At 40.7% G+C, this 72,089-nt stretch overlaps 3 protein-coding genes and 1 pseudogene across 3 annotated transcripts; 3 read left to right on the plus strand and 1 right to left on the minus strand.

The window, feature by feature from the left end:
- Positions 1–13,762: 13,762 nt before the first annotated feature.
- Positions 13,763–16,554, minus strand: LOC121043927 (olfactory receptor 5G3-like; annotated as a pseudogene).
- Positions 16,555–27,343: 10,789 nt separating this feature from the next.
- Positions 27,344–28,288, plus strand: LOC121043786 (olfactory receptor 1009). The gene has a single exon (XM_040495783.1). The coding sequence runs from the start codon at positions 27,344–27,346 to the stop codon at positions 28,286–28,288; it is 945 nt and encodes a 314-aa protein (XP_040351717.1).
- Positions 28,289–42,859: 14,571 nt separating this feature from the next.
- On the plus strand, positions 42,860–43,799 carry LOC121043787 (olfactory receptor 1009-like). Its single transcript, XM_040495785.1, is given in 2 exon segments — positions 42,860–43,620; positions 43,622–43,799. Coding segments are annotated over 2 exon segments (939 nt in total).
- A 24,274-nt stretch (positions 43,800–68,073) lies between these two features.
- On the plus strand, positions 68,074–69,009 carry LOC121043788 (olfactory receptor 1013-like). The gene has a single exon (XM_040495786.1). It carries the CDS (start codon positions 68,074–68,076, stop codon positions 69,007–69,009), a length of 936 nt encoding a protein of 311 aa, XP_040351720.1.
- Positions 69,010–72,089: the final 3,080 nt, after the last annotated feature.

Here is a 72,089-nt window from a genome sequence, read left to right on the forward strand (position 1 = left end):
CAACAGAAATTCGTTTTCTGGCAGATTGGAGGCTGGAAGTTCCAGATCAGGGTCCAGCAGGGTCAGTTTCTGGTGCGAGTTCTCTTCCTGGCTTGCAGGGGACCAACTTCTCACGTGGCAGAGAGAGAGCTAGAGACTCTCTTGTGTCTCTTCTTATAAGGACAGTAATACTATCAAACCAATGGCCAACTCTATGATCTTATTTACCCATAACTACTTCCCTATATGCCCTTTCTCCTGAGGGTTAAAGATTCACATATAAATTGGGGGTGGGGGCCTAATTCAGCCTGTAGTCAAGAGCATGGCCCTGCCAACACCTTGAATCTGACTCTTCAGTCTCCAGAATTATGAGACAACACATTCGTGTTGTTTTCAACCGCCCAGTTCATAGCGCTGGGTTATGGCAGCCTGTGAAAATGTTGACAACTTGTGAAATGCTGACGCCAGTGCCTGGTACCTAGTATCTAAGACATGTCAGCTGTTATTATTACAGCTCAGATGCTATTCCATCCAGGTCCTTAACCAATGTCATCAGGAACTTCTTCCTCTTCATCTCTCAGCTTTGCGTTCACCTGGACTCAGCCTCAAGAGCCCTCGTGGCGACTCACCCTCCTGGCGCTCCCTGAGAACTCCAGTCTTCTAAGCCACGAGCCTAGGGGCTCGGCAAAGAGACACGCCTCTTCTGAGTCATTCTGGCAGAAGTCCTGGGACGGAATCTATTGGCCTGGAGGAGGTCACATGCCCATCTCTGAGCCAATCACGGCAGCCAGAGGGTGCGGTGCTTTGGCCAGACTTACCCACCCTGCAGCCATGGCTGGAGTCAGCTCCCCTTGGACCGCGTGGACCCAGAATGGAGACAGTGGTTTGGAGATGGAAACTCAGGCTGCTAGTGTCAGAAGGGGTGCCGGGATGTGGAGGAGGCAGAAACGACGGATGATCATCGCGTGGGATTGATTTCAGCCACCTGAAGTTTATCAACATCCCTGAAGTTTTCATTCTGTTCGCGGCACTATACTAGTAAGAATTACTGGCGATGAACCACGGAAACAAGGTTCATTAACTTAAACAGAAATGAATTTTCTGGGGTCTCTGCTAGCTCAGAAAGCTGGAGAATCAGCCTTGCACCCGAGTGAGCAATGCTAACCCCGGCCAAGGGCTTCCCTGTGTTCCGCCAGACAGAGGCCAAGGAGCACGGATGTCTTGTCCCTCTTCTGGCTTCTGTGCAAGAGGTGGGAACCTTCCACCGACCCCCTCAGGATTCCCTCCACCAACCGAACGAGTAGACCGTCTGGATGTTGAGCCGACAAAGAGAAAGGTTGACTAGTTTCCTGCTCAATGGCAGCACGGAGGGGTCATGACTCAAACAAGGCCCTGGAGTCTTCCAGAACCCGCGATCCAGGTGGGGACTGCTTCAGAACCAACCAACACCCAGGTCAGAGGGCAGGGCCAAGCCCACCCAGCGAGATACTTTGCGGGAACCAGAGAAAGTTCCACTGGAGAAGTGGCAGCGAGGCAAAGAGGGGGATTTCGACGGGAGCCCAAGTGCAGGAGTCGGGGTAGAAAAAGAGGGTTCGGGAAGAAGCAACGGCAGGAGTGAAGACCTGGACAAAAGTAAAATCAGGCAAATGGAACAGGGGAGCCTTTCTTGGTTCAGGAAATTTGTTTTGTAGCAGCATCTCAGTGCCTCAAAGATGGTCTTTCAAAACAGCTGTTCCCCAACAACTACTTAGGGCTTGAAATCAAGGAAAACATTCCCACACCAATTCCACACTCAAAATAGAAGCTGAAGAGACACAGAAATCTGAGGCCACTATGACAGCCCGAGTCGAAGCTTTTTATGGAACAAAGCGCTCCGTGGGCCCCGAAGGCCTTCCTCCTCCTCCTCACAACTCTGCCACTTGTTCCCCTGAGCGCCCAGTCACTTGTTTCCCTGAGCGCCCACTGCCACTTGTTCCCCTGAGCGCCTTCCGTCAGGCGGCCTGGAGGGAGCAAGGGCGAGCAGCCCTCTGGGGCCAGCGCCAGCCTCCACTTCCTCTGCACCCCTGCCAGCGTGCTCTTCCCAGGAAGGATGCGGTCCCCAAATAATGAAAGTCGTCTCCGGCTTTTACTGAGCGCTTGCCAGGGCTAGAGCTGTGCCGAGAGCCTCGCTCAGGTGACAGCCTCTTTGGTAGGTGCTGCTCTCATCCCCATTTTACGGAGAAGGAAACTGAGGCGGAGAGCTATGGAGTCATGTGCCCACGATCACTTGGAGAGACCTGTCATCCTGCCTCACACCACACCGGAGAATGCGAACTGAAATCTCTTGGGCATGGGACACTTGTCAAAGGCTGAGGGAGGGGAGGGGCCCGGGAGGGGGAGGGGCGAGCTGAAGGTTGAATACTTGCAAGGGGCCAGATTCTGGGCTGAGTACTCTACACAGTGAAGAAAATACAAGCAAAACCTATGTAGCAGATATACTACAATGTGAATGATTTAATGCCACGGAACCGTGCATTTATATAGGGTTAAAATGGCACATTCTATGTTATACATATTTTACCACAACAAAAACATCTATCCGGTAATACTATGTGGCAGGTTGTGCTCTGCCCGGGAGCCAGCGGCCCTGGGAGGCAGGCGGCATTTCCCATCCCCAGGGGACAATGAAGAAGTGGAAATTCCCAGAGGTTCCCAGAAGAATGGAGGAGTCCCCTTGGTCAGGGTCCCCCAGCTGGGGCCCGCTTGCAGTTCCATTCTAGTCTGCTGTGGATGGTGGTATTAGCAGTGATAGTGCGAGTTCTGTTAGTGTTAATTAGTATCATTCATTACTGATAGCATTATTAGAAGAGATATTAGTCCTAATGCTCTCAGTACTCACTACAGTGCCCCCCCTTAACCGCTGCCTGGCTTCCCACGGTTTCAGTTATCCGTGGTCAGCCGCGATCGTGCAGTAGATGATCCCTCTGACACATCATCCAAAGGTCAGTAGTACCTAACGCTGGGTCAGAACATCTACACCAGTCACCTCCCTTCATCTCATCACGTAGGCATTTTATCATCCAATATCATCGCAAGAAGAAGGATGAGTACTGTAAAAGGAAGATATTTTTAGAGACCCTATTCTCATAGCAATATGCAGATGTTATTTTAATTGTGTTATTTTATTATTTGATTACTGTTCATCTCTTACTGTGCCTTGTTTACAAATCAAACCTTATCATACATGAGTAAGTGCAGGAAAAACAGAGTATATATAGGATGAAGTATTATCTGAGGTCTCAGGCATCCAGTGGAGATCCTAGAATGTATCCCCTGCCGATAAGGGGGGACTGCTATGCTTAGCATAGATTTAGAAGCAGCCAGTGTGGTTTTGAGTCACAACTGTACCATCTATTAGCTGTGTGATCATGGGCAAGTTAGTTGACTTCTCTGTGCCTGCCTGCTCATTCTTAAAAGAGGGGTAATAAGAGTGCCTCTTTCACAGGATCGTCATGTGGACTGAAATGAGATAGTTGGTCAAAAGTGCTTACAGCAGTGCCTGTAAAATAGCAGGTATGAAATAAAATATGCTACTACTAAGTTCTGCCGGAAGGAAATTATCTCAAGGGGCTGTGTAACTGGCCTGAGGCCACATAACTAATGAAAGAGGAGAGTCTCATGCCTTTTCTGGCCACAGTGGAAGAAGGAGGATGTTCACGGGGACAACATGGTACTTCTCGCAGCCATCAGAGGACCATGACAGAGGGATTTCTGGAAGAGGTCTTAGATCAATGAAGGAAGGCTCAGATATCTTGCTGAGTAAGGAGCTCTCTGATAAATCTATAAAATTTAAAGCTATATAGACAGTCTGTCCACAAAATGCATACACGGGAAAGACGAAAACCTACAGCCAAGTTCCCAGGATTCTCAGAAACCTGAAGTTCACCCTCCATCCAGGGGAGCCCTGTGATAAGAACTCCTACCCTGGATGACCCAGCCCAAACCCCACACCCGTTTTCACTTAGAAAGAAATCTACCAGACAGGGTAGGGCAGCAGTTCTCACTTCTGTTTGTGATTCATTAAGTCCCTTGTGCCATACAAGAACATAACTTCGTAACAGCCTTCTGGAGAGATTAAGATTCAGGGAGACACCCTATTTTGAGAATCAGGGGTTTATAGGACTCGCCCAAGGTCACTCAGGTAAAATGAGATCAGTGAGGGACTGGCCCTGAGAAATGACCCCACCTAAGGGGTCCTGACCCCATCCCATGGTCTCTCCACCTTCACACAGCCTAAAGATACTTTCAAATGAATTAAACTTTGAAAACCTTTCAAAACAGCTCTGCAAAGAAAAAAATTCTGCAGAGAAAAAGAGAACTAGAAGGGAATCCACCAAGATATTAGTAATGGGGGCTCTGAGAAAACGGGATGTAACCTTTTTGTTCCCTTTTACTTACTTTTAAATATTCTTCCAACTTTTGTGCAATAAATATGTATTCCATATGAGATCTTTGAAAGTGAATCTTCATTCAATATGTATATGTTCATATTTTGGTTTCCTGGGCAAATATTTCATTTAGAATATTAACGCACTTAATTTATACTTATCCTTGCTTTTTACTTTTAAAAAATGAGGGATGGGTTGGGGAACTGAAATGAATTTACTTGAAAGTGAAGCATAACAAAGGTGGGATGGAAAACTCTAGGATTTGATTAGCAACTCCGTGAAGAAGTGCAGACGCAGACCTACAATTTTTAGACTTCTGTATTGAACTTGAAGAGACAAAGAAATTAATAGTGCAGCCTTGGATGATTCAATAAAGCATGTGTTCTCAGATCTTTGGTGCTTTTATAAGAATGCCATTAGGAAGAAGAAGGTCAGGAAGACCGAAAAATGCCTGCATCCTGGGAGTGTGATAACAAAAGAATAATGAGCGAGCCCTACGTCTGTCTAGCACTTACCAGTCCTCAAAGCCCATTTGTAATAATTAGCAATTGGAAAGAACCCAAATGGCCAACAATAGGGGAATGGCTAAATAAACAGTGGTCGATTAACTCAGATGGAATACTTCATAAAGAGAGACAATGGTGAACTCCCAGACTCTGCTGATTCTGGAAATGTCTGTGTGACCTCATGTTACCTAAGAAAAAAATGAAACACAAAGTGGTGCCTTGGGACTCCAACAAGGCATTTCCAAAACCAATCACATTAGCTTCTCAGGCAAGATGGAGAAATGAGGGCTTCATTGTTGGAGAAAAGAACGAATGTCCGATTCCAGCTCCCTCAGAAACTGGCTGAGTAGCCAGAGAGAGCTTAAAGGCGATCCCCTATTTGTGTAGATAATGCATTTCTGTCTCTAAAATGTTTTAACAGCCTGCGTTGGGAAATTAACTTGCATGTCATGAAGAGGATTGTCTTCTCCAAAATGAAAAAAATATGTAAAATCTCAAATACATCTTGCCTTCTTGAGACAATCTTTCTGGCTTTTTTTTCCAGCAATGCATATCATCTTTAATCCTACTCTTCTTTCCAGCTGAACCTGATAGCTGAAGGCTGAAGGTGAAAGACAGTTCACTATTTTTGGCATCCCCAACCGATTTCATTTTAGTGTCAGCATGCATTGAGTACTAAATACTAAATTTATTGGGACGCCTGAGTGGCTCAGTCAGTTAAGCGTCCGAATTCAGCTCAGGTCATGATCTCACCATCCGTGAGTTCGAGCCCCACGTGGGGCTCGGTGCTGACAGCTCAGAGCCTGGAGCCTGTTTGGGATTCTGTGTCTTCCTCTCTTTCTGCCCCTCCCCACTCACACTCTGTCTCTATCAAAATATGACTAAAGGTTAAAAAAAGTTAAATACGAAGTTTATTATCAACAGCGTTAGAACTTAATTTTTTCAGGTTCCACACAAACCAGCAAACCATGAGTCAGGCATGAGAGTCTTCGCCTTGTTCTATCTGACATTTTTGTCTCTGAGATTCAGCAAAGAACAAATTCAAATAATGTAAGAACTTTTAGGGGCGCCTGGGTGGCGCAGTCGGTTAAGCGTCCGACTTCAGCCAGGTCACGATCTCGCGGTCCGTGAGTTCGAGCCCTGCGTCAGGCTCTGGGCTGATGGCTCAGAGCCTGGAGCCTGTTTCCGATTCTGTGTCTCCCTCTCTCTCTGCCCCTTCCCCATTCATGCTCTGTCTCTCTCTGTCCCAAAAATAAATAAATGTTGAAAAAAAATTAAAAAAAAAAAAAAAAAAGAACTCTTAGTACAATGCCTGACACATAATTTGTCCTCGGTAGATGGTTACTAAATTTTATTTTGGATGATAGTTTGAAGATTAATGGCAAATAATGGTGGAGACAGAATACTATTTTAAAAATAGAACAGGGGCGCCTGGGTGGCACAGTCGGTTAAGCGTCCGACTTCAGCCAGGTCACGATCTCGCGGTCCTGAGTTCGAGCCCCGCGTCAGGCTCTGGGCTGATGGCTCAGAGCCTGGAGCCTGTTTCCGATTCTGTGTCTCCCTCTCTCTCTGCCCCTCCCCCGTTCATGCTCTGTCTCTCTCTGTCCCCAAAAAATAAATAAAAAACGTTGAAAAAAAAAATAGAACAGTGTTAGCTTAGAAGAAGGTCCCTGCTAACACACACCAGGGGCTCCTGGCTTTGCTCACGGTAAGATTTTTATCCCTGCATCAAGCGGTAATATAAAGGTCAGACCATCAAATCTGTGAATGGTGAAAAGCCAAGAAGGGGAGCAAATGTCTTGGCTGATGGGAGAAAAATCTAGAATAATTTTGCCAAGTTCTAAGGTATGGTTTATACATACGAAGATGAAAGTTGATGATGGCAATGGAAGACCTTTCACTTACATTCAAAAAGACTAATTGTGGGGCGCCTGGGTGGCGCAGTCGGTTAGGCATCCGACTTCAGCCAGGTCACGATCTCGCGGTCCGGGAGTTCGAGCCCCGCATCGGGCTCTGGGCTGGTGGCTCGGAGCCTGGAGCCTCTTTCCGATTCTGTGTCTCCCTCTCTCTCTCTGCCCCTCCCCCGTTCATGCTCTGTCTCTCTCTGTCCCAAAAATAAATAAACGTTGAAAAAAAAACAACCCCCCCCCCAAAAAAAAAACAAAAAGACTAATTGCCCAAAAACAGGTTGGAGAAAAGAGAACTTACTCTGGCATGTGCAGAAAGGGTTTAGGGACTCTGACTAGCAGGAAGTCCATTGTGAGTCAGTTACAATCTGACTCCACAGAAAGCTAATATGTACTTAGAATGAGGGGCAAGGATGCTTTGAGAGTTTTGAGTTTAATTCTCTTAAACTTACTTTCAAAAGGAAATCAACAGAATAGGATTGTGTTTGGAAGAAAGTGACCAAGATAACCAATGAGAGAACTCGTGGCTATATCATTTGCAGAATACTTGAAGCTTGTGGTAAAAAGAAAAAAAATCTCGTGGGGGATATAATAGCCTACTTCAAATACTACCAACTATGGAAGAAGAATTTACATTTACTCTATGGTCCATCGGGGTAGGATCAAAGATGAAGTGAAATGGCGCAAGAGATCAGAACTTTCCAGAAATGAATCACATAGGCAGATAGTAACTTCGCCTGCAATAGTGGTCTTTGAATGTAGACAGGAGAATGGCCAGCTGGAAAAGAAGTAAGAATTCCAGAAGGACACGGTGAAGGGAGGCAGGTGCCTTTAAAAAAATAACTTCTGGGGCAACTGAGTGGCTCAGTCAGTTAAGCATCCAACTTCAGCCCAGGTCACGATCTCATGGTTCATGAGTTCGAGCCCTGCATGGGGCTCTCTGCTGACAGCTCAGAGCCTGGAGCCTGCTTTGGATTCTGTGTCTCCTCTCTCTCTGCCACACTCCCCACTTGCACTCTATCTCTCTCTCAAAAATAAATAAACATTAAAAAAATAAATCTTGTTCTAATCTTGTGTCTAATGATGATTTGAATTTAAGTATGTGGAAATAAGTGTGTGAGTGTGTGTGTGTGTGTGTGTGTGTGTGTGTGTGTAAGGCTAAAACTGGAAGCAAATATAGAAAGATAAGAACAATTGACAGTTTAATGTGCATTAGGTTCCTGTTTCATTTATCCGTGCTCCATTCTTATGCCTTAAAAGAACTGTGTGTGTCTGCGTGTGTGTAATGTGTGTGTGTCTGTGTGTGTGCAAATAATAACCTAGACCAAAGAAAATATAAATTAGAGAAGGTCAGTTCGAGAGCAAAAAGCAAAGAACTACATTAGGATGCAGGTCACTTAGGTTCTTTGCAGTCAATAAGTAAATAATGAATTTGGCACTGAGCTTCCTGGTTGCCAAAGCAAAAAGGGGAAATGGAACCAGTCACGTGATTCTGAATGTTCAGGAGAAGAAAACGTATCAGATCTTCAGGGCAAGCAGAACTTCTCCTGGCAGTAAGCCCTGAAGGGAAATAGCTCCTGAGGGGGCACTGATTAATGTCAAATGCAGTATCCTTAACAAAATCCCTGCAGCCAACAGAATAATGTGAGCTTTAGTGCTGTTTTTGTCTGTTCCTAGAAGACCAAGAGTGTGACTGAAGGGTACAATGCAGTAGAAACAATTCTCTGTGCACTTGGAAAACATGGTTTGAAGTTTTTTTACGATCGAGATAACCTAAAAATTAGCAGTATCTAAAATGTATTTAATATACAGGATGGATGGGGCGTGTGGGTAGCTCAGGTGGTTAAGCATCAGACTCATGATCTCAGCTCAGGTCTTGATCTCAGGGTCATGAGTTCAAGCCCTGTGCTGGACATGAAGCCTACTAAAAAATGATAGATGACTAGCTTTCAGGCAGTCCTTTTTATGCATTACTTCTCTAAACCATTTAGAAGTTTGAACTTAGTCTTTGTGATAAGGGGCTAATCCTCTTTAAGTTTATAAGCAACCCCCCCTTTTAAAAAATTATTTTCCTTTAATGCACAGCATATTACACAGGGCCCCTGTCTTCTGCTGGGGATGTTCACTGTCTCCATACTCTCACCTACAGCAGGAGACATCATGGAACAGGGATCAGAAAAAACAAATGGGGGAAATGGAACCAAATGAAAGGAGTAGGAAAGGGAGGGGAGTTTCTACCACAAATGTATTTATCTTTTAATTTTTTTTAAGGTCTATTTTTGAGAGAGAAACAGAGAGTGAGCAGGGGAGGGGCAGAGAGAGAGAGAGGAAGACACAGAATCCGAAGCAGGCTCCAGGCTCTGAGCTGTCAGCACAGAGCCCGACGCGAGGCTCGAACCCACAGACCGCAAGATCATGACCTGAGCTGAAGTCGGCAGCTTAACCAACTGAGCGACCCAGACGCCCCTACAACAAACAAATTTATTGAGATTTGCGCTTAGGATGAGAGGGTTTCCTCTGGGAAGTACCTCTAATCTATGAATCCAGTCCTTTGAATCTTGAGACAGAACCCTGACAAGCAGAAATCTTAGGAAAGTCCTCAGTCCTTGTTCATTTCCTGGGACTGGCGCTTAACCCCACGGCCACCTGGTCTGTGCCTCCTGTCCCAGTTTCTTATCCACACAGGATGCTCAAGCCAGCTTCTCTTCCCCACCCAGGCCCTTGTCTGTGTCTGTCCACCTGTTCTCTCCACCTGGAACAGCCTTTTCCAAAAGACCTCTCCTCTGTTCCATTCCTGATCTAACTCATATGTCACCAACACCATGAGGACTTTCCTGACCCGTCTCAAGCCAGAAATCACGTCGTTTCCCTCTCTTTCTCTCTCTTTCCCTCCCTCTCTCTCTCTCTCCAGTGCTTCCCAGAACACTCTCTGCCCCCCTCTGCCACTTGCCACCATCCGCCTTGCGTGGCAGTCGTTTGTATGTCTGCACAGAAAGCTGTCTTCATGTGTCCATAGCAGGCACTGACTGCATGTGGGCCTTGCTCACGATAGCTACTCAGTGCACGTTCGAAAAAGGAGGTTAAGTTCTGTCTGAGGAATGGCCGGGGACGTTCCTGTTTGCCGTCCAAGAGGTAAACTTAAAAACAAAACAAAACACAAAAGGCAAAGTACAGAATACTGTAATGGTGCCACATCATTCACGGAGGAGGGAAAAAATGAAAATTTGTACACATACATACAATCGCACATAAATAGAAAAGTTCCAGAAGAATAGAGGTTCTATACAGCCTATACGTCCATGGGGTCAGGTAGCGAAGCAACGCAACAGGGCAGTTCCTGTTAGGAATTCCAGGAGGAAAGGAGAGAGAAAAAGCGTCCGAAAAAATATTTGTGGAAATGTGTGCAAACCCCCCAGGGCATGTCAAAAGGAGAAGCACAGAGGTACTCACACCTAAACACATCGTACTCAAATGACCAAACGCCAGAGACAGAGAAAGTCTTGAAAACAACAGAAGTGATTTACCTCATCACTTACAAAGGAAAAACAATTTGACAAATGACGGGTTTCCCATCAGGAACAATGGAGGCCAAAAGGTAAGGGAAAGACATATTCAAGATACTAAAAGAAAAGAACAACAAACTGTGACCAATAATTATGTAATCCTGTAAACAGCTTCCATTATTGAAGGAGAAATAAAGACATTTCCAGAAAAATAAAGACTGAGAGAACTCATTGCTAGCATATCCTTCTTACAAGAAATATTAAAGGTTGTCCTTTGGGTGAAAAGAAAGGACACCATACTGTGAATTAGCATCTGCAAATAATAATAATAATAATAATAATAATAATAATAATAAAACAAAGAGCATGAAAAACTGTAACTACGTGGACAAATATAAAAAAATAGTATACATATATTCTTCTCTTTTCTTTTAATTTATTTAAAAGACATAAGATTATGTAAATAAATAATTACGTTAATAACTAATAATGAATCCAACACTGAGATGTTGGATTGTAACACATCTAAATGTCATATATATATGACGATTATAGCACAAAGGAGGAGAAGTATAGGGAGTTACATGGAAGAAAACGTATTACATTTTACCCAAATTAAGCTAGTATTAATCTTGAATTAGCCACTAAGAAAATAACTTTATTTTTTTATTTTTATTTTTTTAATTTTTTTTCAACGTTTATTTATTTTTGGGACAGAGAGAGACAGAGCATGAATGGGGGAGGCGCAGAGAGAGAGGGAGACACAGAATCGGAAGCAGACTCCAGGCTCTGAGCCATCAGCCCAGAGCCTGACGCGGGGCTCGAACTCACGGACCGCGAGATCGTGACCTGGCTGAAGTCGGACGCTTAACCGACTGCGCCACCCAGGCGCCCCTAAGAAAATAACTTTAAAAACATAGCTAAAAAAAAATCAACCAACAACTTCCAGTTAGGAAACAGATTATTGACAGGCCAGTAAAATAGCAAAATACAACTATCTGCTAGCTATAAGATGCCTTTGAAATACAGGCACATATTGTTTTAGAAGAAAAGGATGAAAAAGAGACACAATGAGGACACTAATACAACAAAATCTTCTGAGATGATATTAATATCATAAGACATAAATCAGAGTATTACCAGTTTTCCCATGGGGTGGTAAGAGCCCAGCATTAAAGGCAGTGATATCTGCGTCCAGCCCTGCCAAGCTTCAGACATTGGGCAAACAGGTGATAGTAAGACCTTCAGCAAAGCAAACACTCTATGTGAATCATCTCTTATCTGTGCCAAGCCCTATAAGAACAATATTATTATTATTATTATTATTATTATTATCCCCCCCTTTTCCACCGTATAACAGCCTGGTACACAATAGATACAAAATTCACTATAGTAACAGTAATATTACTATTCGTATTTGCTTAAGAAATTCTTACCATGTGCAAAGCACTATCCTAGGCTCTAAGGATATAGTGATAACTAAGACTAACGTCCCTAGTCTCATAGAGTTTATGTCTAGCGGAATGGAAACAGCCAGAGTAAAACGTGACTACAATAATTAATCAGATAGCAATAAGTAGAATGCAAAGTAGAACAACATAGGGGCGCGTGGGTGGCTCAGTCGGGTGAGCTTCCGACTTCGGCTCAGGTCATGATCTCCTGGTTTGTGAGTTGGAGCCCCGTGTCGGGTTCTGTGCTGGCAGCTCGGATCCTGGTGCCTGCTTCGGATTCTATGTCTTTCCATCTCTCAGCCCCTCCCCTGCTCATGCTCTGTCTCTCTGTCTCTCAATAATAAATAAACGTTAAAAAAATAAAAAAAATAACTTTAAAGTAGAACAATATAATAGAATGGTTCGGTGAGTATAATTCAGATTGAGGAAATCATATTTAAGCTAAACTTGAAATTATAATTAAAGATATGAAGATCAGAAAAATACTATTGTGGGTAGAGGTTGCAGTGAAAAGACCCTGGGGCAGGAACAAGTTTAGTATATTGGAGAGAAGGTCACTGTGGCTGAAGATGTGGTATGAGCACCAGGGGAAGTAGTATGATATGTGATTGGAGAGGTTAAGTGTGCAAAGCTCTGTAAACCAGAATAAGAGGTTATGTATTATTGTACGTGATAGGAGATGTTTGAAGGGTTTCATGTCAGTTAGTGATATAAAGTGATTTAAAAAATTTTTTTTAATGTTTATTTATTTTTGAGTGAGATAGAGAGAGTGCAGGCAGGGGAGGGGAAGAGAGAGAGAGAAGGAGACACAGAATCTGAAGCAGGCTGCAGGCTCTGAGCTGTCAGCACAGAGCCCGACACAGGGCTCAAACTCTCGAACCATGAGATCATGACCTGAGCTGAAGTCTGGCGCTTACCTGACTGAGCCACCCAGGCACCCCATGATGCACATTTTTAAATAACATTGTCTGTCATCTCAGAGAGGAGAACAGAGTGCAGGGAAGCATGAACAGATGCAAGGAGATCATTTGGGACTTGTTGCAGCAGTCCAGGAAAGAGGAGGGCAGGGTTGGTGAAGGGAAGTGGACAAATTTGAATGGATTTGGAGGTAGAGCTCATTTGGCGATGGGCTGGATTAGGATGGGGGAAGGGAGGGAGAGGAATCAAGGATGAGACTCAAGTTTGGAGCTTGAACAACTGGGTGGATGGCAGTGTTGTCTACCAAGAAGAGGAAGACGGGAATAACAGAACCACTCAGGGTAATGACAGAGAGGCGGGATGGAGGGGTGGAATCGGGGGTCCTACTTTAGCTGTGGTGCATTTGAGAGACCTAGCAGGCTTCTTTAACTATTTACATCCAGGCAACAATATAAGCATGAGCAAGACAGCGTTCCCACCTTCCAGGAATTCACAAGCCTACTGGGGAGAAGAATGGATACATTAGAATTAAGAGAACTGCAGGTGCTTTTTGGAAAAAGATAACAGGAAAGCCTGGGGGAAAGAGGGATAGGACCTACCAGGGCCACAGGGCACAGACATGTGGGGAGGTCCTACAGAGTAACAAGTTCTGAGTTCAAATTGTAAGCATGGATGAACTTGAACAAGCAGACTGGAGTGTGGATAGACTGCAGGCAGAGGGAGGGAACTTAAACTTGAGTTTTTCTAGAAGTGAACCACGCCCAAGGAAGGTTGAGCAAACAGGTGCTATTAGGGTTTAGTGTGTGTTAGGGGAGGATGATGGAAGACCCTGCAAGAGTAGGTTGGAACTGAATCAGGAAAGATTTGGAAGGCAGACTGGAGCCATGGCTTTCTCCTGGGGCCTTGAGTGGATGGGGAGATAGAGAGACTTTTAAGCAGAAAAGTGACCTGCTTAGAGATATGCATTAAGGCCACACTGGTGACGGTGTTTGAAAAGTGAGGGTGATGATGGATGGCAGAGATGGGGACGGGCAGGAAGAAACAGAGCAGGAGCCCAGTTCCAAGACTATCTTATAGTTCAGGCGATGGTACTACATAGGAGACCATCATAGTCAGGCCACTGAGGATTCCTACAGAGCCAGCCACAAAGAAAAACGTAAACTGTATTAAGAAGGTGTCTGCGCATGCAAGAGAAAGCCGAGGGGGAATATCACAGAGGAAATGATTGATGATATTTGGGCCACAGAAGGGCAAGCAAAAAGTCAATGTCATATGGGTCATGCTGCTTTGAAGAGCCATGACATAAGGCCCTATAACCAGCGGCACACAGACCTGTTGGGACATAATGAGTGCCTACAACACGGGCTTAACGATGGCCAAATACCGGTCATATGCCATGGGAGCCAGGAGGAAACATTCAGCTACTACAAAAAGACCAAAGAGCCACAGCTGTGCAGCAGAAGCTGTGAAAAAGACGCCTTTTTTTCTCTGCGAAGGTATCACAGAGCATCTTGGGGGCAATGGGGAAAGAGGAACAAATATCCACAAAGGACAAGCAGCTGAGAAGAGTACATAGGGGTATAGTCTAGGATCAATGAGTATGAGAGTGAGTATCCCAAAGTTACCCCTCAGTGTGATGAAATAGGCAGAAGCATGACAAAGAAGACAAATCGGCTGATGAAGAGGGTTTGTGAGACCCAATAGAAGAAATTCAGCCTCTTCACAAGAAAAAAAAAAAAATATATATATATATATATATTCATAAAATTATGTTGTATGCCTTGGACATACAATGTGATATGTTAGTTGTATACCAACAAAATGATAAAAAAGTGAATTATTCAGGAAGTATGTAGCCGTAGCACTCTTTAAATATTACCTTCGTATTTGGATTGGATGATTTACAAAGGCCTTTCACATCCACGATCCTCTCTGCTCATATAGTAGCTTACTGAGATTTTGTCACTGTAATTCTATGATTGCGCATGTGAAATGCAGAGTGCATTGCAATTCTTTATTAAAGAGCATCAGTTATGCTATTGTGATTTATTGGTTTTTGTGTCCTAGGCAGGGTGTGAATTCTATTCGTATGGTTGTTCATCCTGGCACACATGAGGCATCAGTGTCCATGAGCTCGTAACTTGGGTCACACTTTTATTTTCTTCGGGTACAATATTCTTTCAACTATACTGCGTTTCATTTTCTGAACTGTAGCAACAAATCTAAGAAATGATGGGATAAACCATGTTTCGGTGCAATTCTGAGACTCACTGAGAGCCACACTCTGTCTTTCTTTGAAGGGTTTCCTTGAAATGCATTTATTTCAGTCCCCTGACTTTGAAAGATGTCAGTCATTTCTAAGGCCCTAAAATATTTTGGCTTGTCTTGCTTGCTTTTCACTATGCTTTAGCCCAGTTTTGTGTCTGTGTTGGGTAATGACGTGGTCAAAATGCTATTTAATAAAGAGGAACTGGGAATCAAAGAACACTACAGTCAATAATTAAGCAATTTTTTACATATGTCTCTTATGCACCTGCATTTTACTGGGTACTATTCACGTTGAGAGAGGCAAAGTCCACCTGGAGATTACAGGCTAGTATAGTGTAAAGAAAAGCAAAAAGATTAAAAAACATTTCCAGGGCGCCTGGGTGGCTCAGTCGGTTGAGCGTCCGACTTCGGCTCAGGTTATGATCTCGCGGTTCGTGGGTTCGAGCCCCACATTGGGCTCTGTGCTGACAGCTCAGAACCTGGAGCCTGCTTCGGATTCTGTGTACCCACCTCTCTCTGCCCCTCCCCCACTCATGCTCTGTCTCGCTCTGTCTCTCAAAAATAAATAAATGTTTAAAAAAATTAAAAACAAAAATAAATAAAAACGTTTCCATAAGGGTGTAAAGGAGCATATTTTAGCAAGGGTAGTAAAAGAAAGCCTCTTTAAATAGGATAGAGGTTGGGAAAGATGAAAAAATTTGTTTTTATACACGGCTTTCCATGGAGTCTAGAGGTCACTCTTTGGATCATAAAAGGAGAAAGGGCCCCACGCAGTAGTAACAGAGGCTTCTGGGTATTCTAGCACGCAAGGAGAGTTTGCAAGCTCATTGATCCTGACCCTCAGGATACCTTTCTCATTCCTTTATATGATGTAGGATTTGGGAATGTAATGCTTTTTCGGGGAGAAGTGATCTATTTATTTATTTTTTAAAGTTTATTTTGAGAGATAGACAATGTTTGAGTGCGAGCAGGGGCGGCACAGAGAGAGAGGGAGAGAGAGAATCCCAAGCAGACTTCCTGCTGTCACTGTGGAGACCATCGCAGGGCTCAGTCTCAGAAATGCTGAGGTCATGATCTGAGTGGAAATCAAGAGTCAGATGCTTAACCGACTGAGTCACGCAGGCGCCTTGGGAAAAGTGATTTATTATAGGCTTTGAGTGCTGACAAACGTGATCACTTTGGAGAATAGATTAAAATAGGTATCTTTCACCAGGGGACTCTTTGCTGCATAGATTTGTAAGATCTTCCGGGCACTTTATGCTGGATTGATGATGGTCTATTTCCTAGTCACCCCAGACCTTCCTGTGCCATGAAAACAGGGCCATACAAAAATCTGAGCAGATTGTCATGGTACCTCATGGTAGTACAATCTGATTGCTTTTTTGGGGGGGAGGGGAGAGCACACTGCTCAGGCCACAGTCCCCTTCAGTGGTGTGTGCACCATCCAGAAACTTCCTCCGTGGAACTTCTTCAGTCATTCTTGGGGTCTTATGTGGCTGTTCCATTTTCCGTTTCCTCCTCCTAGGGCAGTGTTGCAGGCCAGTCTTTAGCTCCTTTGAGTCTCTGCTCCAATGTCGTATCATCAAACAGGCCATCGGGACCTCTTTACCTAAAATAATTCTCTGCTCCTCCCATATCTCAACCGCTTACCTTTTCTGCATTATTATTTTTCAAGGTACTTAAAAACACCAGAATATCATTTACCTACTTGTTTGCTTATTGTGTGTCTCTCCCTGTAGATGATGATATTCATGAGAGAAGGATGCTCATGGCCATCACTTTATGCCTGACACCCCAGCCTGGCACATAGTAGGTGCTCAGTGTATGGTTGTTGATCGAATGACAAATATATGGTCAATACTATATTCTTTTATTCAGTGAATATTATATGTTGACAGACATAGGTTCGGCGATCAACTCTGGTTGTGTTTCTTTCCATGGATTATGGCTTATATGCAAATGACAAAATGCATCAGAATTGAATAACACACACATGCACATAAATAAATGTATGACTTTACATGAAGCATGCATGCAATAGTAATAAGAATAAGAATAAGAACTTATTCTATTTATATTTACAGTAGTACCTGAAATCATTTTAGAGGTATAATATCTCAACTACAGATAGAAGTCTTGGAAGCATTATAACTGACTTCCCACAGCAAGTTTTAGGCATACAACCTTAACTTCAACTATTTCTCTTGGATATTGGGTTGTAAGGAGAATGACACAATGCCAGATAAATGGCTGGAGGACATTCATGTCAACCATGGTCCCCTGAGTAGACCTACGGTCTCTGCTACCAGGACACCCAGAGCTGTCCAGGTTTTTGTCCAGGTGATGTTTGGATCTACCTGACATACTTCTGGTGAATTTCCTAAGTCTCTTGCTTGCGGCTGAAACTCTGATATATTATTTAATTTTTCTTCGACAACAAAGTATTCAATAGTTATTATTCTTTTGTGTAATAATGTCTTCAATCAAATCTAAGCTTAGCATGAGTGATTTAGCATACCTCAGGAGAAGGGGAATAGATTAAGTTGGTGTTTCATTTCTATTTAAATACTAGTTGAGGCACTCAGTCATGCTTAAATGATTCTGTTTTGAGAACCAGCATAATTCCACTTGTGGAATAGTCCTGATAACAAATCAATGATAACAAATATCATTGATTGAACTTCCACAGTGTAGGAGGAAGCATATTATGTGCTTTCCAGAATTGTCACCTCTGATGTCTCTGTTATTATAGATATGCACTCAAGTAAAATACGGCTGTTTCCATTATTTTAAAGATGAACATGCTCTGGTAGTCAGTGTCTACTGCTGCATAACAAATGGCCACAAAGCTGGTAAGTCCTAACCACACAAATGTACCGCCTCTCATTTTCCCTGGGCCTCGTGTCCGGGTCCATCGTGGTCTGATTCTCTGATCAGGGTCTCACAAAGCTGAAATCGACATGTTGGCAGGGCCTGGCTCCTTTCGGGAGGTTGTGGGGAGGACTTGTTTCCAAGATCACTGATGTGTTTGAGAAAATTCAGTCCTTGTGGTTGTAGGACTGTGGTGCCTATTTCCCCAGGGGTTGTCGGCCAGGAGCCTCTCAGCTCCTTAGGACTGCCTGCCTTCCTTTTGTGGTCCCTCCAGCTTCAGACCAGCAGTGACTCATCTAGCCCTTCCCACGTTTCCAGCCTGACTCTTCTGCTCTCAGCTGGAGAAAGCTTGGGACCCACCAGCTCATCTAGGGTCATGTCTCTTTGAAGGCTAACTGTGTCTCATAGTGTAACATAATCATATGAGTGGTATTTCTTCACATGCAGAGACTCCAGGGATCAGGGCAAAGATTATGGATCTTTAGAGGATCATTTTGGAAATTCTGCCACCCACAATGATATTCTCACAATAAAAGCCTATCCTGAAGAACGGTATTCTGCAAGGGGAAGAATTGACATTGAAGCTTGTCCTTGTTGATTTGTGGTGTGTGTGTGTGTGTGTGTGTGTGTGTGTGTGTGTGTGTGTGTGTATTTTTTCTCCTGGGCCCTCTGTTGTATTTTTTTTTTGTTTTTATGCTAATATAATTTGAAAGCACACATTAGTACAGAATATTCTTTAATAATAAAACTATTTTATACATTTGCTGAGGATCTATGCTATGTGTTTTGCAAATATTTCATTGAATACAGTTTCCATTTGTGGTATGAGTTGATTCATTTTATAGCTGGAGAATTGGAGGCTTCAGGGAGCCTGAACCACATGCTTCAGATCAAGGCATCTTCTAAATGATGCAGGTACTGCTGTACCACATTCTGAGTCCCCCAAGCTCCAGTCTTGTCACACAGTCAGGGGAAGGCCATTATTGGTACAAGGCTTACCATTCTTTATCCCCCTCAGTATTTCTCTGGGTTCACGTTTGCTTATTCCAGACAAACATAACAACAGCATGATGTAGATAGTTATTATTTAAGATGACAATCCTGGTAAGTTCTGTAAAATGATATAACTAAAAATAATTTGATCTAAAACTGCCAAAGGCAATCGCTTGTGCTTTTCCATGCAGTGCACTTCGGGAAAACAGTGTTTGCATTGATTCCAAGGAACACTTGGCATTAATTTTAGTGTGTTTTCATTTTGAAATCAGTATTTCAAATTACTCTTTGAGTAAATTAGCTTGACTACAAAGTTATTCCAGTGGAAAAAGCATCCTCATTTTCTCAACAACTCAGAAAATAGAGGTATATGCTTAGTAGGACTTTTGATGATGTCAGTTCAAGCCATTAAGATATGACCCTTGACCCATTAGAGTGTTTATTAGTGATGGGAATCATGCATAAACAAAGAACGATATTTGGTGGCCTTTCTTTCTTCTTTCTTTCTTTCTTTCTTTCTTTCTTTCCTTCTTTCTTTCTTCTTTAAACTCAAGTTAGATAGCATACAGTTTTGTCTTGGCTTCAGGAGTAGAACCCAGTGATTCATCTCTTACATATGACACTAAGTGACAGAAGAGAGGCAAAAGATTCTGTTAACATTCAAAAAGAGTGATTATTTTTGTCTGAAACAGATCAAGGAAGGCTTCCTGGATGAGGTTATAATTAAGCAATACCTTGCAGAACAGATGGGATTTCGACTTCCAGTATTTCAGTATGTGAGAAGGGAAAGTCAGGAGGGTTGTAACGAAGTGGGTGCCTGTGGGTCTGTGTGGGAACCGTAAATCAGTGAGTCTGTTTGAATCTTATAATGCTCCTATAATGAGAAAGGAAGCTGTCAATGTAGGTCCTGCAACACTGAAGAAGCTATGTTAAAGTGAATCCAGACTTAAATCATGCTGAGATATCGCTGTGACTCTGAAGTTTATATGGAAATGCAAAGGGCCCAGAATATCTCATTTAATCTTGAAAAAAAACAAGCCATGGGCGCCTGGGTGGCTCAGTTGGTTAAGCATCTGACTTCAACTCAGGTCACGATCTCGCTGTCCGTGAGTTCAAGCCCCGCGTCGGGCTCTGGGCTGATGGCTCAGAGACTGAAGCCTGCTTCTGATTCTGTGTCTTCTTCTCTCTCTGCCCTTCCCCCGTTCATGCTCTCTCTCTGTCTCAAAAATAAATAAACGTTAAAAAAAATTGAAAAAAACAAGCCAGGTAGAAGGTCTCCCTCCACTTAACAAAACTATAGTAATTAAGGCAGGATCAAGAATAGACTAATGGCCCAGTGGAACAGAGTGGAGTGTCCAAGTATATCAATGAATGCATGCTAATACCTTTATTGTTAAAGAATATACAGACCCAATATATGGATGCTTCATTTATGACAAGGGGGACACAGTAAAGTATTGGGGAAAGAAAAGATTGAGAAAAAATGGCGTTTAATCCATTGGATGTCCAAATGGGAAGAAGAGTGGAATTTTATCCCCCTCTCACAACACACATTAAGATTAATTACAGATTATTTGGAGATTGAAATGTGAAAGGCAAAGAATTAGGGGATCTAGAAGATATTGGAGAATATCTTCATGATGTATAGTAGAAAATTAAAAAAAATATGCTGCAAAAATGCTAAACATGAAGAAAAATATTGATTCCCGGAACTATATTAAAATGAAGACTTAGGTTTTACTCTTAAGAGCATAAACCTGGAAGCCACAGCAAGGGAAATTGTTATTTATAAGGCGTATAGGTGACATATCTGAAGAACATGAATAACTATATAACTTTTTTTTTAAGTTTATTTAATTTTGAGAGATAGAGACAGAGCATGAGGAGGGGAGGGGCAGAGAGAGAGGGAGACACAGAATCCGAAGCAGGCTCCAGGCTCCGAGCTGTCAGCACAGAGCCCAAAGCGGGGCTCGAACCCGCAGACCATGAGATCATGACCTGAGCTGAAGTCGGATGCTTAACCGACTGAACCACCCAGGCGCCCCTCTTTATTTATTTTCACCTTTATTTATTTTGAGAGAGAGAGAGAGAGAGAGAGCAAGTGAGGGAGGGGCAGAGAGAGAAAGGGAGAAAGAGAGAGAGAGAGAGAGAGAGAGAGAGCATGAGCAGGGGAGGGGCAGAGAAGGAGCCACAGGATCCGAAGCAGGCTCCAGGCTCTGAGCTGTCAGCACAGAGCCCCACGCGGGGCTCAGACTCATGAACTGTGAGATCGTGACCTGAGCTGAAGTTGGATGCTTAACCGACTGAGCCACCCAGTAACTATTGTTAACTTTTAAAGAAAGACAATCCAGTGATGAAGTGCAGGCAAGACATTTCAAAAGCCAATTCAAAAAAGTGGTTATGAAAATGGCTTGTAAAGCTTGCAGAATTGTTCCATCTCTCTAGAAATGGCAGCTCAAGGCACAATGAGATACCATTATACACACACCATTATAAAATGGCTAATAGCGACTTTCATACACTGCTAATGGAAGTGTAAGCAGTGGGTTTTGGAAGACTTCTTCGATTATCGGTCCTCAGGAACATATATGCGCCCAATAACAAAGAAATTTCCCTCCCAGGTATATCCCCAAGAGAAATGCATGCTCATGAACACCAAAACACATGGCATTCGTTGGATGCCCATTGGAGAAAAAAAAAATCACAAAGCTAAAAACTGGGAAAAATTCAGATGTCCAACAACAAAGCAATTGGTAAATCATTTGTGGAATACTAACAGAATGGAATACTGGCATCCATAAATACATGAACTAGAGATGTATTCAATAAAAGATGAATTTCACAAATATAAAATGGATGGAGAGGTTCTATTTCCTGACTTGGGTGGAGGCTTGCATGCCTGGGCTCACATTGCAATAATTCAGTGAGCAGTACGTGTACGGTTTTTGCACTTTTCTGTGTGTTATTCATCAATATAAGTTGAAAAAATGTAGTATCAGGCTTGTATTTTTCGGTGAAATCTCTCTCAATTTCTCATTGAATATGGTGGAGATACTTCACACATTATGATTCTCAGTGAGTTCCCTATGAGTATCAGGAAAGGAAGATGGAATATCACAATGCCAAGTAAGCTATCCTGGGGGCTGATCTTCAATGGTAAAAATCTCTACCTGAACAGTTGCAGAAATTCCGTGGTGCTTCTTATGGGGGAAAACTCAGCAGTTGTTGCAACACCGTACTGAAGTTTACTCATTAGATGTTTGTTGTTGTTGTTGTTGTTGAAGAAGGAGGTAAGAAATTAAGACTTGACTCAAGTCAAGCACAGAGAGCAAATAAGTGGATCCCAGTGGATTTTTTAGAGTTTAAGGATAGTAATAACATTTTAATTTAATTCCCTCTTAACAAAATTCCCAAGGTATGGTATGTATTGGGACATAAGTTTTTCTAGAACAACAACAACAACAAAATGAGGTAACTAATTCTGGAAACTTCCAACCAAGTGAAAAGACAATGTGCTTTGGAGTGGAATCTTACCAGTTCCTTGGGAAGGAAACTTAGGAATAAAGCCAAGTGATTCCAAGAAAGTCTGCCCTCTTCTCTGTGTGGAGGCGCAGATGAAGGTGGGAAGAAGGAAAACAGGCTGAAAAAGAGTACAATTTATGCTCCGTTTTAATTTCAATCCTCGGAAGAAGAAAGGAGCTCCTTGGAATGTAAGTTTAAAGCATTCTTAAAAACCCATCTCTGTCCCTCCGTTTACTCTTCAAGAAGCTCAAAATAAAAAGATTGATGGGAAAACAAAAAGGACTGACATCTAAGATGTGTTTCTTCGGTACATAGAAAAATACCCACTTTCAGACCATAATTGGTTAGAATGTTGCAGCAAACCTAACATGCAATAATGTGAAATTTGCTAAGATGCACGAAGAGATTATAGTCAGGTGAAATCCCTCTTCAGATTCACTGGCTGCCCAGAACAGGGAGAGAGAGGCAGGGCCACCCTCTCTAGGTGTGGTGCCATCTGTATGGCATGCTGCCGTGCGTTATAAGCATCACGCTCCAAGCAGGGCGTACAAATGGGAGCACAGGTGCAGATGTTTGAGAGCGCTTGTACCTGAGCAAACCTGGACTGTTTACAGGATTTCCTGGGACCTCCTTACTCTCCTTGTAATCAACAGCTCTTTCACTGATAAATTTGCATACGCGTTTTGTCTGATTCTGCAGCCCTCAAACAACATGTAGGACTGGGTTGAGACTTTGAGACATCCGAGTTTCCCTCTTGGAGGAGTGACATCTTTGAAAGGGTGGATACCCTGTATTCAGATAGGGCAGTGTCTTAATCGCAGATAACTCTTTGGAGATACCAGGTTCTGCCCTTCAGGTATCACCTTCTACATTTGGCAGCCTTGATTGTTTGCTCTTTACATTTTTTTTTTTTTTTTAATTTTAATTTATTTTTGAGAGGGAGAGACACAGAGTTTGAGGAGGGGAGGGAATTCCAAGCAGGCTTCAGGCTCTGAGCTGTCAGCACAGAGCCCGAGGAGGGGCTTGAACTCACGAACTGTGAGATCATAACCTGAGCTGGAGTTGGATGCCTAACTGCCTAACTGAATGAGCAACTGAGCCACCCAGGCACCCCTGATTGTTTGCTCTTTAAAATGGAGATAGCAAAATGTTTCTTACCCAAGCTTGGGTGGAAGTCAAATTGGCTGTCATTTGCAGAGCACCTGGGGCCGAATCTGATAAGTCTTGCATACTCTGAAAATGCTTGTCCCTTGTCCCCTCTCCACTGTCACCTTAAAGGTGTCGTCCCATGCAGCCAATCACGGATTTAGAACCGCAGGGTGGAAATTGATTGTATCTTTGCCACCATCTTTGTGGTCCTGGGTCAGACATCTTGGAGCCTCAGTTTTCTTATTTATAAAGGGTGAGGTTGGGGCTAGAGTTCTGTCCGCTTCTCAGAATTTCAGAAATCTCGAACTTCCAATGCATGGCCTGTATTTGTTACTCACTTTCTCCCACCTAGGCTTTGTATATTTCTCGCCTGTTTTTCTCCCAATCGATTGTAGCTATTTTTTTTTTCTTCTCTCTTTTTCTTTTTAAATGTTGAAATACTTTAAGGAATTACTTAGATTACTTTTGGGGGGGGTTGCTTTAGATTATTATTTATTTATTTATTTCGAGGGGGGAGAGGCAGAGAGAGAAGAAGAAAGAGAATCCAAAGAAAGGTCCGCTCTGAGCCCCAAAGCAGGGTTCAATCCCATGAACCATGAGATCATGACCTGAGCCAAAATCAAGAGTTGGACCGTCCACCAACTAACCCACCCAGGCACCCCTTATATATTTGTTTAATTTTAATTTTGATTTTTTTTTTTTTTTTTTAGAGAGGGAGAGAGCATATGCCCTTGAGAAAGGGAGGGGCAGAGGAAGAGAGAGAGAGAGAGAGAGAGAGAGAGAGAGAGAGAAAATCCCAAGCAGGCTCTATGCCCACCTCCCCTCTGGTAATCTGTTATTTTATTTTGAAATATCTGTACAATATTCCCCAGAATGACATACCAAAGTTTATTTACTGTCATGCTTTTTGGAGAATATTTATGTGGATTCCGTTTTTTTTTTATCATTTGAAGCAACAGTAAAGTGGACATCATTGTTTTTCCATTCTGTGTTTCTTCAGGGTAGATAAAAGTAATGGAATTTCTGAGTCATCAGGTAATCACTTTTCAAAAAAAAAAAATTCAAGAGATAGTAAAAAATTGCCTTCTGGAGGCCCCACCCCTGCAACAGCCAGTGATCTCCAGTTTCTCTCCCTGCTTTCTCAGTATATTTTCTCACTTCTTATTATCTTGTCAACTTGAAGGGTGAAATAGTGTATGATTATTGTTTCAATTTGGTTTCTGTGATTATTGGGGATATTAAAGGGATAATAAACATCTTGTCATATTTATTGGGACTGGGAGTGTCCTCTGTATCTTTTGCCAATGACTACAATGAATACTTGCTATCTTAGTGGATAATTTGTGGTAGCTCTTTGTGTGATCTGACTTTAGTCTTCTGTAACATATGTTTCAGTAGTTCTCCAATCCGTATGTCTTAATTTTACCCAGAGTATATGTTGGCATCTGTTTACTTAAAATTATCATGCCGTAAAGCTTTCAACCTTTCCTTCAGGTGATTTTCATGTTCTGTTTAAGAAGTCCATCCCTGTATACAACAAATCGTAATGCTATTCTTTAGGGTGTTACTGTTGTATGTTTATAATAGAATTTTTCTTTTTAGTTTCATGATGTGGGTGGAATTTTAACACGATCTATTTTTTGAAATGGCCATCCCAATATTGTAATTAATCTCTACTTTCCTGACTGAAAGAAAATGTTTATTCATGCTAAATTGGCATATACGTCTTGGTCTGCCTATGATTTTTCTGTGTCCTGCCTATTTCAGTAATCCTATCTTCCTGGTTAAGCATGATGGCTTTATTTATGTGTTGATATCTGGAACAGCACATCCCGTTTCTTTGATTTTCCTTTTTGAAATGTCCTTTGCTCCTTTGAACATTTTTCTCTTCCATGAATTTAAACATCTGATTTTTTCTTCATTAAAAATTATATTTTATTTTAACTTTTCCAGTTTGTTGGAACTGCATTAAATGTACCAAATAACCTGGCAGGTGTCCTGGCCTCATCAGCCTTAAACAGCAAGGATCAGGTTAGTAGTCTAATCCAACCAGCTTTTGACCCACTGCAATGAGGGAGACCGTGCACACTTAGAACCATGGATGTCTCATTAAACACACAAACAAACAAACAAACAAAAAACTAGAGCTATTATAGGATTTTGAGAAGTGGGGAGTTTTTGGTGAAATTTCAATCAAGGAAAATTGAGATGAGCTCAAAGCAAAGCAAGGCTGTGTGGAAAGGGGCCAACATCACAACAGCAGAACAGTCTGACCCACAAAGGTAGCACAGGGTCCTGTTTCCATGGGAACTACAAAGGTAAACTAGGTGTAGAGTGTTGTACCCAGACATCCCTCATGTGGAGTTTTGTACTCATGTTGGGGACTGGGACTGCTTTGCTCTGTCAGACTGACTTAGATATTCCAGACCAGAGTGGGGTGTTTCGTCTTGGTGATGTGATTTCAGACAAACATTGTAGACAGTCTGTTTTTTCAGAAAGTAAAGCTTATCATTGAGCAATAAAGTATTTGTCACTACCTCGCCACCCCCCCCCCCCCCCCCCACCCAAATGTTGTTAGGACACTTTCCAGCTGCAGCATATCTGTGGGAGAAATATCATTATCTGTTCCCTTCATAATTGATGTATCTGTGTGTGCTATTCCAACCTGAAGAATGGCCACGCAGAGTCTTACCGCCCCTGTTAGAGCTAATTTTTACTATCTCAGGAGGAAATGAATCTTAATAAACACATAAAAATACAGTAAATGTGTTTTTTTGACTGATCTAGGCAGTTCTTTCCTTGTACAGTAAAGTTAAATAATTTATATTTTTCTTCATATGAATCTTGAATGGTTTTTGTTAGGCTTATTTACAGCTATTTTATCAATTTGTATTGATGAATATAAGTTTTTCCGTTATAATTCATAGGTAATTATTATTGACTTTTTTTACACCAATCTTCTGCTACTTTGAATTCTTTCATTTTTTTCTAAAAAAATTATCTTTATTGGTTGACTATTTTACACTTTCTATGTGGATGACTATTTTGCTTGCAAATAGTGACAGTATTTTCTTATCTCTGTTTTGTAGAATTCTTACACCTTCTTTCTTTTTTTATAGTTTAGTATTTTGGATGTACCCTTCACTATACTGTTAAATAGCACACATTGTGAAAATATATAGTTTCTGGTTATAGTATTAATATTCCCAGGGCTTACCTTACACACATATATTCTCTGGAAGCTAGAGGAAGATCCTTTTTACCAAGTCAAGTAATTCTTTTTTTTTTCCAGTTTGGAAAGTTTTTCTTTGTTTTCTTTTTTTTTTTTCTTTTCTTTCCTTTTCTTTCCTTTTCTTTCCTTTTCTTTCTTTTCCTTTCCTTTCTCTTCTTTTCTTTCTCCTTACTTCCTCCTCCCTTCCTCCTTCCTCCCTCTTTCTTTCTTTCTCTCTTTCTTTCTTTCTTTCTTTCTTTCTTCTCTTTTCTTTCTTTCTTCTTTCTCTTTCTTTCTTGCCACATTTTATCAGCTTCTTTAAGGAATTCTTTTGAAATAATTATAATGCATTGTCTTTTAATATGTAAGTGTGGTGAGTAATTTTACAGATTTTCTAATGGTGACCCAATTCTTAGTTCTAATTTTTTTCTTTAAAACATTTAAACCATATTGCTGTTAAGAGTAAGAACCTTACTATATTTGCTTGGTAGCTTTTAGTTTAGTCTCTTTTTATACCAATGCTCCCAAATTGGACCTGTAGTTTCTCTTCTTGTGTATAATGTTATGCTTTTAAATAATTTAAAATTGTATGCATTATTAACGTTCTGTTTTTCTCACTCTAGAGAACAACACAACCAATGGCTGATGGGAACAATACAAGAATCACAGAATTTATTTTCATAGGTTTGAAGTATCATCCTCGGATGCAAGTCTTCCTTTTCTTGCTATTTCTACTTTTTTACCTTGTTACCATCACAGGAAACTTGGGTATGATTATTCTTATCCAGATAGATCCCCGCCTTCACACGCCCATGTACTTTTTTCTCAGTCACCTGTCTTTTGTGGACATCTGCTTTTCATCAGTAGTGGGTCCCAAGATGCTCACTGACTTCTTCACTGAGAGGAAGGCCATCTCCTTCCTGGGCTGTGCCTTGCAGCAATGGTTCTTTGGGTTCTTTGTGGCCATTGAGTGCCTTCTCCTGGCGTCCATGGCTTATGACCGCTATGTGGCCATCTGTAACCCATTATTGTATTCTGTCTCCATGTCACAGAGACTCTGCGTACAGTTGGTGGTTGGACCCTATACTATTGGCTTCTTGAGCACCATGACTCACACAACGGCTGCTTTCCGACTTCCCTTTTGTCGCTCCAACATTATCAATCATTTCTTTTGTGACATGTCCCCCCTTCTTTCTCTGGTATGTGCTGACACCCGGATCAATAAACTGTTGGTTTTCATTGTGGCTGGAGCTGTACTGGTTGTCAGTAGCCTGACCATTATAATCTCCTATTTTTACATCCTTACTGCCATCCTGAGGATCCGCTCTGGCGATGGGAGGCGCAAAGCCTTTTCCACCTGCTCCTCCCATCTCACCGCAGTGTCCATCTTATATGGGACCCTCTTCTTTATCTATGTGCGGCCAGGTGCAATCTTTTCTCTGGACATCAATAAAGTGGTGTCGGTGTTCTACACAGCAGTGATCCCCATGTTGAATCCTCTCATCTACAGCTTGAGAAATAAAGAAGTGAAAGCTGCCATGTGCAGAACGATCGTCAGGGGGAAGTTTTGCGTAAGAAGTTAAATTCCTGTCTGGAATACAAAATAGATAAAGAGCAAAGCTTCTAGACATGGTTAGTCTACCTGGTCATCATCCAAAGATGCTAAACAAACGTGCAGACTTTGGAGTATGGCATCCTTGAAACGTTCAATATGACTTTTATTTTAAAAACTGTTTTTAAAGCTCCATTTCAATCATGTGCCTGTGAATGATAAGAATCCCCAGTCACTCAGAGTCAGAGTAATTCTGCTTCCTCAAACATTTTCATCATTAGGAATAGGATAAAAATCTAGTAAGTGTTGGAATCATCTAGCTATTAATAGTGTGGCACTAGTTAAACCAATATACATGTCCGGGCCAGGTGAGATTCATTGGAATGATATGCATGCTCCCTATCTCTAAATATAGAATTGAAAATAGCAAACAGGGCAGGTTACCTAGGTACAAATGATTTCTTTAACTAAAGGGACTCCTCCTATCTCATTCCTTTAAATATCTTTTATGCCTATTTTTGTATTCTTGTCTTCTAAGAATACAACATCATGATCACTGCAGAAAAGAAACCCAAATATGGACAAGTGAAAGGTGAACAACATTGACAGCACAATTCTTGCACTCTTATTCATCCACCAAGTGACAAATGACAAGAAAGATGCCTCTTTACATATTTGATTTTGATGTTGTTCCAACTACTACTTTAATACTTGGTATTTAGTTATTTCTATTTCTTTCAGACAAAAATAAATAGACGCTGTTTATTATAGAAATTATAAATAAAATGCAAACATGTGAATGAGCAAACAAGAAAATTCTAAAAAAGTCAGAGGCAATAGGTGTTGAGAAGTCAGAGCTAAACTGAAATTCAGAAAATATATATCCTATTTTCATGTTAGTCTTTTTTGGTTGTTCCAATAAAAAAAAAATACGACAGAATGAAGTTTCAAAAGATTTTAACACCTTTCTGTGCCTCAGAAAACATTTGAGCTATTCAAGAAGTATTATAATTATTTCAGGGAAGAGGTATTATTAATTATTATGATTTTTAAAAAGTGCCCTTTTGGTGCAAGCTAGAGTTTGCAGGTATTTGAGCCCTGATGGCTGAGCATGAACTAAAACTATAAAATTTATCTCTAGACCGTAGAAGACAGAGGGGGAAAAAGCAAAATGAAACATGACTCAGTAAGGATACAGAGAGAACTAGAGTGTAAATTTAATCCCAAGTCTGTGCCCTAATAAATTTCATGATGGAGTATGCTAGATACACTAATCGTTTCTTTGGCAGTATTGATGGAATGTTAGTGTCACAACCATCCCTTCCCGGGATTAGGAACCCGCTTTGAATATTGCAATTATTCTTGTTTTAAATTTATTTTTATGTTTATATATCTTTTTAATTCTCCAGTTAGCACACAGTGTAGCCTTGGCTTCAGGAGTAGAACCCAGTGATGACACCCACTGTTCATCCCAAAGAGTGCCCTTCTTAATGCCCATCGCCCCTTTAACCCATCCTCCACCCTCCTACCCTCATCAACCCGCAGTTTATTCTCTGTATTTAAGAGTCTCTTATGGTTTGCCTCCCTCTAGGTTTTTATCTTATTTTTCCTTGCCTTCCTCTATGTTCATCTATTTTGTTTCTTAAATCCCATATATGACTGAAGTCATACCTTTACCTTTCTCTGACTGACTGACTTCACTTAGCATAGTGCACTCTAGTTCCATCCATGTAGTTGCAAATGACGAGATTTCATTATTTTTGATCACCGAGTAGTATTCCATTGTGTGTGTGTGTGTGTGTGTGTGTGTGTGTATGGTATATATATATATATATATATATATATATAGTATATATGTGGTATATATATATGTGGTATATATATATATATACACACACACATACCACATGTGTGTGTGTGTATATATATATATATATATACACCACATGTATATATGTATATATATATACACACACATATATATATGTGTATATATATATATATATATATACTACCTCTTTTTTATCTATTCATCTGTTGATGGACATTTGGGCTCTTTCCATACTTTGGCTATTGTTGATAGCCCTGTTATAAACATTGGGGTGCATGTACCCCTTCAAGTCAGCATTTTTGTATCATTTAGATAGATTCCTAGCAGTGCAATTGAATTGCTGGGTCATAGGATAGTTCCATTTTAAATTTTTTGAGGAACCACCACACTATAGTTCTATGCACTAAGTGCATAGCCCTTAGCAATGAGGTCATAGAGTGGTTTGTGTTCAGAGGGAGTGAGCAGGTTATGGAGGGAACTGAATGCCAAGACAATGAAATGATATATAGGCTAGGGACAATCATGGTTTTGGTGAGGCAACTGTCTCAGACAGCAGGAATGAGTCACGGGCAAGCAACCTAGAGAAGCAGAATTAGTGCCAATGTGATGCTCTGAAAAGGATTCAGATTTTAGCACAGAAATTTCTTCCATGTAACTCACATTATTTATTGATTTTTGAAACAGTTAATTAGACGAAGGCTGGGATCAACAGTCTCAGATGTGTATGTTTGTGCCGCTGCTGATATAAGTGGGTTCCCTTTCTCTTGCTGAAAGGAAAATTATCAGTGTTTTAGTCTGTGCCTTTACAGCAAAGATCTTGTAACAAAGGAAGGTTCTTGAGCATTCCCTTGTTTTTTTTCCCACTCCCATTGAGGTGTTTTTGTTTTTGTTTTTCAGTAGGCTCTCCAATTTCTAAGTTTAATGCTACGGGGTACAAATACAAATCTGATCTGTTTTCTCTATGATATTGGACTAGGAAAAGTAAGCAACATTAAAAACAAAACAAAACAAAACAAAACTACAACAAAATCCCCTCAAACCTTTTTCACCCGAGTTATTGGGATCAAGGTAGCTTTGCTTCAGCCTGGGGTCCATGGGGACACTTTTGTGAGTCCTGTGTTCCCTCTGGCATGAATGATGGGGCAATGAACACCTCTGAAGCAATCTTGGAGAAGGATAGTGGACATAAGGGTAAGGCCAGGGAATTCATTCATGGTCCTTCAGTGGCCACTCTGCATCTCAACACTAATCGATTCAAATCACAACCCAGCACCCCCCTCCCATAACACAGCTCTTGCAGCCTTGGGGAGCCGTAGTGATAAGAAATAGTGTGGGTATGGGGTGCCTGGGTGGCTCAGTTGGTTAAGCCTCCAACTTTGGCTCAGGTCATGATCTCCTGGTACATGAGTTTGAGCTGCACATCAGGCTCTGTGTTGACAGCTCAGGGCCTGAAGCCTGCTTTGGATTTTGTGTCTCCCTCGCTCTCTGACCCTCCCCCACCCACCCCCACTCTCTCTCTCTTCCTCAAAACAAAAAATAAATAAACATAAAAAAATTAAAAAAGAAAAAAGAAAAAGTGTGGGTCACAGAGTCTTAGATTTTGTTCACGTCGTAATGTCGGGAGACACCATCAGACAAGTTCCACCACGTTTTGTGTATAACTCAAACAACGAAAGTTTTAGAAATAATTTAAGCAAACGTTTTCGGTCAGGAAAGGGGATGCAGAATTGCTTATAAGTCCCTGTACAATTGAAAATATCTCTTGGTGAAGAACCTAACCTTCTGAATGGAATGGGTGCGATCAGGTCTTCTTTAGGTGCTTACAAATTCCCTGAAATCCATTGGGACCATCTGTGTAGACATTTTACTTTTGCCAAGGCTCTTGATATCTAAGAAACGGACCAATAGAACACACTTAGATGGAAGTGAGCCATCATCTGAACTCAGGATAGTGGGTCAGTAACCGCAATCTCCTTAAATCTCACTTGAGCAATTTCAGTGCCAAATATAACGGGGCTGAAGGCAAATCTCGGGATTTCTGTGGGAAGAGCACACCCATTGGTAACCTAGCAAAGAGCTCCCACTGAATGTGTTGAGAGGTTATGCGCCCTCCCAGAGATTCCAGAAATCCCTTTCTCCATAGTTGTACCACTGTTTTTCAATGATGAAGCAAAAATAATTTTTCTAATTGAGATGTTTCAATTTACTTAAGTTAATATGTAATTTAATGTATAAATTCTATCAAAGAGTCTTAGAACTAATAAGAATATAAAAATGTGCCTAAATTATAAAAACATTGTTTATTGTTGCTGCTAGAGCCTATATTTGGAGGGAGAGAGGCTTGTAAGTAAAGGAAAATTAGCTAGGGGTCAGTAATAATACTAAAAGTACTATATAAAAAGCAAAAAGCATAACAGAATGGAGGGACCTCCAGATGGACACATTTGAAATGGAACTTTGAAGAAAGAGACAGAAAGGTTTAAAATAGATGTCTGGAGAGAGAAAGAGATAACCTCTTCCACAAGTTCCTGCCCCTTACCAATGTGAGAGACAATGTAGGTAAAGAAAACCCCATTTTTTAACATGCTTAGGATTGTGTATGGGTATGAGAGGGAAGAGGGAGGAGAAGAGGAAGGAAAAGAGGGAGGAGAGAGAGAGAATTGAGATGGGAATGGCCCAGTTATAGTCACACTTCACAAGTAAGATTGCATAGTGCAAAATGCAAAATAAGAAGTAATGTCTAATAATGCAGACAATGTAAACAAATCTTTCTTAATATACTCATTTAGGAAATGGAGGTAACATTATGTAGGGTACTTTGTTATTATAAAATTAAGAAATATGACACAGATAAGGGCTCTGAAGTTTGTGACTGATATTTCTAATATTTTTGCTTAGTCTAGTAAAATTTTTATATGATCATCTGTATAGATGTTAGAAAGGCATAGAGAACCATTGCTCCTGATCAAATTTTATGAAAATAGTAGCCTAAAAAAAGATAAACGCTTCCTTCTTGCATGTCCTGAGGAAAGACTAGTTTTTCACCAGAGTTTAGCCAATATCTGACACGAGTGATTCAGTAGAAGTTTCTTAAATCCATCTGAGGTCATTTTGAAAGGAATGTGCTGAAATTTCATTACTTTAGCGTTTATCCAATTTCCTGTTAATAAAGATTCCCTCAAACTGACCTTCTATCCTGATTTCTTAAAAACCTAGTTTTCAATATTTAGGATTATTTTAGGACAAGAGGGTGAAGAATTTGTTTTGCATCATGTGCTTTAGGAACGCGACATGAACAATTTCACGTTAGTTACGGAATATATTTCATTTTCTTTCTCAGTTTTCAGTCGCCTATTGGCATGGTCTCCGTGGCTATAGGATGTGTTCAAATACAAGGCAGACAGCTTTCCTTAATGAGATAGTATTTTAAGAATTCCTCCCCGGGGCGCCTGGGTGGCGCAGTCGGTTAAGCGTCCGACTTCAGCCAGGTCACGATCTCGCGGTCCGTGAGTTCGAGCCCCGCGTCGGGCTCTGGGCTGATGGCTCGGAGCCTGGAGCCTGTTTCCGATTCTGTGCCTCCCTCTCTCTCTGCCCCTCCCCCGTTCATGCTCTGTCTCTCTCTGTCCCCAAAATAAATAAACGTTGAAAGAAAAAAAAAAAAAAAAAAAAAAAAAAGAATTCCTCCTCAAGGTGGAGCTAACCTTGGCCACTAGGTGGCAGCATGAGCTCATCAACCACAATTACTTTGTCCACTAAAGTTTCCTTTAGTAATTGAAAGCGTTTACTAAGAGGCTTGGAAAAGCTTTCAAAGGCCTGAAAAATCATTTTGAAGGGCTGTGAAATTATATACACATTTTGTGTGTTTGGGCCATAACACACAGCTCAGAGAGCTTACTCTGTCACCAAACGTTCTTACAACTCCTACATCTTCATAGCAATAATAAATAAAAAGTCTTTGTAACATTAGCTGCAAATACTTTCCCTAGTCCTTTGCAACTTTGAAAATAAATAAAATTGCATGTTTTCATTTTTATTACGACTTCCATCTTTGAATATTGAGCACAGATTAGAATATTTGGCAAACATTTATTTTTGAGGTTTTGTGGGTTTTCATATTTGTATTATAATCTAATTATTCAGGAATTTAAAAATATCTGAACAAGAATCCCTTCTCCTTCATGAGATAATACTTATATGTTAGTAATAGTGGCGATTATAAAATGCTCTTGTTAGTTGAGCTACTGAAACCCTCTTTAAGAACAGGTGATGTTGTAGGCTTTGTAAAGATAATTTTATTTTAAGACAACTCTGTAAGGTAGAAATTGTTCTCATTCGGGGCGCCTGGGTGGCGCAGTCGGTTAAGCGTCCGACTTCGGCTCAGGTCACGATCTCGCGGTCCGTGAGTTCGAGCCCCGTGTCGGGCTCTGGGCTGATGGCTCAGAGCCTGGAGCCTGTTTCCGATTCTGTGTCTTCCTCTCTCTCTGCCCCTCCCCCGTTCATGCTCTGTCTCTCTCTGTCCCCAAAAAAATAAACGTTGAAAAAAAAATTAAAAAAAAAAAAAGAAATTGTTCTCATTCAAGAGATACCGAAAAGTGAGGGTCTAGAGGTGGAGTGGCTTGCCTGAGGCCACACGGAGGAAATAGAGTCAAATTAGGTCCGCTTGGTTCTCAAGCTCTCCTTTTACTGAACTGCCTCTTTTACTTTATTAGAAAATCTAGAGCTTAGGGGCGCCCGGGTGGCTCAGTCGCTTGAGCGTCCGACTTCAACTCAGGTCATGATCTGGTGGCTCCTGAGTTCTGAGCCCCGCGTAGGGCTCTGTGCTGATGGCTGGGAGCCTGGAGGCTGCTTCGGATTCCGGGATTACGCGTCTCCCTCCCTCTCTGCCCCTCCCCCGCTCATGCTTTGTCTCTGTCTCTCTCTCTCCAAAATACATAAAGATTAAAAAAAATTTAAAAAGTGGGGCGCCTGGGTGGCGCAGTCGGTTAAGCGTCCGACTTCAGCCAGGTCACGATCTCGCGGTCCGGGAGTTCGAGCCCCGCGTCGGGCTCTGGGCTGATGGCTCAGAGCCTGGAGCCTGTTTCCGATTCTGTGTCTCCCTCTCTCTCTGCCCCTCCCCTGTTCATGCTCTGTCTCTCTCTGTCCCAAAAATAAATAAACGTTGGGAAAAAAAAAAAAAATTAAAAAAAAAAATTTAAAAAGAAAAAAGAAAATCTAGAGCTTAACGATGGCACTTGTGTTCAGTTGTCGGTTCTGGTGCCAGTGTCACCTGGTCCAACACTTAATTCTGTAGAAAGTCTGTTATTTAGTACGTCTGGTATTTTATGCCCTACTTATCATTTTCGGAATTTTTCTTGATACGTTTACTAGTGAAATGTTTTAGATGAATGCAAAATATTTTTTGGAAATAAAAATGTAAATAAAAATCCTTTTGCAAATCCAATAAGTTCTCAACGGGAAATGTCTGTATGAATTGCCAACTGGAGTAGCAGTTGATGTCTGTTCCCTGACATACCTTAGCCAATAAACAAGAAAAAATCAAGATTGTGCTTTCATTTATAAGGACATAAGAGAGTAAGTTGAATTACTTGACAACCAAGTTTTGGTCCCCTCTGCACTCCTCACCCCATGTTATAGAATCTTGCAAACAGTAGACATGGATCAGGAAGGGTATCCAAAATATAACTGGTGGGACAAGGGTACTGATGTGTGGAAGAGAATACTGGTTGAAACAAGGTTCTGCCATGGGCTGTCCTCGCATTATCCTTCTAGTGGCTGGATGGCAGCAAAGTCTGGATTTGGAGTATAGGGGTTTCGTGCTCTGGGTGGTGGGCACTTGAAAGGCTGAGAGAAGCTGCTGGAAGCCGAGCTATCCCAGCCTGAGTGGCGGGGCCCGGGCTGTGGACGGACTGGTGACTGCAGGGCGGCCCGACGACAGTGAAGCTTCTTGTCCTCCCGCTTTTAGGTAATTTGGCCTTAAAAGTACCTGGGGTGTTGTCTGTTGGGGAATTGCCCTCGACAGGCCCTCTGGGAAAAGAACCATTAGGGAAGAAAATAAGGTTCTGCAAGAAGTTGAGCGGCTCTACGTTTAGCCCTTGCCGTCCCCTGTGGAGACTCCTCCACTTGCAGGAAGGATGGCCTCTGCATTTGCCAGCAAAGAGGGCCTGTAAAGGAGAGACATATGGATTTGAGACATATGGATATGGATTTGCCCCACTCGGGCAACTAAGGAGTGTATCTCTGGGCACAGGTGACTTCAACCCCTAGGCCCACCTGGCCCCCCGGAGGCATTCCAGATGGTGACTGAACCTAGTCGGTTCACGTACAGAATGGTTCCTTAGTTCCTAGGTGCATTGTCTCTCTGAGAATGTGTGAGGCATGGGTTTCTAAGGTCCTATCGGCCCCTTCCCGGCACCTCGGGACCGAGGCAAACACATTGTTCTTCGGGCCTCTTGTGGTTAGGAGGTCATGTCCCCGTAACTGTTCCACTTGAGGCGTTGAGAAAGGGAGGGCCTTTCATGAGAACAGCAAAGCAAATGCTTTATAGACTATAGATAATTATAGATAAACGCAGATGCATAATGGAATAAGGTAAGAAATTAATCTATAATCAAAGGGTATGCGGGAACATTATGAGAAAATCGCCATGTTATTTCTTTTTTTTTTTTTAATTTTTTTTCAACGTTTATTTATTTTGGGGACAGAGAGAGACAGAGCATGAACGGGGGAGGGGCAGAGAGAGAGGGAGACACAGAATCGGAAGCAGGCTCCAGGCTCTGAGCCATCAGCCCAGAGCCCGACGCGGGGCTCGAACTCAGGACCGCGAGATCGTGACCTGGCTGAAGTCGGACGCTTAACCGACTGCGCCACCCAGGCGCCCCCACCATGTTATTTCTTAAAGGTTGACTACACTAGGAACATTTTAGAATTAGGTAATGTTAGAAACACATAGATGACGAATGCTGCAAGGAAATCACTAGCAAATATCGTGCCACGTTTGCTACAGTAAATCGGCCAGATCAACACACTGCTGTTGTCTATGTCCATTTTTATTTCAGTTTTTTATTTTTAGCTTTTTATTTTAGTTTTGTTTTATTCTCACCGACGCCGTTCATCCGTCGGGGATCCCTGGACCTGTTGGAGCTGGACCCCGGCAAGAAGCAGGTATTTTCCAAAGACGATGGATGTATATTGATATTTAACAGCTGGCACAGCCAAGCAATTCTACCCTGGACACTGCAAATGTCTGTTGCATTGACTGGGTTATCGTCCCTGTCTTCCACGTTCATGGTCTTGTAAAAGATAGTGTCACACAAAACCACCATAATAAAAGTAGCACCAATAAATCCCGTAGATGGGGTCATTGCGGGTTTTGAAATTTAGTGGCCGAGATCGCTTTAGACTGCAGATGTCAGAAGGAAGGCTCGCTATGGTGGAGGTGATGTTTCAGCTAAAAATGCATGAATTTGAAATAGTGTTCAATACCAATCTGATATTAAAACAAAAAAGCACAAAATATTTTTATTAATTTATCCTTATCATCAGATAAAAATAGGCAAATCTTTTGCAGCATAGGGTGAATGCTCTGTGGTAAAGCTTAACATAGTGTATTTGTACCTTTCCTTTCTTTGTTCATTTTTCCTTGCCTAATATTAATCATTTAGGTTAAGAAGGAAACAGCTTTTTAGAGCACACAAATATGCATTAGAAATCAACCTAATTTTTCGCCTTTTCTTTGGTAAATGGGTTGGCCTTATGAATTTGAAATTCCAACTTTAGTCAATAGTGGTTATATCCATATAGCTAAAAATGAATTATCTTAGGTCTTTTTGAATTCAGAAACTAATTTTAATAGGAATTTAATTGACATACAATATTATACTAGTTTTAGGTGTCCAGCATAATAATTTGTTCTCTGTGTGCATTGCAGGATGGCTACCACAAGCTTTTTACATCCATCAGCACAGAGTTACAGAGTTACAATTTAACTATTGTACAATTGTACAATTGTACAATTATTTTTTTACAAGGAGAACATTTAAGGGCTACACTCTTAGCGACTTTCAAATATACATACGGTATTTTTGATGGTGGTCTTCCTGCTGTCACTACATCCCCAGGATTTATTTATCTTATAACTCATTTTGTTCACCTTTCCAACCCCTGCCTCTGGCAATCATCAAACCACTGATCGATCACTTCTCTGTGTCTTTGAGTTTTTGTTTTTGTTTCATTTTGCTTTGTTTTAGATTCCACATGTAAGTGAAATCATACAGTATGTGTCTTTCTTTGTCAGACTTATTTCAGGAAGTAAGTTTTATTTTATTCTAATTTATTTTAATTTCATTATTTTATTTTATTTTAGAGAGAGAGAGAACACAAGTAGGGAGGTAAAGCGAGAGTGAGAGAAAAATCTAAAGCAGGCCCCACACCCAGCATAGAGTCCGACTCAGGGCTTAATCTCGTGGCTGTGAAATCACAACATGAGCTGAAATCAAGAGCTGGGTGCTCAACTGACTGAGCCACCCAGGCACCCCAGGAAGTAAAGCTTAAAAGGAATCTTAGGAATATACACCCTCAGGATTCAAAACAGTCTTATATAAAGGACTTAAAAGTAATTATGTGATAAACAACATGGGAAGAATTAAAATACTAATTTCCATTTAGCTTAATAAGTACAATTTCTGAAAAAAATTAGAAAATAGAAACATGATTACAAAACCCGCATTAACCAGTTCTTCAAAGAAAAAGATTCAACCAACCATCAGGAAGACAGTAAGCAGGGCCAAAGTCACTCCCCAAATTCTAACTAATGACCAATGCTTGTTGTAGACACTCTACCTAAGAAAACACGCATATAAAAAGCCTTAGCAATATTCAACCTATGAACTCACACTGCCATACAATAAAAATGGATTATTATCCAGACAACTCAAAGGAACCACATAATTTTGAAGTGAAGTAGCAAAGGAATCAGAAAAATATTCGAAAAATATTTGGAATTTCTGAAGGATCTCAGATGCGTTTGTTTCTGTGAAGAACACACAGAAAACCATGAAAGAGGTCCACTACTAAGTATTTACACAAAGGGTACAAAAATACTGATTCATAAGGGATACATGTTTATAGCGGCATTTTATATATAACGGAATATTACTCAGCCATCAAAAAGAATGAAATCTCACCATTTGCATGATGTGGATGGATCTAGAGTGTATCATGCTAAGTGAAATAAGTCAGTCAGAGAAAGACAAATACCACATGATTTCACTCATGTGGAATTAAAAAAAAAACAAAAACAGATGAACACAGAGGGAAAAAAAGAGGCAAACCAAGAAACAGACTCTTAATTACAGAAAACAAATAGAGTTGTTGGAGGGGAGGTTGGGGGAATGGATTAAATGAGAGATGGGTATTAAGGAGGGCACTTGTGGTGAGCACTGTTTGTTATATGCAAGTGATGAATCTCTAAATTCTACTCCTGAAACTAATGTTACACTCTATGTTAACTAACTGGAATTTAAATAAAGTCTTGAAACTAAAAAAAAAAGAAATTGAAGGACAAATCTAAATGGTTTTCAGGGGAGAAATGGAATGGAGAAATGGAATGGAATGGAATTTCAGGGGAGAAATATGAAATTTCATATGTAGAGTCGACCAGAAGTTATTATCAAAGATTCAGGTCTCATGGAAAAATTTACATTAAAGGATTCAGGAGCACGCTAAGACATTCAAAACAAATCAAACAAAACCTCTTAGAGTAAGGAGGCTGTGTCACACACTGAAGTGCTTACGCTTTCCCTCACTCGGGCTGCAACCTGTATTGACTCTGTTTGGTCAAGCTTTTGCTACTTGTATTGCAAATACAATGCTGAATAATTTTGTTTTATTGCTTTTTATTCATTTCTGGCAGTAAGAAATGTATCTCCCTTGCCATATGCTAACAGTTCAGATATAACATCTTTCCATAAAGTTTACTGATCCATTGATACATTCTCAGAAATTCTCTTCCAGCTCTTCCTTCCGATGGTTCCACTCTTTGTTTTGAGCGAAGTCCCAGGAAAATGAATTTACTTAGCAACCTATGGTCAATGCTGTGTCTGAGAAAAGTTCATTTTCTACATGCTTTGCCCTTGACCCCAAGATACGAATGCAAAAGAGAGACGGGAAGGGAGAGCTAGGGTCCTCCTGTGTCCCACCCTCTCTGTGCTACTCCATTTTCCCAAGAGTTCCATAGACCTTCCTTGCTTAGCCTGGATATAGAGAGAGTGAAGAGACTATATCCAGTTAAAAACAAACATAATGACATGATCAGAAAACAGATCTCATCGGATTTACTTAGGATATGAAGCGAAACTTTGATTGTACCTTCCCTTAGTGGTCCATTCCCAAGATATGGCAGACTTTGGGGACACAGCAGCTCCCATAGCAGAGATGATGCAACTGGTTCAGGGAACTTTTATTGACTTGAAGACCCTGAACACATTTTACAGTGAGTGAGGATTCCACAGTTTCTTCTTGGAAGAAAAGAAACAGTAAACCCAAATGACTGTTGAAAATTCTGACCTGTTGTGCATGTGAAGGTGGCCAGATTAAGGGGAGGGGTGGAACCCGACCAACTTGGCTTAGTTTTGCTGTAGCTCTTTGTGCCATCTTTAAAGAAGAAAGAGCCCGTTAGAATGTAAATTGACAGCCCCCAATCGTTTTCTGTTCTTTCGACCTGACTTTTAACAAGGTAAAGAGAACACAAATTATTTTAAATGGAATTACAATAAATTCTATATTGGACTCATGGCCAGGATGAACACGATCCTCATCTTTGTTGGATGATGGAGAAGACCTAAGAAGAGATCATTCATGTAGAGAGAAACTTAGGTTTTGCAACTGGATCAAAACATACTCACGTAAGTAGAACATGGGACAGAGATGCTTTAGCAGCGGAAGAAAGGGGAAAAAAAGTAGCACAGAATTCAACTCACATCCCTGTCCACACCTTTGCTAAGGGAAGGTTATCATAGGTTGTGTTGACATTATGATATTATCCTGGTGCTCTGAACATGAGGGCTGGTTGTGTTCCCCGCTCTGTGTGGTTTGATCTTTAAGGAGCACTGCATTCTATTCTAAACACCACATACAGCAGGGAAACAGAAATTAAAATGTGCATGGAAGGCTTGGGTCAGTTTAGAAACTATAGCTTACAAGGGATTGTCCTAGAGTTTTGGGCAACTGTCAAATGGAAGAGTGAGATGTAGTGTATGAAGGACCCTGAAGAAGTTCCTAGACTCTTGAAGAGTCCTCAGCAAGGGGTGAGTGTGGGGTGAGTGTGGGGTGGACAGTCTGCCTGGAAATCCTCCCTTTCTCTTTAATTCCCTGAAGCAAAGGATATAATGTAGGCTGCATTATTAGCCTCAGGGAGGCCTCACCAAAGTCGAATGATACATTTCAGATTGGAAAACCGGGGGAAAAGCATCTAACGTAAGTTTGGTGTTGGGCTCCTATCATTCTGGGCTAAGAAAACTTTTCAAAGAAAGTATAAGTAGTTTTCTGATCCCTGACGTACACCTTCCCCTTGTTCTAAGTGGATGCGAATTCTGAGAGAGAAAGACACAGCTTTAGTCGCATTGAACACACAAAGCAACTCAGGTTCGAAGAGATCAGCTGACTTAACCCAGTGCACCCTTATGGGGGGTGACAAAGGAAATGTGGAGGGTATATGGGTGGGATGATTTAGGCTCTTTTCCAGATTTCTTCCCTGTGCATTTCCATGCAGGTGATACTCAAGCTCAATAGTCTATTATCCTACAGGCTTCCCATTAGTGGCCTTTGGCTGTAACCTCAACATCAGGAGTAGGCCGCCAAACAGGCATCATCCTGTACTCATAGTGGAATGAGTTTTGCATCTCTTTGAAAAGAGTAGAGTTGTGGACACGCAGTTTCTGCAGTGTGACGAAGGAAAGAGCACAGTCTGTTTGGGCACGCACATGTGCAAAGCCCACCCCTGCCGGTCGCTAGCATCGTGAACGTGGGTTGAGCTTCAGTTTTCCTCCTATGTGAATTGACATAATCATAGTCAGCTTGCAGGCTTATTAAATGAAGTATGTAAGGCAAAAATACGAACACTTCTTATACCCTTGTCAAGGTGCCCAATGAGACTCTCATAAGTAGTTTGCAAGCTCAATACTTTGCAAGCTTTCTCTCATGTTATCCTCACAGCAATTTACAAGGTAGATGTTACTATTATTATTCCTGTTTCACAGATGAGGAAAAGTAACTTTCCCAGGGTCAGAGGGACCCTGCCTTTAGGCTTGGGTTCTAATTCCAAAGTGTGTATATCCCAAAAATGAGTGGCTGCTCACTTTCTCCACCTTGCCTCACTTCCACTCTCCTGCATCATTACACCAGGTATGCGCTCACCTGGGGAACTCAAGCAAAGTTCACTGAAGTGAGAGTTCTTGGACATATCTTCTGGAAGCTCTCTGCCATCAGTCATGCGACCTTGAGAAAGCTGCTTCTATATTCCAGGTTTCTGGTTTCTCATCTCTGTATTGATGGATTTCTGCAGACTCTTAGAAGATGAAGGCTTCAGATCCAATCTTTTGCACTGGTCTATACTTCGCTTTTGTTTCCTTGGCCACAACATGCAACTAAGTCATATCACCCGTGATGCTCTCCCAGCCACTGGTATATTTTTTCTGTGTCCCGTTTTTGAAGATATGTTCAGTAAATCTGTTGTGACTCCTCTGCTCTTCTTCTAGGGGAAACGGGAACCAGTCAATGGCTGGTGACAACTACACAAGGGTTACAGAGTTCATTTTGGCAGGTTTGAGTGACAACCCCCAATTGCAGGCCTCCCTCTTCCTGCTCTTCCTGAGTTTCTACATCATCAATCTAACCGGAAACTTGGGTATGATTATTCTGATTCGGATTGATTCCCGCCTTCACACACCCATGTACTTTCTCCTCAGCCACTTGTCCTTTGTGGACATGTGCTTCTCCTCTGTTGTGAGCCCCAAGATGCTCACGGACGTCTTTGTGAAGAGGAAGGCCATCTCCTTCTTGGGCTGTGCTTTGCAGCAGTGGTTTTTTGGGTTCTTTGTGGCAGCAGAGTGTTTTCTCTTGGCGTCCATGGCCTATGACCGCTATGTGGCCATCTGCAACCCGTTATTGTATTCTGTTGCCATGTCCCAGAGACTCTGTATCCAGCTGGTGGTTGGTCCCTATGTCATCGGGTTCATGAACACCATGACCCATACAACAAATGCATTCCGTCTTCCTTTTTGTGGCCCCAATGTCATTAATCATTTCTTCTGTGATATGTCCCCCCTCCTTTCCCTTGTATGTGCTGACACAAGGCTTACTAAGTTGGTAGTTTTTGTCGTAGCTGGAGCTGTTGGAGTCTTCAGCGGTCTGACTATCCTGATCTCCTACATTTACATCCTTGTCGCCATCATGAAGATCCACTCTGTGGATGGGAAGCGCAAAGCCTTTTCTACCTGCTCTTCTCACCTGATGGCCGTCTCCATCCTGTATGGTACTCTTCTTTATTTATGTACAACCTAGAGCAAGTCTGTCTCTGGATCTCAATAAAGTGGTGTCAGTGTTTTACACTGCAGTGATCCCCATGTTGAACCCACTTATCTACAGCTTGAGGAACAAGGAAGTCAAAGATGCCATCCACAGGACTGCTGCTAAGAGGAAGTTTTGTATGGCCTAAATTCTCATGTCGTCAGGAAATTGGGAGACAATTCTAAAAAGACAGACTAATTGTGTGGATTCCTAAGATTCCAGGCCATTTGTAAGTGTTGGGGGCTGGTTGGCATTCATTTACCCACTCATCTATCCACTTATTCATTTACTCAGTCAATATGGATTGATTAAGCCCTGTACGTGATTTTTTTCCTCTGTAATATACCAATATTATAGTTCACATCTACCGTGTATTTAATTTTGCTTCTCTCAGACACCTCACAATCCAATTATTTCCAAAAAAACCTTTATTATTTAATTTCAATTATTGTGTTTTGTTTTGTTTTTTATTCTGCTGATATATTTTCTCTCCCTACTGACTCCTTGATATGTGCAGTCCTTTGAGTTTTGCACTCCTACGTAGCTCCCATCAAAGGAATCTATTTAAAAAGGATGTAGAATTTTATGCTTAACCTTGTAATACACTAGTTTTTTTTTTTTTTTTTTTTTTTTTTTTTTTTTTGGAGTGACCTTGACACAAAGAACTACATATATCTCAGGGCCTAGAGATGGAATTGTGTTCAACTCTGACAGGTGGGTGGTTCACAGGGGCCATTTATAGTAACAGAGACTTCTGCTTCACTCTAATGCACTGAACACCAAAATAAGCTTCTGACAGAAGGTGCTAAGACTACATTTTTTTAGAACTCAATTTTCTGGAAGGTGTTGAGAGTATTATTACCTAAACTTCTGCAGGTTGGGATTTGATCATGCATATGATGCTGCCAAGAATGTACAGAGAAATGCCATAGGTGAAGTTGGGCTCTCAGTCTAGATCTATCTGTTTCTCTTAAGGTCAGTAGGTTTGTAGCATCACAAGGGGGTTCATAGAGGCAGCTCAATTTGATAGTTATGAATTAAGGGCAAGATAAGTGCTGGGAAGACGTCAGGTCTGAGCACTGTGATGTACCATTGCTGCATATGAAGAATGGGCTCCCATGCCAGGGCCTTTATGTCCTCTCACAGACCCAACAAAGTGACTCAATTCTATCTTATCTTTTCTTGACATAGCTATATCTCTGGACTTTGAAATGAAGACACAAAAAGCAGAGAGCTTCATGGAGGAAATGGATCAGCATTCCTAGATGGCCTTGTAGCCTCAGGGCTAAATCCTTGTAGAAATGTCCTCAGAATTTTAAGGAACTCCTACATCCAACTACTTGCCTAAAATGAATTTAGCAAAGTCGATTAAGAAGCTTTTAATGAGAGCCATGGGGGGCGCCTGGGTGGCGCAGTCGGTTAAGCGTCCGACTTCAGCCAGGTCACGATCTCGCGGTCCGGGAGTTCGAGCCCTGCGTCGGGCTCTGGGCTGATGGCTCAGAGCCTGGAGCCTGTTTCCGATTCTGTGTCTCCCTCTTTCTCTGCCCCTCCCCCGTTCATGCTCTGTCTCTCTCTGTCCCAAAAATAAATAAACGTTGAAAAAAAAAATGAGAGCCATGGTCTGTCTCCTGGTTATATAGATAGACAACTGTTCTAAACTTTTGTGTACTTTTCCACATACAAAGTGTGATGGGTTATTTTCTAGCGATTATTGTTTAATGTGAAATCTCTGAAAATAGACAATTGATCAGTGAGCTCCCACACAATCATATCATGCTTTGTAGCCATGGGGCTTTAGAGATCATTTATCCTAGCCAGATTACTGGCTCAGAGAAAAATATCTTTTATTATCTTATGTGATACAAAAGCCCAAAATATGACTTGCTATCAAATTTATTTATGGTAGATTTATTTAAAATTCAAGAACTTTGTTTTACAGCGAGTTTCCCAGATGGGATCAAATTTCTCCAAGAGTCTTCACTGGAGATAGTAGAGAAGCAACATGATATAATAACAACAACAACGACAAAAAAAAAAGAGAATTGGAAAATGTCATGCATTCACTTATTCAACAAATAATTATTGAACTTCTTCTGTGTGCTAGGCACTGAGCCTGGTGTTGCATACAATGGTGAAAAAAACAAACATCATTCCTGCATCTACACAGTGGATAGGATAGCAGATCTAAGATGGTCTTCTGTTTATGACCTTTTGTGACATCTCAGTTAAGTCCATAATGAGGTACACAGAGGTAATGATAATATCCACCTTATTGTAAATTATCAGGAGGATTAAATAATGCAGGTGGAATCACTTCATAAACTATGAGCATATTTTGTTCCCCCCCCCCCCCAATAAAGCTATTCGGTGAAAACAGCAGAACTCTGGAACCAGCGTGTTACTGGAAGTGTGCCAGACCCCCCAGTATTGGTTCCTTTGCAGGATCTTAGGATGTAGTACTGTGAGGGGACACAGAGACAGATGGGACAGTTACCTCAATTCTAATCCTAGAGCTATCACTTGAGTTTTGTGATTTTTCTGGGATGTCTTTTAATTTCACCAAATATCTAGGGATAATACTGCCTAACTTACTGAGGATTTGTAACCAGTTTCTTGAAGGAAGCTAAAGCTTACGGGGTGTACGTAGGAGGCAACTTTCCTATTTTTCGTCATTGCCCCTTCACACTCTTGCTGTGTCATCTCAGACCTTCCTCCCGCTCATTAACATTGCAGGCAGCTCTGGTAGGTTTTCCTTGGAAGTAAGAAACACAAGATTTCCTTTATTCCCCAAGTATTAGAAAATCAAGTGCACTGTCATGTCAGACGACATGCCCTTTCCCAGATTACAACATCCTCTCTCCCACGTCTCAGGTGTTAAAGTCTTGCTGTGGTCAAAGGGGACCAACCCAAGTCACTACTGGTGGCCTTTTCTCCCCACACTGCAGCTGCTGTGAGGCCAGTCCAGGACCAAAGCCAGGATGTAAAGAGGAAGAGAAAGAGGGCAGAAGGAGTTGGCTGGAACAGCTGGAATATGGTGACAGATGCATGATTGCTGGCTCTGTCTTTCGGGGGATTCCTTTGTGAGTTCTTCAGAGTGAGAGCACCCCTCGACCCCACCAACCCGGACCCCTGAATTCCATCTGTTAGTCCTTTGGGAAGCCAACCCCCCTCTGGCTGGACATTTATGGCTCCTCCAGCAGCTCCCTGGTTTCTGGTCTTGAGTCCAGGGTGATCTCACCCTGCCAGGAGGATGACTTTCCTTTTTAAGAGTCTTCCCTCTTCCTTGTGGCCCACGTCTGGCTCCAGGAAACACAGGCACTCCCGGGCCCTCCAAACTGTGGAAGAGAAGGCTTTGTCACTTGGCCTGGTAAAGGCATAAGGGTGCACATTGATGATTCTCTTTGAAGGAATCCTCTCCAAACTGTCCTTACCTCTTCCCCCGACTGCCTGCCTCTCCTCCAAGCTTAAGGACAGTAGAGGAAAGTGACCCAATCTGGTAATGCTGGAGGATCCAGGATCCAGGGTGAATGTTCCCACCCCTTGAGCAAGAAGATGTCCACACACTCTGCTTTAAATTTTTTTTTTTAATTTGTTAAATGTTTGTTTATTGTTTTGAGAGAGACAGAGTATGAGTGGGGGAGGGACAGAGAGAGAGAGAGGGAAACACAGAATCTAAAGCAGGTTCCAGGCTCTGAGCTGTCAGCACAGAGCCTGATGTGGAGCTGAAACTCTTGAACCACGAGATCATGACCTGAGCCAAAGTCAGCCACGTAGCCAACTGAGGCACCCAGGCGCCCCAACTCTGGTTTAAAACTCAGCAAGTTCAGGAGTGCCTGGGTGGCTCAGCCTGTTAAGCATCCAAATCTTGATTTCGGTCCAAGTCATGATCTCATGGTTCCTGAGTTCAGGCCCTGCATCAGGCTCTGCACTGACGGCTTGGAACCTGCTTGGAATTCTCTCTCTTCCCCTCTCTCTGCCCCTCGCTGCTCATGTGCTCTATCTCTCTCTTTCTCAAAATAAATAAATAAGTAAATAAGCATAAAAAAACCCAAAAAACTCAGAAAGTTCAGCCACCTTAGCTTGTCCTTCATTCCATGGCCTCTGCTAAAACTCTGAGACAACATTTAGCATCCTGGCATAATTTAAATCAGATAATAAAAATTAGGTGCATAGTTTTGTGTCTTGCTATAACAAATGCTCAATAAACACAAGGTATATTACTATTGTGACATTGACTGAAGTAGTTTTTCACCTGTGACAATCCCTAAGTATTACTGCACGTAAAAAAACTTCTCTTTTATTACTAGGCATCCCATCAACAGTACTTAAAAAAAAGTATCTTACATTTTTTTTTTTTAGTTTACTGTGTGATTTCCCATTAACTGGGAAAATGTGCGCAATCACAGTTATGGCTTATATTTGCACAGTACTGAGTTAAAAAATAAAGCCTTTATTTTTGCTTTGTTTAATTAATGAAACTCTTAGAAGCCTCATGCTGTACTAATACATGGCCATCCTAGAAACTTACATCCCTATGTATAATTTTCCTTCCCCCCCCCCCCCATGGGGGGGGGGTGGGGGGACACATTCACATACTCCCACTAGGCCTTAAACAGGATGCAGTCAGCCAAGTGAGATAGTCACTGCTTAACCATCATAGGGATTATGTCTACTGATATCAGAAAGCCAGTGAATTGTGGGGAGTGCAGTGACTTATAGACAGGACTCCACCATAGCTGGTGCCTTAGTTTACAATTATATCCTCCTTATGATAGCTCACCCTTCTTTGTGCTTTGGCCCCATGTGTGCTTGGGATAGAGAGAGCAGAAGACACCATTGGCACCTATGGGCTTTCCCAAGGTAGCATGCCCCAGACATCCCAAATTGTGGGAGGAATTAATCGATATAGAAAAAGTCATAGTAAAATAAATTGGGGAAGACTGTAACCTTATATGCTTCACATCCCCTCCCTGTGGTGATTTTAAAGATGTTCGTCGAAATCTGACATTAACTGAGCCTGTTTATATTCGATTAAGTCAGCGTTTCCCAAAGGCATTTCACAATGTGGCCCTTTGTGAAGAATTCTTGGTTAACATTCAGTAGAAATACTGTCCCAGGGTGTACTGTCTTGTAGGGAAAGAAAGGACAGGATCGGGATGCTGATATTTCCTTTCACCTGAGATAGAATTAATTGAGCTTGGAGAAGAGACAGAGCTTTGCCAATACCCTCTAGCTATGTCTTCCAAATATTTCTTAGTTTTTTGGGGAAAGGAATGAGAAGTACATGAAGAAGGGATATTTTGGGGGTTCAATCTTTGCTTTGAAAAATGACTCAGAGAATGACTGGCAAACATAAGCATAACACCAGTAAAACATGTTAAAACATAGGGGGATAATGGTGCATTTTATAATCTTAAAGTGGGTGTAAAAAATGATGGATTTGCCTACCTATCATGAAACTTCCATAGGTCAAAGAGTTAAAAGTCCTTTTTAAAAGGAGGGAAATATTTGTAGGAAATAAATACCTGGTACTTTTCTTATTAAGTATTTTTGTAAAGACCTCATAGATGTATGGGAAAGGGTTCTGAACAGAATATCAGAAGAAGGGGAAATCTTAATGACAGTTTGGAAAGCATCTCAGCATGAAGACTATAAAATGGACATTACAAGAGCACCTGGGGGGCTCAGTTGGTTAAGTGTCTGACTTCGGCTCAGATCATGCTCTCACGGTTTGTGGGTTCGAGCCCTGCATTGGGCTCTGTACTGACAGCTCAGAGCCTGGAGCTTGCTTTGGATTCTGTGTCTCCCTCTCTCTCTCTGCCCCTCCCCCACTCGTTCTCGGTCTCTTGCTCTCAAATATAAATAAAATTTTAAAAAATTTAAGAAAATAAAAAAACGGATGTCAGAAAAGATTTTAACTATTGAATTAAAGGTTTTGTTTTTAGAAATGGCAAGAGGAATTTCAAAATATTGATCAAGTTAACTCTAAAATGTGCCTATAATATAATTTGAAATGACAGATACAGAATTGCTGGCTCTTTCTCTTGAGGGATTCTTTTGTGGGTTCCTCGGAGTAACCCAGTAATTCCAGTTCAGATAATTCATCCTAAGGAAATAATCCCCAATTCAGGGTTGTGGTGGTACCTTTTACTCAGAGATGTGTTTGTTATGTATGTATACAACCTAAGCATCCCCTGGTTTCTTTGGCTAGTAGCTGAAAAGGGCATATGCCCTTTCAGGCCAGATTGTGATGGCCTGAAACTCCCATCCTTATCGGTCACAAGAAATGTAGAGTGATTCCAGTGTGTCTTCTCCACGTGGCTCAGAGAGTCCCCAGGGGGAAGGAACTTGGCCACTACTGCTTTCCTGCTTTCACAGCTGTCTCAGGCTGCTTTGGCTCCTCCCACACCTCCTGATTCCCATTGCTCCAAGGCTCTTCTGCTTCCTGCTAGTGGCCACCCTTCCAAGACAGCACTGTTTCCTCCCAAACTTGCACACAGACCCACTTTATTCTAGGTTACCCTCAGCACAGTTGAGGCCAGGCTGCAACTACGAATGAGACTTTATTAAAAAGTGGAAGTAGCCGGTGTGATTCTAAGAATGACTTGGGCTACAACATGGCTGCCCTGAGTCTTCACGTGGCTTGCTTTGTGGACTCCGGGCAAGGCAATCCCATGAGACAAAGGAGTCCTTCCACAGACCGTTTGTCTAAGATTTGGCCACTAGTCTGGAACAACGTCACATGTAAGCCCTCAGAGTTGGGTCTTGGCTGAGTGTATCCAAACTGAGTTCAGTTCTTCATCTACAGGTGTTTCCTGTAGAGTCTCAACCCAGAATTTCTTATGAGAATCTAATTTAAGGAGAGCACGCTGAATCAACCATAATTCAGAGAGGTACTATAACTTAAATTCACACTCAGAAAAGAATAATTTATCCCCAAAGAATCATGTCTTTCAAACATGACCCATAGTTAAAATATCCATATACATACACACACACACACACACACACACATATATATATATATATAGTTTAACTACACGTCCCATAGTTAATATATATATATATGTGTGTGTGTGTGTGTGTGTGTGTGTGTGTGTGTGTAGTTTAACTACCTGCAATACATTTTGATTACTCAATTTCCAGGGACTGGCGTGTGGGTCATTTCCAGCCTGGCACCTGTTTGTAACTTGCAAGCTAAGAATGGGTTTTATGTTTTGAAATGATCAGTTAGATCAAAAGCAGAGTAATATTTCATGGCCCTGGAAATTATTTGGAATTCCAATTTCAACATCCATAAGTGAAGTTCTGTTGGAATGCGGCCATCTTTTGACGTCAGTGTTTCAATGGCAACACCACTGGCATTTTAAGGACTGGATTATTCTTTGTGGTGGGCATTGTTCTTTGCACTGCAAGATGGTTGGTCTCATCCTAGCCTTTACCCATTAGATGCCTGTACCATCCCCACCCCAGTCATTGCATCAGAAATGTATCCAGATATTCTCTGTGGGGCAAAAATGTGTAAGACAGAACCACTGGTTTGTGGCTTGCCCACGGCTGCTTCGGGGCTACAGGAACAGAGCTAAGTAGTTGAACAGAGCTAAGACAGTCTGCCCTCAAAGCCTAAAATATTTACATATTATATAGCTGTTTTTAAATGTTTATTTATTTTTGAGAGAGAGAGACAGAGTGTGAGTGGGGGAGGTGCAGAGAAAGGGAGACAGAATCCATAGCAGGCTCTAGGCTCTGAGCTGTCAGCACAGAGCCTGATGCAGAGCTTGAACTCACGCACTGTGAGATCGTGACCTGAGCTGAAGTCAGAGGCTTAACCTACTGAGCCACCAGGTGCCCTTACATATTATATAGCTTTTTATAGAAAAGTTTGGTGACTTCTGCTTTACTTCTATTCTATTCTATTCTATTCTAAATTTCTTTAAATAATGCTGGCCATGACTTACTAAACTGATTTCACTGCCCACTAATAAGACTCAACTTGTGGTTTGAGAAACTCTATTCCCTTTTTTTAAAGTTTATTTATTTATTTATTTTGAGAGAGAAAGAGAGAGAAAGAGAGAGAGAGAGAGAGTCAGTGCTAGTGTGTGCAAGCAGGGAAGGGCAGAGAGAGAGGGAGAGAACATCCCAAGCAGGTTCTGCATTGCCAGTGCAAAGCCCAACATGGGGCTCAACCCTACTAACTGTGAGATCATGACCTGAGCCAAAATGAAGCGTCAGATGCTCAACCAACTGAGCCACCCAGGTGTCCCTGAGAAACCCTATTCCTAAGCAGCTCTGAAAGGAACTATATTGATTATTAGATAAGAGCATATGCCTACACCCAAGCTTGGGTTCATATTTTGACCACGTTGCTTAATACTTGTGTGAACTTGGCCAAGTTACTTAATCCTTCTGAGCTTCTAGAACCACATACATAAAGTGGGGATGATGATAATAATAATAGTTACACAGTTAATTTTTGTAAAATGATTAGAATGGTGCCTTGGTAAACAATGAGCATTAGTTGTTTGCTACTCTCATTGGTGTTTGCATTGTTCAGGGTCTTCCAGAGAAACAGAACCAACAGGATGGGTAGATAGATGGAATGAGATTTATTTAAAGTAATTGATGCATGGGATTGTGGAGGCAGGCAAGTCCAAACTCTGAAGGGTGGGTTCACAAGCTGAAGACCCAGGAAAGATCTGATGTTACAGTTCAAATCTGAAGACCATCAGGTTGAAGACTCAGGAAGAACTGGGGCTGTGGTTCAAGTCTGGGAGCAGTCTGCTGTAAAGTTCCCTGTTACTCAGAAGAGGTTAGTCTTTTATTCTCTTTAAGCCTTCAAGGTATTGGATGATGCCCAACCACAATATGGAGGGCAATCTCTTCAAAGTTCAAGAATTTAAATGTTAATCTCATTCAAAGACACCCTCACAGAAACATCCAGAAATATGTGTGACCACATATCTGGGCGCTGTGCCCCAGCCAAGTTGATGTGTAAAATTAACGATTACATAGTTACCATCACGTCATGGTAAAATAAAGAAAAGTGATAATTTTTCAGAATACTAAAGAAGTTGGGAAAGGATTGGAATATCTATCTGAGGTTTGCTTAGAAGACTCATTACTTTGAAATATAATATAGTAACAATAAAAGTAAAATACAAAATTATAGGGAAGATGTTTTGAATTTGCATAAAAATCACAAATAACTTCTCTCTGAATTTCTGAATGGGAAACTTGAGTTTGCTTCCGTGAGCACAACAGTTTTACTCCAGGTTTTTGGTTGAAATTACTATGAACAATTCCTGAGGCACAAATTTGAGTACTAATTTGAAAGGAACTGAAATTAAATTTAGAGAAAGGATATGAAAGCTGGTTTTCCTTCTTTTTGACAAATTCCAGATTGAGATTTCTCATTATAACGAAAATGGACTTCCGATTCACTCTAAGGTTTGCCCATCGTGCATTTCAAACTCCGATGAACCTCTAATGTGCCGAACATTCACATGTTAGGCCGTCGGGCTGCAGCTTAGACATCAGTAAAATGATAATCAGACGAAAGCTACAGATGTATGTGGTAAATATGAAGGCAGATTCGGGAACCTACATGGAGCCACATTTTCCAGAGACTCCACCAGCCCCACCTATTTACCAACTCTTGCTTGAATGCGTCCCCATGGACACGTACCTGTCATCCAGCACCATGGTCCCTCATCCACCATGGGGCTGTGGAAGTGGTTGTTCAGGTGCCTGGCTTGGGCCACACTAGCATGTTGCTATAAGGCAGAGAACAGAACTGTGCTTGTAGGGCTCAGTCTCTGTGGGGTCCATGGGACACGCCATGAGACCCTCTCTGTGTGAACTGCGTGCTGAAAGATGCCGCAGGAGGCTGTCCACAGTTGGAGCCTTACCAGGCCAGGGGAACCAGCCGCCCCTTCTTCGTGCCCATATTTCTTGGCACAGCTCTACTCCGCCTGCTTTTTTAATTTTGTCACCACTGTTTCCCTAGCAGAATGCCTGCTACAGAGTAGGGACTTAGTTACATTGTTGAATGAATGACTGTAAACTGTCCAATATTTTATGTGATCATATTCATCCTTATTTATTGAAGTCAAATAGTAGAGAGATTTGTTGGCATTTATTATAACTATTAATCAAAATAACCAGAAAGATAGAGTCTGTATCCTTTGGGAATTTCCAACCAAATAAAACATGGCTAATATATAAATGACTACAATTTATAACAACATAAGAAGCAAATGGCTTAATGGAGGCTCAAAGGAAAGAAGGAAGGAAGAAAGGAAGGAGGAGATAAAGGAGGAAAAGAAAGAAGGAAGCTTCATACTGGATTAAGGGTGTGAATGGTTTCATGGAGAGGGAGATCCTTGAGATTGGCAGTGAAAGTAGCAGTTGGATGTCTAGTCATGGTGAGGATACCAGGTGGTGAGCATGGTACAAGGAAGGGCACAACGATGTGACAGAAAGGATCTGATTCAGCTGAAATTATAGAAACTGTGAAGGAAAGTGTTGGGGAAATGGATAGAACAGATAGAGTCAAATTATGGCCTCATCAGTTTGGGGAGTTGGGCATTATTCTTTCTATTGCAAGAGGGCAACACTTATAATGGGTAGGGCTACCCAACTGGAGAGGGGGCTTAGTGGAGGATGGTCAAGAATGAGGAGTGACTGCGGGTTAGGGATCTAGTAGAATCTAGTGGAATGGCCTGGGTAAGAGGAGAGTGATGGCCACATAATGAAAACCACTATCTCTCTTAAGCTCTTACTACCTTCCAGGAACATCATGTGCCTTATTTCATTTCATTCTCCACTGCAGGCACTGCTGTTTAACCTACTGTTACATTGGAAGGAACTGAAGCAAGAGTTGTCATTTTTTTTAATGGTATGTAGTATATTTATTTTTAAAAGATCCACCTATAAATGGATCCCCAGAGTTCAAACCTGTGTTATTAAAGGGTCACCTGTATTTTAGGTTCTGTTATAATATAGAAATGTATTATATATAAATATATAAAATATAATACATTGATATTACAGTATATAACATATTATACAACATATGTAATCTTTGATATTCTTACTGTACACAGTATTTTACAGTCCATTGAATTTTTTTAAAATATTTATTTATTTATTTATTTACTTTTGAGACAGAGAGAGAGGGAGGGGAGGAGCAGAGAGAGAGAGACAGGGAGAGAGAATCTCAAGCAGGTTCCATGCTGTCAGTGCAGAGCCTGGTGTAGGGCTTGAACTCAAGAGTCATTAGATCGTGACTTGGGCCAAAACCAAGAATTAGATGCTTAACCAACCGAGTTATCCATGTGTCCCTATCAAATGTTAGCTTGCAGTTTATCACATAACTTAGAAATGTGTATATGTTTCCTCACCCTAACCTATGAAAGTTGACTATTGTGATTATTAGCTTCTTTTATCTACATTCACAAAGTTTACTTTTACTTGACTGGTGTAAGCCTTAAATATAGCTTTTTCAGTGTTTCCTTTTTCTTCTAGTTAGAAGTTCCCACATTTTGCTCTTTAGTCAAAATACATTGTTTTCTTTTTGTTCAATAGCCTAATTTATTCTCCACCCCTGCCCACCCCCCCATCTCCCTCCTTCCCCTCCTGTCTGTCTCTCTCTGTCTTTCTCTTCATATCTAAATTGTTGCCACAGTATCACTTTATATAATTAGATGCCCCAACTGTAAATAAAACAGTTTGAAATAACATGTTCAAGATCAAGGGCTGGTGTTCAAACCAAGAGGTGTCCGCCTGTAAGACAGACATTCTTCAACAGAGCAAAGATGGGAATTACAGCCTTTCCTACAGGTTCTGATTTTTATAATTAATTTAAACTCCTGGGTTTGCCATATTTTGCTAAATTTGGAGTAAACTTTTATTTTGTTTTGTAGGTCAGAGGACCTCACTGCAGCAAGACAGGATAGCAATCAAGAAAATGATAATGCCGGAAAGTGGCCCTCCGCCCTGCACCGACTTACAAAGAAATTGCCCACCCCCAGGGTCAGCCCTTCTTTGCTGCCTCTCCTGTGACAGGCCCTGGGACCTGACTTTCAGAGTTGAACAGCAATCATCACTTGGGAAGTTTTCTTATTTAAAATTGCCTTGATTAATTAGCTCCTCTGAAACTTGTTTAGGAGTGAAATAAATACTTTCTTTCAAGTTCGGTAATTGCAGATCTCTGAGCGCCCAATCAATCCTAATAATGCCCAAGGCATCTTGTTAGAAAGTCACAAAATTGGGTCTTGAAGCCTCAGTCTCACACTGGCAAGAAGAGTTTGTTAGCATTTTGCTGCAGTGGTTTCTCTGAAGAGCTAATTACCGATTGCTCAGGCTTCAAACGCACTATCGTAAAGTTTTTTCAAGTCACAGAGATGTTAGAAGTGAAAACAACCTTAGACATAACCTGGGCTGAGCCCTTTCTTTGTCAAGTGAGGAAATTGATCTCCTCAAGGTCGTGGGGTTAGAGGCACAACTCTGTCAAGAACCTGATCTTTCTGATATTTAGAGCAATTATTCTTTGTGGAGCAGCATTATTCTTGTTCCTGAAAAAGGAAGGAAAGGAAGAAGGAAGTCAGGGCAGAAGGAAGATAATGAAGGACGAAAACTCAAATAGCTGTCACACCGGGAGGGAGTAGTAAACATTTTATGATTAACTCATGGCTATTTCCAAAGGATCTTCCATTAAAAAAAAAAAAAAAAAGACCATTATGCTCTTTTGGAATTTTAGAAACTCATGATAGAGCAATAAAAGAATTTTTTGAAAGAGAGGCAGCACTTCCTGGTACTTCCTGATGAAGCTAACAAAGGGAAGGAAATAGTTTTGAACTCTCAGGGAAATAATGACGCTTGCCTTTGCCTCTACTCTGTTCTCTTTTCTACCCATTTTTTGAAAAATTGGATCTTTCTTGTGAGAGATATTTGATTGATATAACTCTCTTGAATAGATATAGTTATGGAAATATATTTTATGTGTTTTCTTATATATGTAAACATTGCACACACACACACACACACACACACACACACACACACAATACAGCAAATATATGACAGAGCCAACATGATACTAGCCTGGGGAGGGCAAAGTCCTAGAACCATGAGATGAGAAGTTTAAATGGATATTATAGTGCTGAGGTTCTAGACAAAAGTGAGAGAGTTGCAGTAAAAAGGCACATGGAATTATGCAAAAGAGCCATAAGGGACCCTGGTCTTATAGCATATGCATTCATCCACTCAAAATAGAATAGAGACATAAATGTAAGACCCGGAACTGTAAAAACTCCTAGAAGAAATAAAATAGGGAAAATGTTCCTTGACACTGGTCTTAGGAATAATTGTTTGGATATGACATCAAAAGCACAGAAAACAAAACAAAAAATGAACAAGTGAGACTACATCAAAATAAAATGCTCCTGCTCAGCAGCTTAAACAATAAACACACTGAAAAGGCAACCTATTTATTGGGAAAAAATATTTGCCAACCACATTATCTGATGAGGTTAACAACCAAAATATGTAAGGAACTCGAACAACTCAATGGCAAACCAAACCAGACAACAACAACAAAAATTTAAAAATAGGCAAAGAACATTCATAGATATTTTCCCAAAGAATACATACAAATTACCAATAGGTATATAAAAAGATATGCAACACCACTAATCATCAGGGAAATGCAAATCAAAGAGGTGCTCTCACCACACATCTGTTATGATGGTTGTTACCAAAAAGAGAAAAGATAACAAGTGTTGGCAAAGATGTGGAGAGGAGAGGACTCTTGTGCACTTTAGGTGAGAATGTAAATGGTTATATGAATTATGGAAAACGGTATGAACTTACTCTAAAAATAGAACTACCATACAATCCAGCAATCCCATTTCTGGGTTTGTTCATAGAAAATGAAACCAGTTCTTCTCCTTCTCCTTCTTTTTGTTCCTCCTCCTCCTCCTTCTTTTTATTTTTTTTTTCAACGTTTATTTATTTTTGGGACAGAGAGAGACAGAGCATGAACGGGGGAGGGGCAGAGAGAGAGGGAGGCACAGAATCGGAAACAGGCTCCAGGCTCTGAGCCATCAGCCCAGAGCCTGACGCGGGGCTTGAACTCACGGACCGCGAGATCGTGACCTGGCTGAAGTCGGACGCTTAACCGACTGCGCCACCCAGGCGCCCCCTCCTCCTTCTTTTTAAAGAGATGAAAGTTTATTGAATACCCTGCGAGGGACTAGTGGGCAGGAGAGACTGCGACAAGGCAGTGGTGAGGGGCCACAGTCATGGGCAGAGTAAGGAGGTGTGGGAAAGTATGAAATTCTCCATGTTTTGGTGACTGTGCCTGGTTGTAAGTAGCCCATTGGTTAGTTAGGTCTTATGGCTATTTCAAGGTGGCTCACTTAATGAGCCTATTTGCCTTCAGCTTGGTGGTCCCAGTGGGCCCTTTTGCCTTACTCAGGTTTCCATTGCTCAAGCCTGTTGCCTAAAAGTGACCTCCACATTCCCCCTGACAGCTTGACAATTGAGAAATCTTTGGCATTTGGGTGGAAGTAGCTTCAGTAGCTTCTTCCTGCTGAATGGGGGGGGGGGTGCAGAAATGTCCCTACCTATGAGTTAACATTGGTAAGTTAGGGAATTTATAGATAGGAGTTATGAAAAGCAGAGGCAGCTGAATCCAGGGTAGACAACATGTCTTAATCTCCCTGAGTAGAAAGGATCATCTATTAGCTAAAAGATATGGCAGTGAAAGAGTTTCAGTACCAGGTGGAGAGACATCAGAAAAGATAACAAAATAAGATGATTATTATTATTATATAATTATAACATATATTATGAAATACATAATATATAATATTATTATAATATAATTATAATGAGCAAAGGAAGCCCACACTGCAGCATTATTCACATTAGCCAAGACTTGAACATAATCTAAATGTCCATCAATGAATGAACACATGAGGAAATAGTCATCATATAGATTTAGTTTTAAAAATGAAAGAGATACCATCATCCATAGCATGGTTGAATCTGGAGGATATTATGCTAAGTGAAATAAGCCAGACATAGAAAGGCAAATAGTGCATAATTTTACATATATGTGGGATCTGACTTATATACGAAATCTAAAAAATGTCAAGTTCTAAGAGGGTATAACATGGTTAAAGGGGCAGGGATGTTGGGGAAAATGGAGAGATATTGGTCAAAGAGTGCAATATTTGATTTACGTAGGATAAGTGAGTTCCAGAAATAGGATATACAGGATGGTGACTATGGTTAGTAATGCTGTATTGTATACAGGAAATTTGCAAAGAGGGTAGTTCTCAGATGCTATCACTAAACACACAAAAATGTGTTAGGAGATGGATATGTTACTTAGCTTGATTGTAGTTATCGTTTCACTGTGTATGTACACCAAACATCATGTTGTACATCTTAAATATACATAATTTTTTATTAAAAATCAAATTTAAAAGGTGTGTGGAGTTTTATTTTCTCATTTTACAAATCGTAAAAAAATGTTAGTACCTTTCCATATATATTTGGCAATGGTTACACTATTTATTGTTGGGTTTTATGCTTTTATATTGAAAAAATAATATATGTTCATGGTAAATATTCCAGTAAAGCATATGAATGAATCCACAATAAGAAGTGATCACAACCTAGACCTGCAGTTTCCTTCTTTAAATGGATCGACATTAATAGTTCTGGGTTCTTTTCCACAAAGTTTTTATCTTTGTAGGGACACACATGTATATATCTTTGCATACACTGGCAAATGGAAAGATACCGTATACTTTGTTCTGTGCATTGCTTTTTTTAATCTAAGAAACAACTCAGAGGTTATTATGTTTCAGTGTATTAAATAATCAGTTAACTAACTTCATGAATATTTATCAAGTACTCATGTGCCAGGTACTACGTAGAGGGCTATGCCTGGGCAAGAGTATAGTACATTAGTGAGTAAAAACAGATGTAGACCCAGCTTTCTTGGAGTTTATGGTTTAGGAAAGAGACAGGGGAAATACATAAGTCACAAATTCATGTAAATTTTATAGCATAACAAGTGCTATAAAATAGGGACTCTTGGTCATGGATGCTTTGGAAGGTATAGATTCTATAAAAGTTTTGGAGCAGCAGAGCCTAACTAATGGAAGGTGCTTCTTGTTAAACAGATGTATGCACACGCTGAAAGGTGGTATTGCTTTTATCCAGCACAAGGCATCAAAATTCTCCCTGCTAAGCTGAAGTTGGAATGTATTTTTTGGTTGTCCACATATGGGTAAATATTCATATAAAAAGGAAAAATTTTAAATATTCATTAAAAGTGTCATTAACTACATTTCCTATATTTTAAGTCCTGGCAAAATAATTTTTAATTCTTTTTTATTTCTATGATATAGGTAATATATCTATGGATGCCTCTTGCTAAAAAAGAACGCAACATTGAGGGGTGCCTGGGTGGCTCAGTTGGTTAAGCATCCGACTTCGGTTCAGGTCATGATCTCACACTTCATGGGTTTGAGCCCCGTGTCAAGCTCTGTGCTGACAGCTCAAGGCTGCTTCAGACTTTGTGTCTCCCTCTTTCTGCCCCTCCCCTGCTCACTCTCTCTCAAAAATAAATAAACATTAAACAAATTTTAAAAAGAATCCAACACTGAAGTAGAGAGAGGAAAAATGAAAATCCCTCAATCTTCCACTTCATATTTAACTCCCTTCAAATTCAAGATTCTTGTTATGAGATAGCAAGTACCTTCTCCTAACTTTCAAAATAGACTGCTGTTTTAGAGCAGTTATAAACTTACAGCAAAATCGAGTGGGAACTCCAGGAGATAACTGCTTTTTGACACACATTTTTCCCTTTACATTTGCCTGAAAAAGTTGTATTAAAATATCTGCTTGTTGGGGCCCTGGTAAAAAACCAACTGGGTTGAGGCCCAGTTGGTTAAGCCTCTGACTCTTGATTTTGGATCAGGTCACGATCTAATGGTCGGTGAGTTTGAGCCCTGCATCAGGCTCTGCACCGACAGTGTGGAGCCTGGTTGGTATTCTTTCTCTCCCTTCTCTCTCTCTCGTCCCCTACCCTGCTTGCTGTCTCTCTCAAAAAAATAAATGATAAACTGAATTAAAAAAAATAAAATATCGGCTTGCGTTTACATTTCCCACAATTAAATTATCTTCCTCGGAGGTAGGGACTACATTTTTATTTGCCTTTGATTTTTAACATTTGCAAAGCTGATGTAGTTGCCACATTTTAAAAACTTATTTGTTTGATTTTTTTTTTTTACTGAAGTATAGTTGACACAGAGTATTATATTTATTCAATTTTGAAATGAGTGATGACTCTTTTAGTAGGGATAGGCTAGATTATATTACATTCCATGTCCTTGGGACACATCATCTTTGCACTAATTGGTGACTTCAAGAAGCCAGGTTCCTTCCCTCTTTTGGTGTCACCATCACCAAAACAGGATAAATGTTGTGTATGGGGTTTTATGGACAGAAATAAGAACAGTGTGCCTCACTGTTGTTCACATCCCGCTGTTCCGAATATAGTCATGTGATCCTGGATCAACTGCACAATAGGCTGAGGGATGTGGTCTTCAGGGAGAATCTTGAACACTTTGAAGCTCATCTGTGTTCTTCTTCATGAACAATGATGCTGAAATTAGAACTCTTGCTCTAGCAGAGGCAGATAAATCCATTCAGGTGGGGGGGGGGAAGGAAGAAAGAAAGAAGATAGAAGCTTAAGTAGTAGGACTTGTAAAACATACAAAGTGCACTGTGACAAGTTCCCATTATACTGATTCTGCCATTACCTATCTTCATGGTCTTGGGCAAATCATGGAAGTTGCGATAATCACACGAAAGAATTGCTTTCCTCTGCAGTTGTGACAACCTGAACTAAAAGCACCACAAGGACCAGGAGTCGTTTTACTTTGTTCATGGTTGTATCTCTAATGATTAGCACATACTTAGATAAATGGTCCATAGGCACTTCTCAGTAAATATTTGGTCTGTGGCTAAATGGGATGTAAATTATTTCTGACTCTGTTTCCAATGTGGTCTAAAATCAAATCCGTGAAAATTAAAAAGTGAAAGTTGGCTCAAAGTAATTTTATTCAATTATTCACCTCTGAGCACTGAGGTGTTCCTTCTACCATGAGACTGGAATGGAAGAAGTAGGTTCTGGAAAAGGGCATTATCAGGGCACATAAATTTAGAAATGTGGCTGTGGACACATATGTGGTTCAGGGAACATTCAATGGACAAGAGAGACACAGACTCCTTAAAAGATAGAAAGGGTTTTATCACTCGTCACTCTCCTTCTCCAGCTTCCTGCCCTGCGAAAGGAAGCCATTTTATAAGTACATTGTGCAGAATAAGAGTTAACCATTCACAAATACTGACAGTCCTTATGATTTGATGAAAGAAGATACCAAGCAAATGTCCATGAAATGCACGAACATGGGAAACAAAACTAACATTTTCTAATATATCGTAATAAAGTATTTGATGGAATGGATCTTGGAAAACAAAGACTGTGAAATGCTATACAGAATTTTGACTATGTACGAATTCATACATGAAACCAATGAAAAATTAAATATTGAGAGGTGCATAATATTTCCAGCACTCCATTACGGTTATTCATGGCTCATTCAAAAAGGGTGTTAGTGTCACAAAACCCTCTGGAGAACTTCGTGGAATTTTTCAAAGGTTTCTCTTAATCTGTGTATCTCAATTCTCTTCGAAGCTCTATCAGATCGTCATCTATTTTGCTTTTCCTTTATTTAATTGCTAGATTGCTACACATCAGATCCTCATGGCTCAATAGATGCATCCACAATTAAAATATGGCAATTTTCTCCTGTGATTGGTTTTCATTATGGCTGCAATGTATCCTCTGAGGATAGCATGACGAAGTAAACCAAACTCTGACCTTCAAATACAATGATCTTTTGGTTGGGTAGGTTAGCTATTATGAAGCAGAGAGGTATGTTTGAGTGTTTGGTATTTCCTCAGTGGTTATTTCTTTGAATATTTTTTGTGTTAGGACTTCTGTTGCTTAACATAACCATGCAATGATTGGGATTTGGATCGTAAATACATGTCATAGAATGTCTGTGTATATATTTCATTTCTCTCTTCATCCAGACTCAACGCCTCTTGCATTTGGGAATATCATAGCAGAGCTTCCTTTCTCTAGTGGGTGGTTGATGGTATTGTCAATTTGTCTCCTTGCTTTCTTGTCATTATACTCTCATCAGGGTGCTACAGGGTGAAAGTTAACAAAAAACTAGTTATCAATTTCATGTTACCAGAAAATCTATAATTTCTAAAATTTTAGTGCTTTATTTCCCCAAGAAAGATGTAAAACTCACTGAAATGTTCAAAACAGAGAAATTAAATAGAAACAATATTAATATTAATTCAAAATTTATATACTGATTATTATGTATGCTAAACAAGTTTCTTAATACTTGACATGCATTGACTGACCAAATGAGTCACAGGCTTAAATGAAGTTGTTGTTCTTTTTCTGTTTTTTAAAAACACTTTTATTTCTTAAAGAAATGTTGTCTCATACTTTTTTCATTTTTCTCCACTGCGTGGTATTTAGGATATTTCTCTACTGCTCTACACAGGTTTTTCTCTCTTTGACTTGTTCCAAGTTTGAGTGACAAAATATCCAGAAAATGTTGAGCCCTGTGCCTGGTATCTTGCAAACACTTAGAATTGTAACTATTCCTCTAATTAAGAGTTGAAGATTCAGGACAGGTGTCCCTGAGGACAGGTCCCTGATGGAACCGTGAGTTACTGATGTTCCACACTGTAGTTTGTACAGAGTACCTAGTACAAAATGCAGGGACTAATTGTGTTGATGGGGGATGGGAGGAGGGTGGGGAATGCCATATGTTAACTTTTGACTCGAAGCATGTGGTTTGAGTAGAAGCATGCAAGAACATTCTAGGCACAAGGAACTGCAGGCTTGAATCCAAGCAGAGGTGTTAACAGTGCAGGCTTTTTCAGGCAGCAGCATGAGTTCTGAGGGTCAGCGTCATCAAGGGCAAGGCAACGGTGAGTAGCAGAAATGGCTGAAGAGGAAGGATGTAACTTATGACCCTTTGTGTCTTGCATTGGACCTTGACACATTATCAAGTTGCCCTATTGGTCTGAGGTTCTTGAAATGGACAGGTGATTTACAATAGGGTCACAAGCAACAACAGTAACATTTTTTTTTCTGATTTAGTTTCTACTTATACAAGTGCTAATGACCCTGCTCTAATCTGGCCAGTCACATTTTTGCGGGGGGCGGGGGGTATCTCCCCCATCATGCAAGAGTCTCTTACTAAAGTTGAATAACTCATTCAGTGAGAATGATCCTATTCCTTCTTTCTATCCTTCCAAAAATGGTCTCTGGCCCCTCATTCTTGACACAGTTGGGCCAATAAGCTGTGTCTTTTTGCAATCTCTGTATGGTTTCTAGCAATGCTAGGTGCTCTTTGATGTTTTCTGTCTCTCCCTTTACATTAGTGCCTTCTCCAATCTGTGCTAATTTGGGGACATTTTATTATTATGCCTCCACAACACTAGTCATAGTGTATAACGTCATATGTTTATTTGACATCCCTCCCCCAAACTGCAGTAATTTTCACAAGAACAGTCATTGTATGTCTCTCTATTTTAATTTTTGCTTGTTTTTTTTTAAATTTCGATTGATATTTATTAAAACCTTTATATATGTTATCTCACTTCATCCTCACAACAGTTATATGGGGAAGACAAATTATTTCCATTTTATCGATAAGAAAACTGAGGTTTGGTGAGTTTAAGTGCCCTGCTCCTGGTCATACAATTAGTGAGCTGTAGACCTGGGGTTCACACTTAGGCAATCTCTGTCCTGGGTGTGCTTTTTAACCCTTATAAGTTCACTTAAGTCCTTACCTTGCCTCATAGTTGTATCTCTTTCAACATCTAATTCAGTGTTGGATACCCAAGAGTTGCTCAATGGATATATTTCAAATGGATGAAAATAAATATGGTCTGGTGTAGAGGTAAAATTTGCTGTAACCATGAGGCTTTGCTTCTGTCTCTCAATTTCAATTTCTCAAATGCTCTGAATTTCATTGTTTGCAAACTGGCACATTTTATTACGTGGTTCTTAATGTGGTTCAGAGCTAAAATTCAAAGGCCTTTTCCTTATTGTCATTATCACCATTAACATCATTACGGACTACAAGTAATTCTTGAGCATCTATTATGTGCAGACAATTCTATTGGTTAGTCCTCTCTGCCAAATTCTGTTTGATCTCAAATACATCAATGAAACTCACAAAAGAAATGGACTTTCCAGGTCAATTGGGCCAAATATATTTGTGATAAATGATCTCTCCCTTCTTTATTCCAGAAATAAAACTGAGCACTGTAATTGTTCACTTGGAACCAGAAAAGCGTATGAAGATTGGCTTTTCGTGGCATAGCCCCAAGGGAAGATCAGGCTTATATTTTGTCCTCCCATTGTTACCATTGACAAGAGGATTCCTGTGGAATGAATAGAAGGCACTTTTTTTTTCCCCTAAGATAATGTGAGAAATTCTGACTTGAGTTGAACTTCAAACAAAATCATTATTTATTTTCAGGAAGTAAGTATTGTGTTTAACTAGAGGAAAACGGTCAGGAAATCACTATATGGACCAACCCTCCCCACCCTACCCCCCTTTCTTGATATAATCAAACCAAAGCATAATTTGACTTTGTGAAATACAACAAGGTTTTCTTCCTTATTAAATATATTTGATGAGAAAAGCTGAAACGTTTCCAAATGTCTTATCTTTAGTTCCTGTCTTTTTCAGTGGAACAGGCAATTAAATGTGTACGTGATGGATGTTTTTATTCTCAGGAACCCTCTGTAGCTAGATGTAGTTGTGTGTAGCCTGCCTCCTTATATCTTGCAGGAAACTTATTAGCCCTTAAAGTAGGTCAAAGTACAGGAATTAACTTCAGCCAATGTTTTCATGACCTGGAAATGTTTCCTTTCCTACATTAGGCAGTGCATGGGATAGGAGTTCCTTAAGAGAAATACAAGTTTATCTATCATCTCTCTACCTATCGTCTACCTATCATCTATCTATCACTCTATCTCTCTATCTATCTACTCTATCTCTACCTATTTGTATGTAATCTATCGCATCTATTTCTCTATGTATCTATCTGTACCTTTATCTGTATCTATTTATATGTTTTTTCACTTGCTTTAATATCTAAGATATTTGTACAGAAATATAGATATAGATATGATGGAAGGTACATTTGGCCTGGAGGGGACTGAGAATTAAGAGATCAGTTCCTTGTGGATGACCACTCTCAGACACATCTACCTCTTAGAAAGATCTCCCTATTACAGGGAGGTGTTTGAGAGCTGGAGAGGGGGAGATGTTTTGTTTCTGCCCATCCCTTGGCTCTAACAAGGCATATAACCAGCTTCAAGTCTACGAACGAACACAGGTAAAGGTCAGAAGAGTTCTTTATTGTGTGTCTCCCTATATAATAACACTATTCAATATATTATGCATTCTATTTCACTCACTCTCTTCACAAGGATTCTTGGAAGAAATCATTTCAAAGTTGGTAACAAGAATGGTGATGTTTTGCCCAAACTCTTGGTTGATTTACCTGTCTTTTGGATGCTACTAATTTTATAGATGGGCTGCTAAAAAGTTTCGAGTCAAGTTTGTTGTCCCTACAGAACAGTGGGTAGGACTTTGTGCAATAGGTTCCATCCTTGCTTCTATGTTATGTCCTGGTCTTGTTTTTCCTTTGCCTTTTCTTATTTTATTATCTCATTTACCTGTGCCTTATATATCACCCTAAACGCCTTCGACCCTTTTTTTTTTCTCAATTTGTAAAAGTGGGGACATACATATTCACATATGTTTATATTCATATATATGTTTATTTTACATTTTAATAACTGGAGAGGCAAACAGGAGAGTTGGGAAAGAAAAGCCTCTTGCAATTTTCATTCCCAATAAAATTCTGCAGTCGAGCCCAGCAATTTACCGGCTTGTATAAAAGCCACATATTGAAGAAGGGGAGGTTTCTTCATGACAACAAATGAAACTCTAAGGAATCATAGCATAGGTGCAATTAGAAGTCCTTGGGAGGTGAAGCAAATTTTTCTGAAGGACAGATGACTGAGGTGAAGAAATTGTGAAATCATAGAGAACGCAACACATGATTTTAACATCCAGCTTTTAAAGTGCTTAAGTACATCTGTGATCTTTTAACGGCCCCCTGAACTAAGGAGGGTAGGTGAGACGATAGAGTTTTGCAGCTTATCAGTTTATTTAACATTGTCAGCAGCAAGATCAGAACTCAGGTCTCTTGGTTCTTGGTCTTAAGCCGCTTTCAGGAACATACTTTGTAAAAATGACAGCCTTGAATTCTAAGGCAATTAAAGTGTCACTTATTCCAAGCTTCTTTTGCTTATTACGAAGAATTCCTACTTTGACAATAATTATAGCATATGTATGTATGCATGTGTTTATTTATGTATTTTAAAGTTAAAAAGTATAGATTCTTACCATCAAATAGATACAATTCCAAGAGAACAATCTTTATTTTTCTAGCTCAGTTGTAAGTCCGTCACCTAGCACCTGAGCAAAATTAAGTTTTTTAATTTTTTCCCTCAAGCATAAGAGATTTTTATTTATTGCTTTCAAAGAAATTATAGTAAATACATTTCCAAGGATATTCCAAAATATGCTTAGACTAATGAAAGTATGCTTCTTCATGTAATTCTCTAGTAAAGACAATAGGAGACAATGACCAGAAGAGAAACCAGATCCCTCCTTCAAGCTGCCTTTTTCATATCTTTCACGGGGTGCTCAATCACCCCAAGTGCAAAGAGAAAAAAGAAACAGCTCAATTGGAGTTGGAGGAGAAAGTCATTGAAAAATCCATGGTGACAGGGAATAAAAGGCACAGCATGGTGGATATAGTAAATGGTATTTTAATAGCATTCTATAGTGACAGATGGTAGCTACATTTTTGGCAAGCCTAGCATAAGCTATCAATTTGTTGAATCACTATGTTGCATACCTGAAATTAAGGTAACATTGTGTGTCAACTTTACTCAAAGAAAAAAATACAGTGACACGTACTACGTGATGAGCATAATAACCGAACTCCCGAGTCAGCATAGCACTGATTTCTCTGTTACCTAAAAAGAGTGATATCCACTGTAGCATGAACATATCTCACAGTGAACAACGTATATACATCAGTTGGGTTTTTCAGTCATCTCAAATGGCAAATGATAGAAGTTGATATACTGAAATGCTGACATAGTTATTCATCTTTCCACAGAAAAGGAACATAGACACCCCACATCGATGGATGAGAAAAATTTCACCAGAGTGAAAGAGTTTATACTTCTAGGGTTCACAGCAGACTTGTGGTTACAGAGAGTACTCTTTGTCATTTTCCTCACCATCTATGTCATCAGTCTGTCCGGGAACATCACCCTGATTTCTCTGATCGGTGCTGATTCTCAACTCCACACACCCATGTATTTCTTCATTGGAAACCTTTCCTTCCTGGATCTCTGGTACTCTTCTGTCTATGCCCCCCAAATCCTCATGACCTGCGCTGCGGAAGACAAAAGCATCTCCTTTGCTGGCTGCCTTGCTCAGTTCTTCTTCTCGGCTGGGCTGGCATACAGTGAGTGTTACCTGTTGGCCGCCATGGCTTATGACCGCTACACGGCCATCTCCAATCCTCTGCTTTATTTCCAGGCGATGTCTTCAAGGTTATGTACTGGTCTTGTTGCAGTTTCATACTTTGGTGGCTTTCTTAACTCAACCCTCATTACCAGTGAGACATTTACCCTGAGCTTCTGTGGGAACAATGTCATTGACGATTACTTTTGTGATCTACCTCCCCTTGTAAAGCTGGCCTGTGACGTGAAGGAGAGCTACCAGGCTGTGCTCTATTTCATACTGGCCTCCAATGTCATTACTCCCACTGTGCTCATCCTCGCCTCTTACCTCTTCATTGTTGCTGCCATCTCAAAGATGCGCTCCACCCAAGGCCGCCTCAAGGCCGTCTCCACTTGTGGCTCTCACCTGACGGCTGTCACTTTGTACTATGGCTCTATTCTCTTCGTTTACTCCCGACCAAGTACCAGCTATGCCCTAGAAAGGGATAAAGTGGTTTCAGTCTTCTATACTGTGGTCATACCAATGTTGAATCCCTTGATTTATAGCTTAAGAAATAAAGATGTTAAAGATGCCCTGAAGAAAATGTTAGATAGGGCAACATTTTCTTAAACGAAAATCTTGGGGAAACACGGCTATATCTTTTTTTCTAGATTATCCCCCTGTTACTGTTACTAGCTTAGACTCTCAGGAATGATGAAAAGAAGCCAAAAATAAAATTATTGGATAATGCAGAAACACTAGACTGCAATTGTCCTTTTATGTTGGTGCTAATGTATGTGGATACGTGCTTAAAATAGATGAGGCTGGGGCATTTGGAAAAACTGGTATGCCTGCCAGCTGGGGACAGAGTCCAAAATTCCTGGGATTCTGAGAAGATTGAAGGAGAACAGCTTTGTTTCATTTTGTTTTTTAAATTTTCACTTGGCAGTTCATAAGTTACCTGTAAGTATATTTTAATCTCTAAGTGGGAATAATAAAATTGGTTATAGAACCAGCGTGATGATTAGATGGATTGAATGACTTACTTCAAATCATGTAGTTCATAGGGGAGGAAACAGGAATGCAAACCCAGAACTTCTGACTCCAAAGGTTCTTGCCCCATTTGTTGGGAGAAAAGAGTTGGGAAGTTGTAAATAAAAATTATATTGTAAAATAGCTTTAGAAATAAGTTTAACTTTTCTTTTCTCATTTCCTTCCTTCCTTCCTTCCTTCCTTCCTTCCTTCCTTCCTTCCTTTTTTCCTTCCTTCCTTCCTTCCTTCCTTCCTTCCTTCCTCCTGCCATGATACAAAGATGTTCTTGGTGATATACACAGGAAAGGACAAATATCTTAGAGTCACAGTGAGCTTCCAGTGAAAGAGTATTTTCCTTAACAATTAGAAGAACTGAGGGCAAAAGAATAGCAGTTGTACAGAGACAAAAGTGGAGATATAGATGGAAATAGATAAATAAAGAGATAGAGAGATTTCAAAGAGGTTTATATCCGCGAGAAGATTTATAGTGAAAATCTACTAGGGGAAACAATAATCGACAGCCATTAAAGTTCTGCGATTGTTTCTGTTTATTTGCTGGTTCAATGTGATGAATGAATTAGTGAGAAATTAGAGAACATGTAAACATGACTTCTCACATTCCTAATTTTAAGCCTAATTTTAACTTTACATATAAAATGTGAATTTGTACCACAGAAAAAAGCCCTACTGTTGGTAACCAAGTATATTCATTTGCTAGTGTTGCCAGAATGGGTGGCTAAAACAACAGAAATGTATTTTCTCACAGTTCTGGATGCTAAAAGGCCAAGATCAAGGTGCCATTGAGGTTGATTTGTTCTGAGCCCCCTTTCCTTTGCTTGCAGGTGGCCACCCTCTTGCTTTCTCCTCACACGGTCTTTTCTGTGTACAAGAAGCCCTCTTTGCGTGTCCAAATGTCCATGTTTTCTTTTTGTGAAAACATGGATCAGTTTGGAGTAAGAGTCACCCTAAACATCTCATTTTAACTTAATCACTTCTATAGAAGCTCTGTCTCTAAATACACATTCTGAGTTACTATTAGTCAACATGTGAACTTGAGAGGGTTGCCATTTGACCCATAATATCAGGGCTTAACAGGGGGTTCCTGGTGAATGAGACAGGGAAATGTAGCCTGGAAGCCTAGTGTAGACAAGGAAGCATAGTAGATCTTCTGGAAGTAAATATATGTGTGTGTGTGTGTGTGTGTGTGTGTGTGTGTGTGTGCAAGTGATACACTCTAAACATTTTTAATTAGAACATTTTGGGGAGTTTCTATTATCAGACATATTTACGACTATATTGTGACTTCATGGTAAAAGAGTGAAATTTTAATTCAATATTTTTCATCATATCTTAATTACTATATCATCCTCATATTCTAAGCAAACTCTAATTGATTCTTTAGAGACTGAGATAGATATTGCTAGGCTGTTCTGTGGCAGAGGTCTCAAAGGGCTGTTGAGAAAATACATATATTGGCTCCAACAAAGTGTGCCAAAATATCAGAGGAGAGAGAAAAGCCTGTAACTTCCAGCATCTGTCCTTCCTGACCAAGGGTAAGCAACTGGAACCAGGGGCAGTTAAGTGGTTTGGCCTCTCATTGGCCTCAGCTCGATTAGAAGGCGGATACAGAGTTTGGCATGGCTCTTAAAGGATTATGGTTATGCCAAATACCACACACACACACACACACACACCCCTAAATACAATTCAGATTCCACTAATGGCATGCCTAACCTTCAGCTAGAATTTGAAGGTCAGTCTGGTAATTATGCCGAGTCATTGCATATTCACTTACACAGTGAGGCGAGCAGAAGAGAAGAGAGTTGACATGCTTTTGGACTCTAGTGGTCATGGCACTCTGTGCTGTGCAAGCTAATAGTGTGTAATATTTTCACTTCTTGTTCCTCATTTTCAGGTGCTAGAGGGACACATTCTTCCCCTAAATTTTTAGTGTTCCAGTGAAGGGAGGAGGGAACAGGAGAATACACGTCTTGAGAAATCATTCTGTATAGGCTGCTTTGGCATGATTGGCTCGGACTTCTTCTGTGTCTTTTATTTCACATTCATACTTTCATTGCAATTTATTTCAAATTCAAGATAGATTTTGGCGAATCTTGATGGTTATGAGTGTGATGGTTATGAGTCTTTCTTTAATTATCTTCTTGCTAAGTGATACAGTACTCTGAGTCAGAAAAATTCAGTTGAGGGTAAATTTGTCCTGAGTAGTTTGTACTAGGTTAGAAGTAGACAATATTTTGAGGAAAACAGCTTCAAGATATAAATATAATTACTCATTTATTCATAGAAATATTTATTAACTGTCAATTAGTTGCTGGAGACAGTTCTATAAGCTGGATGCAGCAATAAACAAAGTAGAAAAAATCACCTTACTGACCTGTGTCTTGCATGCTGGTGGGGAAAAATGGACTCTAAACAATATTCAGGAGTTAGAAGATGACACTAGGTCTTGTGGAAAATAGAACAGAGTCTGCGCTCACACCCTCATCTCTTTCAAGTCCCATTCAAATGTCATTTTCTGACAAAGACCCATCCTCATCCCTCTATTTTAAATCCCACACCCTCTAACCAGCAACGTCCATTGTCTTGTTTTGCTCAGACTCTGCTCTATTTTCCCCAAGACGATTTGTGTTGGTGTAAAGGCCAAAATCCTTAATATG

This window comes from Herpailurus yagouaroundi, unplaced genomic scaffold, assembly GCF_014898765.1.
Source record: "Herpailurus yagouaroundi ecotype Mexico unplaced genomic scaffold, PumYag 187, whole genome shotgun sequence".
NCBI lineage: Eukaryota > Metazoa > Chordata > Mammalia > Carnivora > Felidae > Herpailurus > Herpailurus yagouaroundi.

Excerpts from the sequence above, each read along its gene's own strand:
- LOC121043786 (XM_040495783.1), top strand. The coding sequence starts at position 27,344 with ATGGCTGATGGGAACAATACAAGAATCACAGAATTTATTTTCATAGGT.
- LOC121043788 (XM_040495786.1), top strand. The coding sequence starts at position 68,074 with ATGGATGAGAAAAATTTCACCAGAGTGAAAGAGTTTATACTTCTAGGG.